This window comes from Eutrigla gurnardus (assembly GCF_963514095.1).
Source record: "Eutrigla gurnardus genome assembly, chromosome: 9".
Taxonomy (NCBI): domain Eukaryota; kingdom Metazoa; phylum Chordata; class Actinopteri; order Perciformes; family Triglidae; genus Eutrigla; species Eutrigla gurnardus.
The window spans coordinates 724,918-785,865 of NC_139923.1; the positions used below are offsets into that span (position 1 = coordinate 724,918).

Consider the following 60,948-nt stretch of genomic DNA (forward strand, 5'->3'; position numbering starts at 1 on the left):
AAGAATATACAGCAAAGGACAGACAATTCTTAGAATTGAGGAGGGGGTGTGAGTGTGCTTAGCAAAGCACCTTTACACTGTAATTTACTTTTTTATTGTTGTGCCACCTTCCACTTAAATTTTGTATAGCTGCACCTGGGGGTTCCTAGACCCCACTTTGGTTAAATCAGTGCTTCTCAATTTGCCTAACTACATCCAGCATATTTTTTACAGCCATAATGTAATGGCACACCATTACATTATTTGGTCTGCTGCTGCCAGTAATACTACTATTATTAACCTTACTAGTACAGCATTACTGCTATTACTATTGTCAACCACTACAAAATTGTTGAAGCTTCAAATGATGAAGCCAGTTAAATAAATTAATCTTTAATACTGTAGCGTGCACATAACTTACTTAATAAAACTCTTGACACCCACTGGATCGCTGCTGAGAAAATGTATCCTTTCCCAGTTTGTAAACAGGATGTCGCAATTTTGCAGACCCAAAATAGATCCTGCAAAGTAATATCATGTCTGTCTGGTTTTGTTCGATTGGATTCAGCTATTTTGACATTGTCTCATTTTGAATGTCCTCAGATGGAACTGCAGAGGATGAGGATGCACTCACTGTCCCGGACGTGATGCAGTGGTTGACAGGACAGTCACACAGACATCTACTTCTCTCAGAGAGAGAGACATTTGCTGTCACTGTCCACTTTGACCACACATGTGTGGAACGGATGCCAAACCACACAATTTGTTACCCAGTTGTTAGTGCATGCACACAGACAGTCACATTTCCCACTGCACATTGTCTCGATTACTGTGATTTCAAGGCAAATATGGAAACTGCTATCAAATGTGGTGCAGGCTTTTATAGAATCTAAGGTATATTACATTTTTTGTTCACTGTTAAAACTGAAGGGTATGTGAACTCTGTTTGATTTTAATGTGTTTTTCCAAACTTCTAAGATTTGTTTTTGATATATCTAGTTATTAACTTTTGCAACAACTTTGCATAGCCACAAACTTGATGTTTAATGCAGTTTAGTTTGTCATTTCAACTTACAGTTAGGGTCAGTTGTAACTCTATATGCCTTACATTGTACAAAAGGAAAAAAATAAAATACAAAATACAAAAACTACATGTTTTTGGGAGTTCAACTGCAGGAACATAGTCTGTGCACAAGATCAAGTGTCTGAATATAAAGCTCCCGATGACTCAATGTCGATGTCATGGGATTTATTAATCCCTGAAGGACAGCAAGGTTCAGGTCTGACAGGGGGCAGGCGATCTGTGACACTACCACTCCATCATCTGGGTCAGCATCAACACATTTATCCCTGAAAAGATCCTCCATTGGCTGAAAGACAGTAAGTTATAACAAGTTAGACCAATACTGCTCAGAGAGACAAACCTAGGCCAGTAACCCCACCTTAGGGTCTGTTTGCTCTTGGGGGAGCAGACACCCATTGCTGATGAAATAATGGAAATTCAAATTTTAACCTGCTGCAACAGTCAACTTTGGCTCAAATTAAAGCCTTGGGAAATTGAAATTAGTAACTATTCCCCATCATAAAGTGCTAGAAATAATTTCTTACAGGATCTTGGGGATAATATTTTAAAGACATGGCTGCAAGCTCCAGAATCCTATTTTCCTACCTTTCCCTTTGTAATAATTCCTGCCAAATTCCTGGTGAAGATTTCAGATTAAACTTGCTTGAGACAGAACTTTAAAGAGAGTACAGTGCTTTGCAAATTAATTCAAGTGTACCTCAACATCTGGCTCAGTCACAGGTGTTTGGAGCATCCCAATGTGCCAAAGCTGCTCTGGGGAGAGGTTTCCTTCAGTTCTGATAGGATGATTGTTCCAGCTACCCAGAAAGCACTTCAGGTCAGACTTCAGGTGTGGGAGAAACACATAATGCACACAAAAGAGGTGCATCTCATCTGACAGGTCAATCAGTCGCTCTTCTTCCATTGTATGAAGTATATCATAGTATCTGCAGGTCACTGCTGACCACACGTCACGCCACAGCCTCTCTATTCTGAGGAGAATTTAAAATGTATATAAGTAACACTTGCTGCACAAGCATGCCTACAACAATTCAAGGACAGTACACATGTCGGGTTCTGCTCTGATAGTTGCTTTTACCTTTGATTGTGGACACTTTTTCCAGCAATGAAGCTACCACGTCCTGTTCCTCGCACAGAGAACATGCAACGGGCAATGTCCACATTTTCCACCCCCTGGTCACCACGTACTCTAAAAGAATGTAAGCAGTCATCATTCAACATGGTGGGGCCCAGGGATTAGCCAATAGTGAAGCCCATTAGAGGGTGCAACCCCCACAATTTACAGAAAAGAACAATGGCTTTTTTCCCAAATTCAGTGAGATGATGTGGAAATAACTCATTGTCAGCCATGTTCAAATTCTCTAAAAGCTGATGAAAGGAGCTTCCTAACTTATCTTTTTCAGCAGATAATACACTGTCTCTTCCTTACAACATCTAATTATTCTATATTATTAAACAATGTAAACCTTTAACTCCATTCTTAAATCATACGTCTGCACTTGTAGTTTGTCTCTGCATTTATCATCCATGTCATGTATTCTCATTTACAACTTTGACCTCATGGCGTTTTCTATCAGATCAGGGCAAAGTAATTAGGAAGGAAGATTATTTTTACTATTTGCAGCCAATGACTTTTTAGCAGTACTTTGAATTAGATGTACTTCCTACCTTGAGGGCCATCCATGTTTCCAGACACCATCCAAGAAGAAGGAGAATGCAGTTGAGGCTTTGTTGTTGGCAGCAGCATCAAGATACAGGATCTATGCAGAGAGGACAGAATTCTTTATCATAAGGGGCCCTAGTTTCGTAGACCAGGCGCAGTCAGCTTTCAGCGCACCTGCGCCGCGCCGACGGGGTGTGTCCGCCTGGACTTTGCAAGTTTCGTGCACCGCGCAGACTGCAGGCTCGCGCAGGCTCGCGCAGGCACACCTCCCGTCTCGCCCACCGGCGCAAGTGGGAAAGAGGGAGGAGAAGAAGGCGTGAGTGGGAGACGAGGAGGAGACGAGGCGTGGACTGGGATTAATATAGCCGATTCAGATCTTCACCAATCAAATGAGCTCCTCTCCTCTCCTTTAATGCGTTAGGGGAGGTTCAGTGCAAGTTCCGTCACTTGACAACCCGATGACAGAAGCAGCGCCGCCGCTCCTACCACGCTCATCACACGCTCATCACACGCTGTGCGCGCGTATCATAATAATAACAATGCCCATATTATAAAAAACAGGAGAGAGAGAGGGAGATGTTTTGGTCCGAGAGGCTGTGTTTCCGTTACGCGTGCCATCCGCCTTTGATCTGACGTCAGATGTGGCGGGACAATCTATATAGATATAAATTCACGTGTTGATTCAATGAGTTGCATTAAATAGTGTTTGTTGTGATTATTTATTGCATTTAAATGTGCCTGGAACTGTGGAAACCTGCCTGTGAGGTCTCGGTGACGTGTGCGCACTGCGCGCCGGTCCGCCAAACTTCCGATCCGCCAGCTGTGATTCGCATTTAATCAATGGACTTTATTTACACCTTGCGCCGAAAGTAGACCAGGTCGGAGCTGGCGAGCTTTCAGCGCAGTCTCGGCGAGGCTTTTTGCCACGAAACTTCCGCTACGCCAAGCTGAATCTGTGACGCCTCCCCCTGCTGCGCCGCCACACCCATCTTGGCACAGGCGATCTACCAAACTGCCAAACTGACGGTGCGCAAGGCTGCGCGGGTCGAAACTTGCACTGCGCCGGCTGCGCCACCCTGCGCCGCCCTGCGCTGGTCTACGAAACTAGGGCCCAAGGTCTCATCACTGTGACATATGTTTTTAGTTTCTTTTGTCAAAACAGAACATTGACATACCCTTCTTGAGAAGCAATCAATCCCACCAAATATCACAACATTAAATCTGAGAAAAAAGTGCATACATTTGACATGAAAAATCAGTGGATATCAGAAAGAAAAAATCAATTGTCAGATGGATTTTTTTTATTGTGTAGAAATTACATCCCATTTGTTTTTATTGTGGGTACATGCATATGTGTGTTTAGTGAAAGCAAAAAGATTTACAGTGAGAGAAGGAGTGAGAGGGCACAAGAGAGAAACACTCACTGAATTAATTTATGGTTGGTGTCTATATGAACCAAAGACAGTGGTGCAGGAACACAGTAGGTTCTGCGAGCAATAAATCCAACCTGTATCATCCTGGCCAAAATTCCAGCTCCATCCACTCGTTGCATAGTAGCCTTCACCCTATGCCACGGCACACGGTGGCCTCTCGCTAACAGCTCACCTTTCACCAGTATAGACTGAATGCCCTATGCTGGGTATAGACCCAGCATAGGGCATTCTTGATTTTATGGACCTCACAGCATGATCAAGTTCATCATCAGACATTGTGGAATAGCATCCACGAACAGAAAGGCCATGTTCTTTCATCCGCCTATTAAGTGTTCTTCTCGAAACACCATACAACCTGGCTAACTGTTCTAAAGGAAGTGAAGTGGAAAGGAGACTTTTAAGATCATCTGCATGAATTTCCAGGCGTGGCCGTCCCACCTCTCCCACAGTGGCAGTTACAACATCTGACACATTAACTGATGTTTGTGAAACAGATTGAATGGGCAAACTAAGGACGTTGATCAACTCCTGTAGACAGTGAATGAGTTCTGGTGGGATGTTTAAGTGATCTGCTGCCATTGTTGCCAAGGAAAGCTCTTGTTGAGCCACATCCAGGAGGTACTCCGAATCAAATGTCTCATTTCTGAGGATCAAGCTGAATCTTGCTTGAATCCTGTGCAACAATTCATTTCGCACTTGCTCCTGCAAACACAGACATTGCCAGTATTCAGTATTCATTACATTATATGAAAACACTTTCTCACTGACTGCACTATAATTGAAACCGCCACGACCCTACATCCTATATGATTAATAGTATAATGGTCCATGTATTAGGATTTAAGTAAAAACATAAAAACATCAATTGTCCCATTAACTTAATATTTTAGAATTTTGTTGATTCAAAAGATAGCTAAAAAATATACTATATACATATTACTGTGATATTAGCTGGATCATAACATGTTGTAATAGATAGGTAGGTAATTACCTGGGACTGCATGTAGCCCCCTGTTTGTTCCTGATCAGGTCCCACAGTGTTACACTGTTCAACAGAGAGAAGGTGACAGTTAAGGTATTAACAAGGCAGCTCCATCAGTCTCCCCTGATTCACAGGGTAAATTATGTGATTTTTAACAAATGACATCATCACACTTGCGTGTGTAACCGTAGACACCGCATTGTCCGTCGGCGCTACATTGGATCGGTCATACAGCCCTGTAAACAAATACTAGTAAGGGAGTAAAAAGTAGAGGAGCTGGCGTCTCTCTGAATAAAAAGCACCATAACGTTTAGTATCTCAACTAATCTCACTCACTCAGTGCTTTACCTTGCCGTTATACAGCCTTTTCTGAAAGGAAAGCTAAATTAAATTCCTCTTTCCTCTCCGAGACCTTGCTTTACTTTACTTATAACTTATAACACAACAAAATGTTACTCACAGACAATATATGTATGTAATAAATACTTACATTTAATTAGTTCTTCTTCTTGTTCTTCTCCTTCTCTCCATTTGCGCGCCAGCTACCTACATTTAACTTCCGGGTCACTGAGCCTACTGATCTGTGTCAGTCAAAAACTAATCAGCCAATGGGGACGCTCTGCCCAGAAAGCCCGCCCACCCGAGAGGTTTGTGCCAAAACTGCAAACAAAAAATCAGGGAGCGCAAACGAGAGAGAGCAGCAGAGAGACCGCAAAGCCGAGTCAGCGCAAAGGTCTGAGCTTAGAGAGAGAAGCAGAGGGAACCGTAAACAAAATAATGTCAATATTTTACACTATTTGACAAATTATTTGATTGCAAGTTATATGTTTTATTTTTGAAATTAGTTTTATGTTCTCTCAAATTCGTATTTTTTGTTTGTTTCTTTTGGCACAAATCTAATCCCATATCTCTCTTGCATATAACAGATAAGTAAGCCTATTTCTTGCTTGAAACCTCCAAAAAGCCTGTTTCCTGCTTGAATCATTGAAAAAGCTTCTCTCCTGTGTATAACAGCTAAGATAGCCTGTTACCTGCATGAAACCTCCTAAAAGCCTGTTTCCTGCTTGAATCATTGAAAAAGCTTCTCTCCTGCGTATAACAGCTAAGTAAGCCTATTTTTTGATTGAATCCTCCTTCAAGCCTGTTTCCTGCTTGAATCAATGAAAAAGCTTCTCTCCTGCGTATAACAGCTAAGTAAGCCTATTTCTTGCTTGAAACCTCCGAGAAGCCTGTTTCCTGTTTGAATCAATGAAAAAGCGTCTCTCCTGCGTATATAAGCTACTGTCACAGAGGGTGACTCGTTAAAATTTCTTTCAAAAACTATTAAAAACTCTACTGGAGAGATTTACCAACTCAAACAACACACCGAGACCTATTTACAAGAGACAAGTTATATTTTAAAAGAGAACAAATAAATGACAAAACAGAGTAAAGATATAGGGCCATAGTTTCGTGGCGCAGCGCAGGGTGGCGCAGGGTGGCAGAGCCGGCGTAATGCAAGTTTCGACCCGCGCAGCCTTGCGCACGGTCAGTCTGGCAGTTTGGTGGATCGCCTGCGCCAAGATGGGTGTGGCGGCACAGCAGGGGGAGGCGTCACAGATTCAGCTTGGCGTAGCGGAAGTTTCGTGGCAAAAAGCCTCGCCGAGACTTCGCCGAAAGCCCGCCAGCTCCAACCTAGTCTACTTTTGGCGTAAGGCGTAAGGCGCAAATAAAGTCGGCAGTGCGCACACGTCACCAAGACCTCACAGGCAGATTTCCACAGTTCCAGGCACATTTAAATGCAATAAATAATCACAACAAACACTATTTAATGCAACTAATTGTATCAACATGTGAATTTATATCTATATAGATTGTCCCGTCACATCTGACGTCAGATCAAAGGCGGATGGCACGCGTAATGGAAACTCAGCCTCTCGGACCAAAACATCTCCCTCTCTCTCTCCTGTTTTTTATAATATCGGCATTGTTATTATTATGATACGCACGCACAGCGCGTGATGCGTGTGGTGGGAGCGGCGGCGCTGCTTCTGTCATCGGGTTGTCAATTGACGGAACTTGCACTGAACCTCCACTAACGCATTAAAGGTGAGGAGAGGAGCTCATTTGATTGGTGAAGATCTGAATCGGCTGTGTTAATCCCACTCCACGCCTCGTCTCCTCCTCGTCTCCCACTCACGCCTTCTTCTCCTCCCTCTTTCCCAATTGCGCGGATGGGCGAGACGGGAGGTGTGCCTGCGCAAGCCTGCGCGGTGCACGAGACTTGCAAAGTCCAGGCGTACACACCCCGTTGGCGTGGCGCACGTGCGTTGCGCGCTGACTACGCCTGGTCTACGAATCTAGCCCATAATGTAAAACAAAATTAAAACCAGTCCAATAGGGTGAACAATGTTCCAGGGTCTAATATGCAAGGTGCCTAAAAGTCCAATCTGGCGTGGCCGTTACTCCTGTGGGCCTGGCGTCTACTGCCACGTGCAGCGTCTGGCTCTAGCGGGCACAAGAGAGAAAGGAGAGAGAGAACCAAATCAGCAGACTCTTCCGTCCCCGCTCACTCGTCTTCAGGTGTGTTTACCGAATTAACTAATTCCCTCTACTTAGGGTGGCCGACTAGTGAAACCAAAAGAAATCAAATGCTTGAAATAATAAATCACAATAGAATTAAATAATTGGGCAAAAAGCAATAGAAAACCGTCACACAAACTTAGCCAAATTAATGGGGAAAATCACAAATTAAATACACCAAAATAAACATGCAGATAACTAGTAGCCTTCCCTTTTAGTTTCGGTACGGTACGTAAAGCCTTGTGACAGCAGTTCAGCAGGTTGAACGTAATTAGTGGTAGACCATCAAATGAATAAAGAGGGAGACTTAACTGGAGGGGTGAAGCGTGCATTCACCCCTCTGCTTTCCCCACGTAGTGTGTCTCCCTGTCCGTACAGCCGGGCACCTTTGGTCGCTTTGTGCTGCTCTTTCCTGCTGCGGTCGAGCTACCGAGCTTCTTCTCGTTCTTGGGTTCAGTCCATCCGGCCATAGGCTGGTTGAAACCCTGTGGTTCTCTCGAGTTCTCTTCTCCCCCCGTCTCGCGTCTGCTCCCCGCCGCTGTCTTTTGGCGTCTCTCCTCCTCTTTTGCTTCCTGTCGTACACCTAGCTCGCATTCCCTCAATCACCGGATGGAGGTGGGTTGGGCTCGCCACGCCAATCAGCGTCTCCCTGTGACACACATGCACACACACACACACAGACACACTACATCCTGTGGCACTACTATAGCCGAATCCCTGCATGAAACCTCAAGAAACATGTTTCCTGCTTGAATCAATGAAAAAGCTTCTCTCCTGCGTATAACAGGTAAATAAGCTTATTTCTTGCTTGAATCATTGAAAAAGCTTCTCTCCTGCAGATAACAGCTACGAAAGCCTAATCCTTGCACAATGGCGCGTAGTGCAACGTCACACAACTGGTGCCCTATTGGCTGACAACCACAGGTACCCCAGGGGGTCCCCGGGAGCAGCCGTGAGCTACATAATCCGGCGACACCTGAAGAACTTCCTCTCTCCACCGTAACACACGTTACAATAGGAGGTGAACGTTACGTCTGCAGCATTTTCCTTTGTCCTAGGCCGCAGTCTTTCCCCCAAACTCGCTGGATGAGCAACAGACTGTTTTACCTCTCTTTTTCTCTTTTTCTTTTTGTTCATCATTTTGGATCCTGAGGAGACCGCCACGACCGTGTGACTCTCCTGTTTATCCGCGGAAGGAAGAAAACACTTTCTTCGTCCCAGCTGCCAGCAGAACGGATAACTACTACGACCCGTTTTTGTCTGAAATCAGCGGACTAAATCGCCGAGCCCCGCGATTTTTATTGTTGCCTGCAGAAGGGAGAAATACTAACTGTTTTCTTCAACTAATTTGATCCGGCGCTGAACGAGCGCTCGCGAACCACCGTCCGTTGCCGGCGTCAAGAAACGCCATCACCGCACGGGACGGAAACCTCACATCGACACATCTCACATCGACAAAAGTAAGAGGCTATTTCTCCCTCTCTCTCGCTACTCCATCTGACGTCAGTGGCTCCGCCCCTGAACGCTGTGAGGAATAGCTCCATCTGGTGGTCGCGCCCGGCCATATCTCTCTCTCTCTCTCTCTCTACACACACGCACACACACGCACGCACACACACACATGCACACACACACACACACACACTTCACGTTTGTCTCTCCCTTTGTTTAGCTTAGCTTTGTGTGTTAGGTAGTTAGGTAATAAGGCTTTGTTAATTGTAGTGTTATTGATTGTGATCATTATTACTGATTTTAATAAATCTTATTATATTATAACTAGCGGTCTCTTGTGCTTGTTATGTATATGTCACTTGATAACAGCAGGTTGTGAAGGCTAGTGCTTGAATTTCACGCCTTTTTAATTGTTCGATTGTTTCATACTTCTATGCCAATGATCACGATGATTGGCATGTGAGTGTAAAACCTTTTATATTGAGACTGAATACAGTTTTAGGTTATCTTTTCCCTGATCCCAGGGTGGTGCCCCGTTTATTCATGATTATATCATAATAATATATTAAATATAATTATTAATATCGATAATCATATTGACATGAATAATTAGCTGTTGATAACCAAATCTGCTCCTGCTACATCCCCAACACCTTAAAAGGCGTTTATATACACGCGGATGTGATGGGTCGTTTCGCTAGAGGGCGCTGACAAACGCGGATGTGCAACGTTGTTGATGGCGGTGATTGTGTCGATGGAGATCTCGCGAGACTTCTCTGACGGTAAGCGCTTTGCGTCATTTCCTGTTTCTCCGTGATAGTCGCTACAGGCTGTGTTTTTCTCTCTAGCCTAACTCTGTTAATTTAACGTAGTTTCCCTGTTCAGCGGCTTACTACCGCCAAGTTTAAACTAAGCACACGCTATCCCTGCTTCAGCAGACACATCGCTCACTCTCTGAGTTGCCTCGCTAAATTTGCTGTTGTTTACGCGCTATCTCTGCTAGCTACTTTAGCGCAACAGCTAGCCTAGCGGCTACGATGGCTTCTCTCTTTCCCTGTCCTCCTTCTCTTCTCTCCTGCCCGGTGTGTCTGATGTTCAGCTACTACTCTGCCTCCTTTACTGATAACGGTACATGTAATAAATGTAGTTCACTTTTTGCTTTGGAGGCGAGGATAAATGATTTGGAAGCGCGGTTCCGCACCAACAATCCTCCGTCGGCTGCCGCTGACGCTAGCTGTACATGGTGCGGACCGACATAGCGTAGCAGCTAGCCGTCCCTCGGCAAACCCCGAGCAGCCGGGAGGCTGGGTGAATGTCCGAAGGAGGCATAGTTCTAAACCGAAGCCCACGGTTAACCACCATGTTCACGTGTCCAATCGATTTTCCCCACTCAGCGACACACCCGCTGAGAAGCCAACTCTGGTCATTGGTAGCTCCATAGTGAGACACGTGAAAATAGCGACACCAGCGACCATAGTCAAATGTGTCCCAGGGGCCAGAGCAGGCGACATCGAAGCTCAATTGAAACTGCTGGCTAAGGATAAACGTAAATACAGTAAGATTGTTATTCACGTCGGCGTTAATGACACCCGATTACGCCAATCGGAGGTCAGTAAAATGTTGGCTCGGTGTGCGAATATGCAAAAACGATGTCGGACTCCGTAGTTTTCTCTGGTCCCCTGCCAAACTTTACTAGTGATGACATGTATAGCCGCATGTCATCTTTCCACTGCTGGCTGTCGAGGTGGTGTCCAGATAACGATGTGGGCTTCGTTGATAATTGGCAGCCTTTCTGGGGAAAACCTGGTCTGATCAGGAGAGATGGCATCCACCCCACTTTGGATGGAGCTGCTCTCCTATCTAGAAACATCGCTGATCTCATTGGTAGTCCTAGAACATGACAAACCAGTGTTGAGACCAGGAAGCAGAGTTGCAGTCTTACACACTTCTCTGCGCCTCCTTTAGAGCAGTCACCCACCCAAAACCAAAACCACATAAGAACGGTGTCTGTCCCCCGACCAACCAAATTAATTAGGTCAAACAGAAGAGAGATTTCACATGAAAACCTAATAAAAATTAGCACTTCCGATGTAGTAAAACAAAAGAAGAGAATTAAATGTGGACTCTCAAACATTAGATCTCTCTCATCCAAAGCAGTATTAGTCAACGACTTAATATCAGATAATCATATTGATTTATTCTGCCTGACTGAAACCTGGCTGCGTGATGAAGACTATGTTTGCTTAAACAAAGCTAGTCCTCCCAGCCATATTAATACTCATATATCTCAAGGCAGCAGACGTGGAGGAGGAGTTGCAGCCATTTTTTATTCAAGCCTGTCAATCAATCCTAAGCCAAAACTAAATTATAACTCATTTGAGAGTCTGATTCTCAGCCTTTCGCACCCAAACTGGAAAACAATGCAGCCAATTCTGTTTGTTATTGTGTATCGTGCTCCTGGTCCATACTCTGAATTCCTATCTGAATTCTCTGAGTTGCTATCAAGTTTAGTCCTTAAATCAGATAAAGTAATTATTGTGGGGGATTTTAATGTCCATGTGGACGTTGTAAATGACAGTCTTAGTGTAGCATTTACTTCCTTAATAGATTCTATTGGCTTCAGTCAGAGTGTACAGAAACCAACTCACTGTCATAGACACTCGACTTCTTCTTATCTTATGGCGTTGAAATCGAAAACTTAATAATCTTTCCTCAAAATTCTTCTTTATCTGACCATTACTTGATAACCTTTGAATTATTGTTGCTGGACTTCACTCCTCTAGGAAAAAGCTACTACTCTCGGTGTCTATCAGATAGAGCAGTAGCTAAGTTTAAGGAAGTAATTCCGCCAGTCTTGAGTTCACTTCCATGTCTTAATGAAATGGAGGACTTTTATATTAATCTTAGTCCCTCCCAGATCGATTCTCTTATAGATGAATCTGGAAGCCTACTGCGAACGACTCTCGACTCTGTTGCTCCGCTAAAACAGAAAACTATAAAGCATAGGAAGTTAGCTCCCTGGTATAACTCCCAAACTCGTAAATTAAAACAAAAATTGCGTAAACTTGAAACCATCTGGCGCTCCACCAAACTGGAAGAATCCCGCCTAGTTTGGCAGGACTGTCTTAAAATATATAAGAAGGCTCTCCGTAATGCCAGAGCAGCCTACTACTCATCTTTAATAGAGGAAAATAAAAACAACCCTAGATTTCTTTTCAGTACTGTAGCCAGGCTGACAAAGAGTCACAGCTCTACTGAGCCATGCATTCCTAGAGATCTTAGTAGTAACGACTTTATGAACTTTTTTAATGATAAAATCCTAGCAATCCGCTACAAAATTACTTGCATCTTGCCTTCAATTGGAACCCGCATTACCCTCAAACTCAGGAGTTTTAGAACTAGCATTAAGACCTGATATATATTTAGACTGCTTTTCTCCAATCAACCTAAACCAACTAATGTCAATGATCTCTTCTTCTAAACCTTCAACCTGTCTCCTAGACCCGATACCAACATGGCTACTGAAAGAAGTCTTACCCTTAGTTAGCGCATCGCTATTAGATATGATCAATGTGTCTTTATTAACAGGCTATGTGCCACAGTCATTTAAAGTAGCTGTAATTAAACCTATTCTTAAGAAGCCTACTCTAGATCCAGGGGTTTTAGCAAACTACAGACCAATATCAAATCTTACTTTTCTCTCTAAGATCCTTGAGAAAGTAGTCGCCAATCAGCTGTGTGACTTTATCAACAATAACAGTCTACTTGAGGACTTCCAGTCAGGATTTAGAGTACATCATAGTACAGAGACAGCTCTGGTGAAAATTACAAATGACCTTCTTATTGCTTCTGACAAAGGACTGGTTTCTGTACTTGTTCTGCTAGATCTTAGTGCTGCATTTGACACCATTAACCATGGGATTCTAATATGTAGACTGGAAAAATGAATTGGCATCAAAGGAACCGCATTAAGCTGGTTTAAGTCCTATTTATCCAATTGATCTCAGTTTGTGCATGTCAATGAAAAATCCTCCAGGCACACTGAAGTTAAATACGGTGTTCCTCAAGGTTCTGTGCTCGGACCAATTCTTTTCAACTTATATATGCTTCCTTTAGGCAACATTATTAGAGGACACTCTATAAACTTCCATTGTTATGCTGATGATACTCAGTTATATCTATCGATCAAGCCTGAAGAAACCAATCAGCTAGTTAAACTCCAGGCTTGTGTTGATGACATAAAATTCTGGATGACATGCAATTTCCTGATGTTAAACTCCGATAAAACGGAAGTTATTGTACTTGGGCCTAAACTCCTCCGAAGCTCGCTGTCTAAAGATATAGCGACTATTGATGGGATTGCCATTGCCTCAAATGCTACTGTAAGAAACCTTGGAGTTATCTTTGATCAGGACCTGTCCTTTGACTCGCATATTAAACAAACCACGAGGACAGCCTACTTTCACCTGCGTAACATTACTAAAATTAGGCCAATGCTGTCTCAAAAAGATGCAGAAAAACTCGTCCATGCATTTGTTACCTCAAGGCTGGACTATTGTAATTCTTTATTATCAGGCTGCTCTAATAAATCTCTTAAATCTCTTCAGCTGGTCCAGAATGCTGCAGCTCGTGTTCTGACTAAAACCAGAAGAAGGGATCACATTTCTCCTATATTAGCTTCTCCCAGTAAAATCCAGAATATAATTTAAAATCCTTCTCACTTACAAGGCTCTTAATGGACAGGCACCATCATATCTTAAAGAGCTCATTAAACCCTACTGTCCTCCTAAAGCACTACGCTCTCAGAATAAAGGGTTACTTGTAGTTCCTAAAGTCTCCAAAATTAGAACAGGGGCCAGAGCTTTCAACCATCAAGCTCCTCTTCTGTGGAACCGTCTTCCGGTTCTGGTTCGTGAGGCAGACACTGTTCTCACATTTAAGAGTAGGCTTAAAACATTTCTCTTTGACACTGCTTATAGGTAGGGCTGGCTCAGGTTTGCCCTGAGCCAGCTCTTGGTTAAGCTGGCTCAGGGCAAACCTATAGCAATAGGCATAGACTGCTGGGGGATTATAGTGACACACTGAGCCCCTCTCTCTCTCTCTCTCTCTCTCTCTCTCTCTCTCTCTCTCTCTCGCTCTCTCTCTGTGTATGTTCCCCCGGAGTCCCTGTGCTCTCTTGCCTAGCAGGTCTCCCTGGACCGTGGTGGAACCTGGTCCGGACTGCACCGATGTTGTGGTCTTGTTTGCCTCTTACTGCCAGTATTTTTAATTAAAGTAATTGACTAAAATCGGCATCTCTACTGTCACTAACTTGACTACTCTGGCGTGTATATTTACGAAAAGTCATGATGCCACGTTGTTGCTTGAATCACTGAAAAAGCTTCTCTCCAGCGTATAAAAGCTTAGAAAGTCTATTCCCTGCATGAAACCTCCAAGAAGCCTGTTTCCTGCTTGAACTTTGTACAATCCAATCAAAGTCAAATCTGACTGATCTCTGAGATTGTCTGGACGTCTCCTCAAAGCTAAGAGAGCCCTTCTCCTGGGCCAGCATTCATTATTCATTTGGTATAAATGATGACATTTAGCTGATGTTACAGCCTTAGTGCTGTGTTTGTGTGTTTTCTTCTCCTAACTCTACAGGATTGCACCTGAATCCTCACCCAGTTCATCCTTGGTGTACACAGTCTGGAAGAGAGCTGCAGACTGGGCCAGGGGGGCAGATGGACAGATCTTCCTTTCAAGCAGAAGATTTGTTTAGTATAAATCAATTCCTTATTTGACTACACGTCCGTTTCCCCCACTTGGGGACATAAAACTTGATTCATTGCTGTGTGATTTAGGGGTACAGATTGGTGTTCCAAATTGACGGTGATAAAGCAAGGGAGCCAAGACAATATCTTCCTATAGATTTTTGAAGGTTATCCGTAGTGGAAGCACAAGGATTGCCGTGTGAATAAGAATGTGGTGTTAAAGTCTACAGGTAGACTAGGCTGACCATCCAGCCTGAGCATACAAAGAGCAATGGTGATTAAGGGCTATACAATCTGTAAAAAAGAAATCAATAAAAAAACAAGCACTGCTTGTGTCCCTGTAAGGATGAGAAGCATTCTTCTCCTAGTCGTTTTACAGCCTCCCTGTCCGTACAGAGACAGTATGGGAGCTATATGCTGAGCTGTGGCCGACCGCTGCTATTTCAGTCTGTGAGCCAGAGGAGGCGACATGCTGGCTCCTATAAAGCTCCACTAATCTGCAGCTGGACATCTCCCTGGAGATTACCCAAGAGATCCTAAAACTGGAGAATACAAAACAACGTAATGAGATGCATGGAAATATGGTATCATTTCATATATTATGACCAGTGATAGAAAGTCATTAATTGTACTCAAGTATTTAGACACACACACACACACACACACACACACGCACACACATATGCTACCGCCTGCAGTTTTTGGTAAGTGCCATACTTGCCATATTTGCTCTGATATTGTTACTAGATGTTCATATTTCTTTATTGAAAAAGAGATTTATCATTTCAGCAAGGATTTCCATATTAAAAAAAAGAGTGCATTACTGAGAAAAGGATGGTAATACAAATAGGGGAAAGCTTAAAGCAGAGCACTAAAACTCACAGCAGGAAACAAAACACACAAGTTTCCTCACAACTGTGTGCAAATGTAAAGCCTTGATTGAAGAGAGGTTGTCTGTCTGCACAGGTTCTCCTGCAGCTCTTGCTTCAATGTACCCAGGATCTGTATGAGAGTTGAGTTATCCATCATCTCATATTTCTTCATCAAAGCAGCGGAGGAAAAAAATAGTCCCCATTAATTTTGCGTTCCATGACAAACAATAGCTGGGGAACTTGTTGGCTGCATGAGCGAATAGTCTAAGCCTCAGAGGCTTGTGGGGTCGTAAATGTGAGATTTCTGCCTAACACAACAAAGACCCAGTTTAGCTCACACAATAGTGCATGTAATCCGGCTATATTTAAGACCAGCAGGCCAGGTGACCCCCCCCCCCCCCCCCCCCCCACACCAACACACACACACACTGTGTTTCTGCAGGCATGGTCAGTCTGCTGGTTTGCAGCCGTCTGAAAGAAGGTGGCACCCACACATAAAGCCACATATAAACCCCGCTGTGCGCCGAGTGGAGAGGAGACGTCAGTGTGAGCCGCTAACACACCTAACAGGTGAGAGTCTTTACGTTCATCTGCACACATGCTCGGATTTCACTGCAAAGACGATTTTTGATGTTTGCAGAGGACGTGGACACAATAACATGTCTGCAGGTCTGTAACACATGCTACACATTGTATTTTCATCCGTGGTGTTTCTCTATTGTGAACTTGCATGTAATATAGTTTTCCTTGCTGCCTTTTAAAAGAATATTGAAAGGGTGGACAGGTGAATTGGGTATTAAAAAAACAACTAATCGACTCATAAATAAACGGGGGCATTAGCTCAGGAGGTAGAGCGGGTTGGCTGGTAACCGCAAGATTGCTGGTTTCGATCCCCGGCTCCTCCTAGCTGAGTGCCTGGCGTCCCTGAGCAAGACACCTTACCCTAATTGCTCCTGACGAGGTGGCTGTCGCCCTGCGTGGTTGACTCCGCCTTCGGTGTGTGAATGTGTGTGTGAATGGGTGAATGTCAGTCAACACTGTAAAGCGCTTTGGATAAAAGCGCTATTTAAATGAGGACCATTTACCATAAATATCATGTTGAAACTACCCCAGTTGGGCATTTACATTACGACCATTATGTGTTCACATTTTTGTGATTTAAGGAGAAATCTATTGATGCAAAGAGAAAAAGTAGTCAAATAAACACATACATGTGTATTTTGGGAGTTTTACTCCTCTTAAATAATCAAAACAAATGTTACAAGTGTTGTGCTTCTACGAGGTAATTCTTCATTCAGTAACACTTATTAGAATTCATTAATTGGAAGTTTATCAAATGACACTGTCGTGGTTCTCTGTATTATTAGCACCAATTTCCAGGGAATTCCTGGTGATTACTTTGATTTATTTGAACTATAAACTGAAGCGTTACCTTTTTTTCTGGTTGGAACTGTGCCAAAAGAAGTGGGTGGATGATTTCTTGGATTGTTGTGTTTCGGGTATTTTGTGGACACAAACACCAATATGATGATAATGTTGCTATGTATGTCCTGGATGTTAAATTAGGCAGTTGTTTGCTTCCCCCAAGTGGCCAAATATAAGATAAGATAAGATAGTCCTTTATTCGTCCCGCAGTGGGGAAATTTACAGCTTTACAGCAGCAAGACAGTAAAGATAAGGATAATAAATAATAGACATGCATTAACAAGAAAAGTACAATATAAAAAATATATTTACACTAAGACTATATAAAGAAAGTTAAATAGAGTAGAATGTATAGTGTACATAATGTACAATTTCCAGAATATATACACAATGGACTAGATATTTACATTATAGACAAAGATTGAGCATGGGATGTTATGTTTGTATTGCACTTGTGTAAAATAACAGTATATTACACATGGGATGAGGAGCCTGGTTGTAGTCTACTGAGAGCAGTGCTTGTTGTACAGTCTAACAGCAGCAGGGAGGAACGCCTTGCGATAATGCTCCTTCAGACATTTAGGATGTTTCAGTCTGTTACTGAAGGAGCTGCCCAGTGATGTGATGGTGTCCTGCTGGGGGTGGGAGAAATACATGTAACTTGAAGTGCGGGTGATTTGTAGATAATGTGCTCAGAAATGCACAAGCACATGTCTCCTCCCTGCAGAGTGATGAACACGTATGAAGAATATGATGAAGAGGAGCTCAGTGACTACATTATCCAGCTTGGTATTCAAGACTCCTGCCAGGATGCTTTTCTGAAATCTGCAGCGAGGTATGGAAGCCACATCCAAACTTCCTCCCAATTAAAACAAAACAGTTGCTGATTTGATCGACGCCCGCTGACTGCCGTGTGCTTCCTCTGATCTTGGCTGTTAGTTTAGAAGCAGCGACAGATGAAAATGTGAGAGTCCTGGCAGCCATCGAGCAAGGTGGGTGTGATATAGTCACGCAGGAAATACCACTGAACCGTTCTAGCATTGTCTTTGTGTCTGGTCTGTTGGCTCTCCTCTGTGGTCCTCTATGTTGGTGATGCCAGGCATCAGGGGGCTGACAGACCAACACAGACAGGGCCAGAAATACCCCATGACTAGAGATACCGTAGAGCAGAAAAGGGAGAGGGCAGAACATTTTATTCACTACATTACTGAGTCCTAGATGTTTCTTATTGTTCTTTTTTTCACTGAACCTCTTGGGGGTGTGGTCTTGTTGCCATGGTGACCAGGTGAGGTCTTGATGCTCAGGGGGATGCTGAGGCACAACTTAGCCTTCAGGGAGTGGGACAGTCGAGGCTGGCTTCCTCTCCATCGAGCCGCGTCCCAGCCAGTCCTGGAGGTTCTGCAGACTGTCTTGGCATGTAAGAAAATGTGTTCATTATAACAACATTTGATGTTAATAATGGGAAAGTTGTAAATAACTGTAAGCAATGTATGAATTTACTGAGTGTTTTACAACCTGAGAAAGTCAGTTTGAAGCAGCAATATTGTAGCGCCCTCTGAGGCAGGAATGCAACTGTTCCCACTGGTTTAAATCAAAACCAAATGGGTTGGTGGACCGTCAAAAATACACACAGTTCTTACCGGCTGTATGCCATGTGCACCTGTCATTCAGGGTACATGATTTTGTGCTGCATGTGTCATAGGCTCCAGCTAGCCTCCTCTTTCTTTTCATTATTCATTTGATAATATGTGGAAAGTCTTGCAGAGCCACACTATTAAACATTTTATTCCTATTTGAGTTAGCGTAGGGCTGAACTCTAAGCTAGGCTTATACCTAATTTGAAATGCTTTGGCTGGGTGGTTAATGACACAAGGTGTGACAAACATTTATTTTTTGCTGTAGCTGGACATTAAAGCAGCAGCAAAACACTTTCACATCAGTATCATGAATGGATAGCATTATTGTGCTGCATGCTCCGAAGTGTGACTTCATCATATCACTTACTGCACGAATGCATTTTAAACACCTGAAAGTGTCTGTTTAGTGCCCAGGCTGGTAAGTGACACAGCAACAGACTGTGGGGAAAATAGAACCTCCTCCCACATATAACTGGTGGAGTTCACACTAAGAAATAACTGAATATGAAATATAGGTGAAGATGAAGCATCAGGTCGCTGCCTGAAATAATATTAATCCACAGAGTATGTAACAGGGAAGTAATACAGTCCTCTAGGTCTAAAATAACCTGTGATGTGGCTGCCCACTCATTGTGGTGGCACCTGCCAGGTCAGTACACCCGGCAGGCCGAGAGGAACCCTGAGAAAGGAGCTGCTGACCTGTTTGTTGTTGTCTTTGTGTCGGTGGCAGCTGAGGGGCTGAGCCTGGAGGAGAGGACAGCTGTGGGAGGGGAGACGCCACTGACGCTGGCGGTGAAAGCCGGACTGGTGCAGAATGTGAAATGCCTGCTGGAGCATGGAGCTTCGCCTCACAACACCAACAGCACAAACGAGTCACCGCTGCTGCTTGGTAATGCTCTCCCTGAGTAGAGGATGATGTCACTCTCTCTGCCTGTGTTGTTTGCTTCTTGCTTGGCCGTGCGTCCTTTTGCTGCATGTCGGTTCATATGAGTGTGTCCCACTGTCTAGCTCACGGCTGCAGCTCTGCATTGCTCTCTCTCATACAGCCGTCCCGGCTGATAACGCCATCATGGAAGTGTAACACCCACCCTCTGGTTCTTTCTCAGCTTAACACAAGCCCCGTTTATGCTGCCTTTTCATTGTGGGAGTATCACTCCTTTTTTTTTGCATCATTGTAAAAGGTACCGAGATGGAAAGGGGTGACCGAATGTCGCGGCTCTGAGACGGCGGGGGAGGTCGTCACAGAGCCGCATCAGAGTCGAGGCGAGACGGCATACTTTGTGAACGTAAACCCTTGGACGCGTTGTGGGGAATCCCTCAGGTAAATAGAGACCTGACCCACGGCGAACAGTCGGGCCTCATGCCCTCAGAGCTGGGTGAAAAGCCCTTGGAGCTCGGACCAACACCGGGCAGCCCACGGCCACGCGAACCCACAATTACGCACCGCGACCCGAACCTCTGCTCCGTCCGGAGAACCGTAAACCCTCGGACGCGTTGCGGGGGATTCCCTCCTGGCACCACCAGTCTCCGTTTGTTTCGGTCCCGGTTCTCAGCTCCAGCGGGGGCTATCTCGGTCTCCACAGACGCTCGTTCACGTTCTGCCCTTTGAGCATCCCTCTCACGCAATTCTTCCTCTGTATATTCAGGCTTGTACAGGTACGGTTGGGTTTGGGTGGAAAAAAACTCCTCATCAGAGTCTTCAAAAGTTTCAGTATATTCTCCAAAAGTGTCCATTTCTGTGAGATTGAAGAAACTACTCTGCGTCTGTAGCAATGACAGCAGGTAAACAAACCATTATAGAACCGGTAACTTATAAGTGCTAGGTGATATCAGTCCGCCGCTGCCATAGCCTACTAGGAAGTATGACACGCTGCTGCTGCTGCTGAGACATAAATCCTTAAAAATGCAAGGTTGGTTTTATTTCAAACATTCTATCAACACAGATATGTACATCGATAGTCTGCCGTTACAATTGATTTGCCTCGGGTGCACTGTGGAGTCGGTATGAGTCTTTTTAATGCCATGCTACACTCTTAGAAATAAAAGTGCTAAGTAGAGCCATATAAGGTTCTTCGGCTTGTCCTCATAGGAGAACCCTTTTTGGCTCCAGGTAGAACCTTTTATAAAGGTTCCACCTGGAACCCTTTTAGAGGGTTCTACCGAGAACCCCACATAAAGGGTTATACCTAGAACTGTGTGTGTAAGGTTCCATCCAGAACCCTCAATGAGAGGTTCTACAAAGAACTCATACTGGGGGTTCCGCCAAGAACCCTTTCATATTTCAAGGGTTTCATCTAGAACCCAAAAAGGAGTTCCACCAAGAACCCTTTCATGTTTCAAGGGTTTCATCTAGAACCCACACAAGGAGTTCCACTAAGAACCCTTTCATATTTCAAGGGTTTCATCTAGAACCTACACAGGGAGTTCAACTAAGAACCCTTTGTTTTTTCAAGGGTTTCATCTAGAACCCCAAAAAGGAGTTCCACCAAGAACCCTTTCATGTTTCAAGGGTTTCATCTAGAACCCACACAGGGAGTTCCACTAAGAACCTTTCGTATTTCAAGGGTTTCATCTAGAACCCAAAAAGGAGTTCCACCAAGAACCCTTTCATGTTTCAAGGGTTTCATCTTGACCTCACACAGGGGGTTCTAAAAACACCCCTTTTCAAATGTTTTCACAAATAACCGTCTTGTCTTCTGAGGGTTCTATGAAGAACCATATTGTATTCTACAGATCAGTTTAGTTCATATTATATTGTCGTCATTTATCATGTTGACATTGAACAAACATTCAAAATATTTTAATGAGAAAAACATTTATTTAAAGATAATCCAACAGAACAGGCTGTGTCGGTCCCAGGGGAGAACAGGTCAAAAGTCAGCATAGTTCCAGTGGAATCAGCAACATGACAGGCCAGACACATCATGCTGTCCTCAGTCGTGGATTTGTGTAATCTCCAGCAACGGTGACATGGCAGAAAGGGGAGACAAAAAAGAGTTTTAGTTCCATCAATCCAAGGTGCACTTACTGCGCCTTATTGTAAGCTATCTACAAACAATAAAATAATGCATGGTCCAACGAAAGGAATCAGAGTACATACTGTACTTACTAATTCTGACAGTGGAACAGAATCATGAGAAAGTGAGGGAACCCCACAAAGTTTTCACATTGATTTAAATCATGTTAAAATACTTTTCAGTGTTATGTAACAAGTACTCAAAATGTTACGTATTGTAACAATAATAGAAATCTCGGCAAAACCCTCTTTTTCAAGCCAATGGCACACTTCAGCTTTGTCCAAGCTGTGTAAGTCATTTCTACAAGAAAACAAACAAACAAGCAAACGAACAAAACATAACAAGAAACAAATGCTTAGTCCACCTTTCACCATAAAAGTCCTCAGCTAGGGTCAAGCATGCTGAAATAAGATATTATATTTAGCTCACCTTGATTCTCTAAAGTTTCTTCTGTTCTTCTTTGTTCTGTTCTGTTCACAGTAATCACTATTGGTATGTCTCACCTAGTTTGTAGAGGGTGAAGACCAGACCATATGGTGCAATCCATGGGGCAACCAGATCTTTACTCTCACATGACAGCCACCATGGGGCCAGCTCCCAGGCCCAACACACCAAACCTCGCCCTTTCTCCTGGGAGATTAAGGTTCAATTCCCGGCATCAACAAACCCTGATGCGGTAGCCCCAAAGTCAGTGTTACAATATGATGGAAACGAAAAGTATTTGTATCAGTAGTCACAAGGATTGTATTTTAAACTATTATTGGTAAGTGTTATCAGGAAGTATGTCCCTGGTGACACAGGATCCATGTTTTCAACTATCCCTGAACAACTCTTTCTTCCAAAAACGGTTCTCTGGATAAAAATAGTTCTTACTGGAACCCTTAGTGATACCAAGAACCCTTTTAAAACCCTTTATTCAGGAAAGGGGTTTTAAAGGGTTCTCTGGATCAAAATGGTTCTTACTGGAACCATTAGTGTTACCAAGAACCCTTGAAAAACCCTTTCTTCGGTTTTTCAGAAGCAAATGGTTCCAGGTAGAACCTCAGCCCTTGTAGAAGAACCCTATTGGAACCCTTATTTCTAAGAGTGTACCTAGAACGCTAGCCATAGCACAAGCGAACTCGGCAACTAGAAGAACTGAATGAAATTTCTTGAAAACGTCTCCAGACGTCTCGAACACACCGGCTGACTTGGTAAATAGGTCTTATGTCCAAAATTCCGAACTATCCCTTTAAAGGGATATTTCACCCATTTGCATGAAGCTTTGTATGGTTAGAAACCTTGTGTTTGATGGTGCATCATTCCCTCATTTCCCAGAGACGGAGATCTCCGATTACACAAATATCCTCATGTTGCATCATCGGAGGCTCTTTGGTTAGAGGGGGTGAGACCACAACACTAGTTCCTCATGTCTTCAACCCACCTATAGGGGGCACCACCCCCTGAGACTACAGACCTGTTACAGACCAGTGGTGGGACCCACTGAGACTACAGACCTATTACAGACCAGTGGTGGGACCTCACTTCAGACTCGGGGTGTGAGCAGAACTGGACCGATCCTTTTAGAATAAAAATTCCGCTCTGTACGCCAGCGAATGGTTGCAATCAATGCCGCCGGTCGGGCCGCATCAGTGGGAGTGGCCTCCAGAGCTGTGCATTGTGAGAGTTGTTGTCTTCCATCCACATTTGCCAAAAAGTCACTGTCTGCCTTTTCTCATCAAGAAGGCACCACATTTGAAATTTATTTTACATTTCCACTACATATATGAACCACTTTCGATACACATTCATGTTTCCACCGGTGAAGTATGCCTTTAAGATCTTCATTACATATAGCTGTGTGGTGGTAGGCCATATACCCATAATTCATTGCTGATTGATTGATTCATTGCTGATTGATTAAAACAGACCTGTTCTGTATCTTGCAGCGGTGAAGGCCGGCTCGTACGAGATGACGCACACACTGGTAGCTCACAACGCCTGGGTGGAGCAGGTTTGCCGGAAGATGTGGACGGCGGTGCATGAGGCGTCCAAGCTCGGCAACAGTGACATCATGATGTTGCTGCTGAGGAACGGCGGCCAGGTAAACCAGAGGGACGTGACGGGTGTGACGCCACTCGCCGTGGCTGCTGAGCACGGGCACTTCCACATCACTGAGATTCTGCTGAACTGTGGTTAGTCTGAAGATACAACTGCAGGTTTAGAGACAGAGACACAGTTCCAGTTCTGATTTAGATTTTTCTCCATACCTGGACACACTTTGTATAAAGGTCTAACCTCCTCTCGTCTCTCCCTTTCCTCAGGTAGTAGAGTGAACTCTCAGGCCTGTAATGGGGAAAGTGTCCTGTTTGACGCGGCCGGATCAGGAAACATGGCCTGCATTCAGCTGCTTCTGGACAATGGAGCCGACCCCAACCTGCACAGCGCAACTGGACAGCTGCCCATCCACAAGGCAGCTTACGCCGGACACTACGAGTGAGCTCCTTATGTCTGGCCCTGCTCTAATTTGTAGGCATGCCAGTGTGGCTTTAGATTAGATTTGAAGAAAGCAAATATCTACACCACATAAAATAAATAATAAACTAAATAATACATGTTCAAAAAGGAGTCGGCAGCTGTAATCAGTTGCACCCCTTTAGTTATAAAAATGATCTCAATGCCAATGCCACCCTAAAAGAAAGCCTTGCCACCCCTGCTGCCACCCCAGTTGGCAGCAACGAATTCAAAGAAAAGTTATGTCCAATTTGACATTTACGAGCGCGAATTTCCAATGTCCGACTGCGGGGAATGCAGCACGAGATTACGTCAGAGCAGCAAGACACTGCTTTGTTTGAAAAATTGAGTGGCGCGATTCGCGAAGCGAGGGAAGGTACGTGTCCACAGGCAGCGGTGTTTCCCCGCGTCCCATTCATTGTCTATGTGAAAAGCCGTGCAATGCATTCTGCTAGCGTCGCTGCAAATGTCGAGAGACGGAGCGCGAGTTGGCCGCTCCTCATTTGCATAAAGTTGAAGTCGAATCTATTTTATGCTAATCAGAGGCGCCGGGCTCGACTCGCCGCCTCGCAAACGCTCGCGAAAATCTTCTAAACTGAATGTTGTCGATCTAAAATAAAGACATAGTCAGCAACTGCATAGCTTATTTCTCGCTTAAAATGTTTTGCGAAACACCTTTCGGTGAACTATTTTCGTAAAATAAGAGAAAGTTTCCAAACGAGCCGCCATGAGGACAGCTGTGAAAGCGATCGTCCAATCAGGTGCAGCCATGAAGTGTACGCGTGATTGTATGAAGGAGAGCGCCTGTCAATCATCCTCTAGTGGCAGCCCACCAAGCGTGCAATACTGGGAAGCGGCGCGTCCACTCGCGTTTAAAATCACCCCTGTGGACACGTACCTGGAGCCAGGAGTCGCAAGGAAAGGAGGCACGGGAGGAAAGAGGCAAAAAACTGATTAACTATCTATCACAAAATGAAATAATAATGAAAGCACATTGCTAGTATAGTTGCAATGCTGATTTTGAGATGATAAAAATCAGGTTGAAGAACGTTATTTCGCTAACTATACATGTAATGTTAGCTAGGTCTGACGTTAGTTCTGTGTAAAGTAGGCTAAGAAAGCTAATATTGATTCAACGTCTGTCAAGGAAAACATTGTACTAAAGTTACTTTGAAACTTACAGAAATGAAGAGGAAAGGTAGCATATTTAGTTTTTTCTCACCAAAGAGAAAGGAGAGAAAAATAGAAAATGAACTGAGCAAGGTAGACGGAGGAGATGAGATGGAAGGAGAGAGAAAAGAGGTGGAAGGAAAGAGAGAAGACGAATAAGAGGTGGAAGGAGAGAGAGACATACTATTTCTCATCAAACTGTGATAACTGTGAGTAAATTCAGTATATATACACGTCTGCCATATGTTGCCACCCCTCAAAAATTCCTGCCCCCCTCTCGCCACCCCATACATATTTTTCTAGATCCGCCCCTGTAATGAATCAATCTCAAATTCTGAATCGTAAACCCTTGATGCATTGATCTTTGATCTTTGTTCCGCTCAGAAGATTTGGTGAAAGTTGCGAGTATATGTTCTTCTATAAACCGGGACGCAAGTCAAAAGTTTAAAAATAGCTCTGTGTCCGTAGTTAGACTTGGCTATTTTACTTGTAATAAACATGAAAGAACGTCATCGGCCGTTGTTATTAGTCAATGAATAGAGAGAATGGAGGATAAGAAGACAATATAGAAGCTGAATCTGTTTTTAGTGCAGCTGATTTATGGAGAGATGCAACTATATTACTTTATGTGTATATACACGCATACTCTCGCCACTATGTTCAAAAACTGGCTCTTTACACCACGTTATCGCACAGTAAAACACAACAAAACAAAATGAAAAGATAAGTTTAGACATTTTTCTATACCAAACATTACTCACTAAGCTCTTTTGTTGATCAGAGGGCTAGTGCACAACACTTAGATCAGGGATTAAGCCGGGATTTCACAGTCATCCTGGATGAGGTTAGCCTTGATCCGGGGGCACAAAAGCATGTCTCATATGTTATGGAATAAGTTACCATTGAGATTTATCCTGTTGAGCTAGCCTGCTCCAGATCAGGCTAACAGCCAGGATATGTGATCGTCATTGTGAGTTATAATTGTGTTCATGAAGCTGTTCATATTGTTCAGCAACTGTTCATCAGTTTAAGACCGGTGGTCCGATAACCAGACTGGGAGCCCTCCTCGCTCCCTCTCTGTGATTCTGGGTGAAATGTCCTGATAAATCATTGGGGGCGCTGTTTCATTTATTTATTTATTTGATTAGGACAATGCACATTAATTAACATATCAGAGGGCATCAATGTAAATATGCAGGAGTTAGCAGAATTGCTCAATTTCATCCGTCGTCCTAAGGCAGGTATTATAAAAACATTAAGAAAACACCGTTGTACATCACAGTCTCCTCTACTCAGTGCTCTGGTGTTTACTCTGGAATGTTTTTTCTTCATGAAGGCCTGTAATAGTAGAGGGGCTAGTCCATTCAAAACCTTAAAGTTGAGGCAGACATCCAAAAACAACTGTTAGCTATCAAAGTCCAAGATTTTGTACTTTTTTACAATATATTTTACAATAGTGGTAATCTATAGGTTTTTTGTCAAGGGTTTTAAGTGTTCTTTTGAAGAAGTTTTCTTTTGAAGTTTTAAGGGGCGTTCACACCGGACGCAATAGACGCGAATTGAGCGGCGACTCTACATTGAAAATCAATGTAAATGGCGCGATGACACGCGATTCAGGCGGAGGCGGCGCGAATGGAGCGTCTGGCGCGATGAGACGTGGCGCGAATGGCGCGTCTGACGCGAATGCGCGTCTGACGCGAATGCGTCTGAAGCGAATGCGTCTGAAGCGACGCAAATAAAGTTGAAAATATCGAACTTTCCAGGCGGCATCGCACCGCAACATCCAATCAGCGACGAGTTCAAGTCGACGACGTCACTTCCCTCACGTACCCGTTGTTTACACTCAGACCAACATGGAGGAGAAAATAATTGTTGCTGTGTGTGGGCACCCGGTGCTCTACGACACCACAGCAGTGTTCTACCGTGACAAAATAAAAAAAGAAGAGGCGTGGGTGAAGGTCGGTGAGGAGGTGGGACCCGGTAACTTCATCAACCCAGACATGACGGCGGGTGTTTTTCCGGCGTTTCTGGGACTTGTACAGCAGGTACAGTGCAGCAACGGTGGAGATATCAGCCATGATCGATGTGGAAAGAGAGCGGGAGAAAGGGGCGCCCAAGGTTCAAAAATCAAAAATGAGCGTCAGACACGCCATTCGCGTCAGGGCGCGTCTGACGTGAATGAAGCGAATGACGCGAATAGTCCAAAATGATCAAGCGGGGCGATACAGGCGTCTCACACGATTGTATTCGCGTCTATCGCGTCCGGTGTGAACGCCGCATTAGAGTACTCTCTGATGTATGTGACCATGTTGTATAACAGTAAGAAATATGGCAGTATCATTGCATGCATATAGGTCTTTGCTGTCTGCATGGTCAGGAAAGGTCTTATATGTTTGAAGTTCGATAAATTCAATTTTATTGTATTTGTGATTTTTTAGCATGTTGCTTAAAGGTAAGATTAGAATCAAAGATTACCCCAAGGTACTTAAAGTGTTCAACCACAACAAGTCTCTCTCCACCCACCATGACTGATGGTTGCTGTCCCTCTGTTGGCTGTCATGCACTTTTTTTTGGATTCAAATGTAGACAACAGTTTTGGAGTACTTGTACTTGTACTTGATTCTGAGCCGGAAGAGCGAGTCATCCCCAATCGGTAGATTGTAAGTTCGATTCCCGCCTCCTCCAGTCTACATGCCGTGTGTCCTTGGGCAAGATACTGAACCCGAAATTACCTCCGCCAATGTAGCAGCCCCTCTGCCATCAGTGTATGAATGTGTGTGTGACTGGGTAAAGGAGTCTGAATGTAGTATCAAGCGCCTTGAGTAGCTAGTAGCTAGAAAAGCTCTATATAAATGCAGGGCCATTCACCATTGCATTAGGGTCTATGGAGCAGAGCTGCATTGTATTCAGAACCTTGTCAGAGCTGGAAAATGCCAATCTATGACTGGCCAGTCTGCATTCCAGGGGTGGGGCTTAGTGAATTGATTCCACTGTTTTCTTTTCCCACAGTGCCCTGAAGATGCTTATACCTCTGTCCACCAAGAAGGCCATCAAAGACGCGGGTCAGAGTCCAGTCCATTCTGCGTCAGAGGGAGGAAATAGCAACTGCCTAAAGCTCCTATTGGCCTGTGGCTTCGACGTAAACTATCGCATGAATACCAGAAACTCTGAAAACTACAGTGACATGAGGAGGAGCGCCTTGTATTTCGCCGTCTCCAATGGGGATGTGGACTGCACCAAAATCCTACTGGCAGCGGGGGCAAAGACGGACCTAGACCCACTGTGCTGCATCCTGGTGGCGGTCAGGTCGGGGCGCTATGAGATTGTGAAGCTGCTGCTGGCGGCCAAAGCAGATGTGAACTGTTACTTCATGGTTGTGAGTGACACAGTGTTTCCCACGGCGCTGCAGTACTGCCTGAAGGACGAGGTGATGATGAGGCTGCTGCTCAACAACGGCTATAAGGTGGAGAGGTGCTTTCACTGTCACCACAACGATGGCTTTGATGCGGCGAATGAGGAGAAGGGGAAAATTCCAGTGAGTGAAAGCTGATTCCTTTTTTTCTCTTTTCCTTCAAGCAATAGTTTGATATTACGCAGTTAGCTTAGCATCACACCAAACTGGAAACAGGTAGAAACAGTTAGCCTGGCCTTGTCCAATGATAATAAAATCCACCTAGCAACACTTTCATGTCATTCAAAAATGATCATTATATATTGTTTGTTTAATTTGTAGTTTTCTTGTGAGACGGATGGGATTTTTTTCTGATTAGTGTAGACACAGACTGACCTGAGCCTCTTTCACATGTGGTCCTGAATCTGGTACATATCGCACTACTGGCCATGTGAGCACTATGAGAACGGTCTTGTTGGATTCAGGCATGTTTTCTGGTTATCAGACACAAAAAATGTTTGTTACCTGACAAAACACACCTTTTCTAGATTGCTATAGTATGAGTTCTTCTGCTAAATCAGCGGTTATAAAATCTGCGTTGTTGAGGCAGGCAACAAATATCGGCGAATCATCATGTTTATTAATTTTACATCAAGCTCAAATGAATACCGAATTGTGTTAAACAATGTCGCCAATGAGTTAGTGTTTGTCATTTGTAAAAAAAAAAAAAAAAAAGATCATGACAAATGTGAGAGATCGGATCAGGGGAAAAAAAATCTGAATTGAGTGTTAAGGCTGGGTATAGTAGTCTCACCTGCATACATAAGACCTAAGGTTCTTATTTTTGTCAAGCCATAAACACAAGCTTTACATAATCTTAACCAATTGTTTTGGTTTTGGTTTGCTTAATTTTTACAAGATTAATGTTTTTTGTGCATTGTCCCTGTTTTAAATAAATCAACTCCTATCCTATTCTTAATCATACCTAAACCAGTTTATATGCCTTACCTCATTATGTGACAATATAGCAGAATCATTCAATATTAACATTCTCATCTGGCAATAATGGAGTCGATACTATAATTTCCAGTATAACTACAATTAGTAAACACAGGTGTCACCAACCCAACCAGGACTGAACTCTGAAGGATTCAAATTTTCATTTAAAAAATATTTTTTTCAACCCACTAACATCGTCAATTACGTTTTAAAGTGCATGCATCAAGATGAAGGATTTTGTTCAAATCTTAAAAGGCACAATTTATGCATATATAAAAGAGATTAGAGATTAAATGGATATAATCTACATTGCATATTTAATTTAGCTGAATGTTTTCATTATTACATTAGATTTAAATGTATTTCTTTTTCAACACACACAAAAAGAAATGATTAATGACCTGCTGAATGAACATCCTCCCTCCAGTTCTGCGAGTTCATGAGCCTCTGCTGCATCATGCATCTGTCTGGGAGCGTGGTCCGGACTCTGCTGGACTACATCAGCCATGTCCACATCTGCTCCAAACTCAGAATCCTCCTGAAGAAACAGAGAGAGTGGCCTGAAATATGTCACATCCTCAGTGAGTTTAATCATGATTATTATGAGGTGCATTTGCCAAATTTTCACCCCATTCACACAAGTTGAAATGCTTCAAATCAAGCGAGACATTTGCGTGAATCAGTGTGGAGATTCTCCTCCTGTCATCACTTCAACCTGACGTTTGCTGAATCAGAAATGGAGGAAAAAAATCTTGTATCCTGTGTCTGTGCTCCCCGGGAGCTCTATGATAGTACCTGATATTAGTACAGAGACCAGACCAAAGGGTCTTTTCATTAGGATGACAAGGGTTAAGCACAATCAAATAGGGGCAGCAGGACATTTGATGAGTACAAGAGAAAGGAATATTAGTATGAGATAAAAATAAGAACTGTAAGGTAACACATTTTCTTCTCCAATTCCCCATTTTGTCCTATAGGACAACACTAAATTCACAAGAAAATGTAATCAAATGAAAACATGAAAATTACAACACAATACATCATAAACATCATGAAAGAGTTCTTCAGGGAAGTGGGTAGTTGACTGAGCCATCATTTTAGCAATCACCGTAGCTGTAGTAGTTTTGCATATTGTTCTTACATAAGTAAATAATAAGAGGTAATAAAAAAACAGATTATTCCAACAAAACAACAAAAACAAAAAAACATACTAGACTATATTTGTTTCCAATCATTCAAGTTGGAAAGCTTTGCTAATATTGCTGGTGTGCACCTCATCAGTATTGTGTTCAATGCGTGCAATGATAATCTGTCACAAAAGCACAACATTCAACATAAATCACTGCACAGGTACCACCCTGGGATGCTAAAAGATTGTCTAAAGCTGTAGGCGGGAGGCGAAGGCAAGGTTGAAGTCCAAATTCCTTGTCCTTGTTGGTACTGGAAGGCACGAAGTGACAACTCCTGTGGGGCTCCAGGAAGACACACATGAAAGCTCTCTCTGGATTGTTTCGTATTTTGGTGAATATTTTAAAGGATTTTTAGTTAATATTAAGTCAAAACCATTTTTAAAAAGTCGTACAGTGTGCTCAGAAGACCAACTGCTCTGGATGAGTTTTGCACTTGGAGATTTTTGATCGATTGCATGAAGCCTGGGCTGATGGTGTGTACAAAGGAACAAAGACCTGTGAATACTCCTTGCTGTGACAAGCTGGATTCAACAGAAACAATAGAATCCCTTGAGCAATTTATTGCGGAAAGATATCAACTTGCCCGGATGGAAACTCCACAAGCAAGCTTACCAAGTAATCCTACTGGAGGGAGGAAGAAGAAGGCTAAGAAAAAGTGGCAAGCTGTTTCAGCTGATGCCACCAAATCAACTCCTGAAAGATCAGGGCGTAAAAGATCACGCTCTAAAGAAGTAAGTGATGAGGATGAAGCTGATGGGGTCATGGAGGTTGAGATCGGCCTCCTGAAGTCAATTAATGATAGACTTGCTAAACTGAATGTGTTGGAGGTTATGATGAAACACTTGAATCAACTTAAAGCTAGCCTTGAATGCAGTCGGTGGCAAATTGATGAACTGCTGAGTGACAACAGGAACCTAAAGAAATCTGTGCAGGATATGGAGAGCAGGGTGAATGTGCTTGAAAAGGAGAACAAGCGCCTGTCAGAAACCCTGCTTGATCAACAAGCCTATGAGGAACAACTTGGTTTTCTCAGGAATTGCAGAGGAGGACAGTTTTGATTGTGAAACTGTTGTGAAGACCGTCATGACTGAACAGCTGAAACTGCCAAGTGATGTGGTAAAAAATGTCACTTTCTCCCGAGTCCACAGAATGGGTAAAGTATTGAAAGACAGACCAAGAGCCATTGTTGCCAATTTTGAACATTTTAAACATAAGGAGCTTGTGAAGAGCCGAGGAAAAGAACTTAAAGGCACAAAGCTTGGAGTAAATGACCAATTTCCCCATGAAATCATCAACAGGAGGAAGGTACTCTACCCCATAATGAAAGAACACAGACTTAGAAATGATCGCGTCACTTTAGTGACAGACAAATTGTACATAAATAACCAACTGTATCGTGACCCCAAAACAACTCCCTGGTTATTCTGAGTTGGATGGATATCTGATGCAGGTCTTTAAACTATGGCAATTTCGACGATTCAAATTGGTTCTGTGAATTTAAATCTACCTAAGAAGGGATTACATATTGCACACATAAATGTTTGTAGTTTACCAAATAAAATGAACGAGATCTGTAACATGTTGAAAATCAATGATATGCATGTTCTAGCTATCACTGAGTCACATTTAGATAGCTCTATCACTGATGGGCAAGTCCATGTGGATGGGTATAATTTATAAGAAAGGATAGGAATCGGAATGGTGGAGGTGTGGCAATGTATATTCAAAATCATCTGCCTTTTAAAAAGAGAGATGATCTAACAATTAATCACCTGGAGGCTGTATGGGTACAGATACATCTACCTTATCAAAAACCTCAAATAATTGGATGTGCATATCGACCCCCTTGCTCAAATGTGAACTATTTAGATGACTTATGTTCTATAGTCTAGATAATGCAACTAATGATAATAAGGAAGTGTTTTTTATGGGGGATCTGAATATAAATTGGTGTGATAACAAGAATAGCAATAAAACTAAATTATTGAGATTTACAGAGGGGTGTGATATGAAACAGATGGTTAGGAATGCAAAAAGATGTTCTATAAGGAATGGCATACGTACTGAGACATGCATTGATCTGATTTTCACCAGTGTACCACAACAGTGTTCAAGTGCGTGTGTGTTTCCTGTTGGTTGGTCTGACCACAATATTGTATCCATAACCAGAATATCTAAGATTCCAAAGAGACCACCTAGAATAATAGTAAAGAGGAGTTTTAAAAGATTTAATAGTGAGGAATTTAAGAGGGATTTGGCTGCATGTCCCTGGGAATTAATATTTTTAGAGGACAACTTAGATCATGCCTCTGAATGTTTTACTGAACACTTAACTGAAGTGATGAATCAGCATGCTCCAATTAGGAAACGGACTGTTAAAGCTTGTTCTGCTCCATGGATAGATGACGAACTTAACAAAGTTTTTATGGAAAGAAATGAGGCAAAAGCTACATTTTTAAAATCAAACTTAGAATCTGACCAACGGATCTATAGAAAATTACGCAATTATGCACTGAAATTAAATCGTGGTAAAAAGGCCTCTTTTTATAGAAAAGCATTCATGAAGTGTGGAAATGACTCAAAAAAAACATGGAATACAGTCAGAGGATTGTTGGGAACAAAGGTTGCACAGTATCCAGCATTTGTTGAGGAGAATAGAAGAGTGATCACAAAGCCTGTTGATGTTGCCAATCATTATGCTGTTTATTTTGAAAACAAAATCAACAGGCTAAGAAAAATGACAGATTTTTCCAGTTCTAAAGATACTCTCAATGATCTGATTGATAACAACATCATGCTAAGTAAAATGTGGTCTTTTCCCCTTTCCTTTGTAACAACTGAAGAGGTTATCAAAGTGCTGGAGTCACTTCCTGATGAGAAAGCTGCAGGCTATGATTTAATGGACAACAGGTTATTGAGGTATGCTGCACCGCAGATCACTGCCCCCTTGAGGTATTTGTTTAATTGGTCAATTGACACTGGTCACTTCCCTAGAGTATGGAAGAAAGCTAAGCTATGTCCAATTCCAAAAAATAGTAAAGAACCTGTCTCACCTAAAAAAAGGATGTTTTGTTTTCGGGCTGTAAAGCTATGGAATTGTTTACCTGATCTCACTAGGAATTTACCAGAAAAACATTTTAAACAAAACATTAGGGGTATTTTCTAAGAAGTATTTGAACTCTTTTATTGTAATTACATGACTGTGATTGAGGGTATAGTTTTTATGTAATATTATCTGTATAAGTGTTGTTTTGTGTGTATAATGCCATTCACGTGTTGTAATGTATGTTCTTTGGTTTGTGTCTGTTCTATATTGTGTTTCAGTTATACTGTATTGTGTTTGTATTGTATTCTGTAATGTTTTTATGCTATGGACTCTTGGAAGAATAGCCCAATTGGGCTAAAGAGATCCAAATAAATAAACAATAAACAAACCATTTCCGGTGCCTTTAATACACAATTTTAATGGTCCTGGAACTACACTAAGACGGATGGTAGCAGGGGCATCCATGCACGCCTGACACTTGTTTGTGGATATTTTTTGCAGGGTGAAGTTCTAATTTCAGGTAAAAACTGTTGAAAGTTCATGGGTGTAAGATGTGTGTATTCTGTTGAAGTAAATCAGAAATGGGTAGTCATCAGTGGGAAGAGTTCATTGGTATTATGTGGGATGAATCCACATACATAACTGTTGGTAGAATTGGAGCTTTGGTCAGCTATAATTCTAGGCAGGTTGATATGTGTTTGTAGAAATAATTTGGTCATGTGAGAAATGCATTGGGTCCAGTTTCTTATCTCTGTTCAAGGATGGAGCATTTAAGGAGGGAAGAGATATTGCTAATATACTTTTTCTGGTGGCTCCGTGGTTTTCGGTATTAAGCAACCTTCTGTCCCCATTAGTTAATACTGGTACTGCGAAGGAGCCACAGAAGTGATAATCCGGTCACAAGCAGCAGCCATGTTGGTGTTCTCCGTCAGCATCTGGTGGGAACAGCACCGCTCCGGGTTGTCCTCCTGCTGGGCTGTTGAACTTCACTGGTCCATGTTGGCATCCTGCTGGGCTGTTGATCTTCTGCAGTGTGAAGAGTGGATCCATGTGAGGTATCCTTCACACTTCATGACAGTGTTGTGTTGGGACCTCACCAAGGAGAACAGAGATCGGCCTGCATGGAGGCCAAAAGCCTTCACATGCGGTCAGAACTTCTCACTAAGGTTTTTCATTTTATAAATTTAGGATTGAATTTGCAATCAGACGGTTACGAGCACAAGGACGCAGGCAGGCTGGACATGAATGCACAGTGGTGCTTGATGTAGAATGACGGCAACACCATCTGTTATTGCGTCAACAAATATGGATATTTATCTTATATCGACATTTTGCTTGAAAATATCGAGATATGACTTTTGGTCCATATCGCCCAGCCCTAGATGTACCCCAAAGAGCCAACCTTGTACAGTGGGTAACTGGCTACAGTATCACAAAATGTTTTGTCATTACAACATTGGAATAATTTCACCATCTTGCCCAGCTCCAAGGTGTTGCATTTGGTAGCGGTAGCCACTGTGATTTGGGGAACACCGTCATCCTTCTGAAACATAGGTTGTTGAGTGAGAGATAATTTTACATCGAGTGCAATCCCTGCATGACCAAAAAATATATATCATTAACATGCAAGAGGGAGGTTGCTCCTTCATCTTGCTCAGCTTTTGAGTATAACCAGAATTTGGAACTGCATCGTGATGAGCTAGTCAATGAAGTGAGGGAAACCAGAGCAAAGAGTCAGATATTCCAGAAATCAGCCAAGAAAGGAAAGGAGAAGTGGGTTGTTTGGTTATATGGTCATAGATTGTTTGAAGTTGTAAAGAAAGTTGAGGAGAGGGCAACTGCCAAGCATAGGTCACTGATCGGGAAACCTGTTGTAGCATAGAAAACACAGTATTAACATTAGCATCAGGTACATCAAGATATACCCTATCAGGGGTGCATTTAATGGTGCAGCCAAACTGACATAATAAATCACGACCCAGTAAGTTCAGAGGGGTACCAGTAGCCATTAGAAAGGCATGTTCTCCAGATAGGAGGCCTAATTCCACTGTCATTGGAGAACTTACTGGGTTTTGTTTAGTGATGCCAGAGATCAACGGAGGACAAGTCTTTAGGATTGATGGCAAGTCATATAATTCAGTTAATTTACCCCCCCCCCCCCTTTTTTTTTGAGAAGAGAGAAAAAATCAAATACAAAATGTACAAGCGAAAATAATAATGAAAAATTAAAACCAACAATTATTAACAAGAAATTAAAAAAAAATGAATTTACAAAAAAACTAATATTAACAAAAGGTAAAAATGGGGAAAATTAATATAGACAAAACAACAAACTCGTTAAAGACAAACAATAACACTAAGTACTAACAGTATGTAAAAACTATAATACAATCCAATAATAAAAATAGAAAATTAATGTATTTACAAAAAGACTAAAATAGGTTGAGAAACATTAATTAAAACAGACAAACAAACCAACTAGCTAAAGAAGCGATACTACTCAATAACAAAGGAACAGTGAAGAAAAATTGAAAAAGAAAGTACTCTTAACCACATGGTTTATCACAAACCAGCAGTGTTGTGTTCAATTGTAACCTCCCGAACAACTACTCAATTCCAGCAATAATATCTCACAGTAAGAAAACAACATACAAACAAACAGTCTAACAAGACTTAGACATATTTAGGGCCGCAGCGGGCCTTAAATCATAGCAAAACACAAATACACAACATTGACAAACATGACGTTACAATGAGCTCATACAATACACAAACTGTCAAACAATAAATTACTGTGTTCACAGGAAGCTTGATTAGGTTTAGTAAACCATCCATCCATCCATCCATGTATCCATCCATCCATCCATCCATCCATCTATGTGTTTATTACACTATGAATTAATATAGTAACATATTTTTCTTGCTCTCCAGACAGTCCTCGCTCCCTCAGACACCTCTGCAGACTGGAGATGAGGAGGCGTCTGACCCTGAAGAGACTCAACAACCCTGAGATAATGAACTCACACATTTTCCCTCCCAGATTGAAGAGCTTTATACTGTACCAGGAGCTCGACCTCTACAGCCAGGACCCTGAACACATCATGTGAACATATGTGGATGTTCACTGCAAGACTGCTAGATTTGAAAGGATGCAACAATTTTGTAATCTTTATGTCTTGTTTCCAAGCAAAAATACTTTATAAACTTAAATGTGGACACTAAGAAAATAACTTTAAAAAAAAAAGGTTTGTTTATAAAGTGTACTTTACATTCTTCCAACAATTTTCATGATCACATCCTGGTTTTCAGTTTTGGTAAGCAACACATTAATTTAATGGAATACACAAATTTAATTAGTGCCTTTATGATGGGAGCAGAGTTGATCGTAACAGGAAGGAGGAGCTGCTGGACCTGAAGCTGGTCAGCTGGTCAGCTAGGACCTTATTATTTGACTATTTAACTGCAGTCCAGACTTTCCGAGATCACGCCACCCCACAATTACTTGCGAGAGCAACATTTAAAGTGACACGACTCATGAAAACAAACCATATGCCTATTTGCATTACTTTCATGCAGACATAATTGGAATTGTGTTGATAAATGTGTGAGGACAGTGATAATTATTTAATTTAATTTCTGTTTATTTATTTCAATAATTTCACAAATGTTTACAAAAAAACTAAAATAACAAATTAAATTAAATGCAGATTCAGCCAACTGTCCAAAAATGAATAATTGATTATGAACAACATTCATAATCAACATAAACAAATATTATATCTCCAAACCGTGTCATCTTTTCATAATCCTGAGAGTTTTCCTCCCACCTTTCGTTGACCTTGTGATGTTTTCCCTGGAGGTCAAGGAAAAGTGGTTAGGACCTCATTTTATGAGTATTCAACTGCAACCCAGTGCTTGTCCCATATAAGCCAGGTCTGAGCAAAGGTAGTCAGCCTGACTGTTGTAGGTTTATATAATACTGTTTATGTGTGCTGGAATTTATTTATGCTTCATTTATACACTATACAAATCTGGTAAGTTGTAAATAGTCCGTATGGTTCAGTATCACTAGTAGGGGGGAGAAGTATGAAGCATTGAACCACTTGAGCCAATTCTTTAAAAAAAAAATGGGTTCATTACTCGAAGCTTCTGTGACAGTGACCTCCGGGGAAGTGCAAGGCTGCAGCGGATTGAAAGTATCTTTGCTGTAAAAAATGTTTTATGTACACACACACACACACACACACACACAGTTCTATTTACAAATAAAGATTGATGAATGTGTGTATTAAGTTATTGAGGAGAGAGTTTTGGGAAAACATGGCATATAGGTTGGGTTTGCTTGTGTAACTATGGCAGGGGATGATTATGTGGTGTGGACACTGTTGGGACCTCAGGGTTTGTGTCTATGAAACAATTTGTGGATGCAGATTGAACTGGTTCTGAACATTCAGATTGGAGCGTCCTCTGTGTGGAAACACAGCCACGCACCTCCACAGGGGGTCTTTCCCCCTCCCCCATCTGCCTGCAGGCCTGTGTCACTGAAAGTGACACGTACCTGTGAACTCCAGATTCCATTCTGATTGGTCAACTGCAGTGGAAGTTGGCTTCCTACCAAGCAGACCAAGTTGGGATCTCTCTTCTTTCTACTGGGACCACAACCTGAACAGAGGTCTCCTCTTTCTCCTGGGATTCCACCCGGACAAGCGGTCTACCCACCTCCCTCTTTCTCCTGGGATTTGGACTACAGGTCTCAAGCCCCAAGCAGCGCCCTCAAAACAGCCAACAAGCTGGCTGTTGGAGTCTGCTTCTGCAACAAAGACAAGAATTCCTAGTCGAGACGCATCTCACTAGAAATTCCTGTTATGGCTGTGTGTTTTGTTTTCTAACATGTCTCTTTCCCTCCCTTTAGTGTGTGTGTGGGTATGGGTGTGTGTGTGTGAAGGAGGTTGGATCTCACTCTGGAGCAGGTGTGCTGCTGATGGGATCATTGGCTGATTGCTCACACTTGATTGGACCAACGGGAGAGCTCACAGGTTCAAATACGAGCTGTGTGCGTGTGTGTGTGTGTGGATTAACCATTTAGTATGGTGTGACTTTAGAGTATTGTTAATGGTTTTGTATTGTACATCACTGTAAATTGAGCACTGACTACTAAAGCAGTTAAGTAGGAGGGAGAAGCCCTTTTTGTTTGTGAGCTGCATCTTTTCTCCTGTTTTTAGTTAGGCTAGGTAAGCAGCCTGTCATTTGTTTTACTGTTATGTTTCTCCTTAGGTAAGAATAGGGCTTACTAGTGATTATGTTTGTTGTTTTGGGCATTGCTCACCTCTGAACCAAATAAACTGCCAAACTGAATGGTAAATGAATGTTTTACGTGAAGCTGGTCTTTCTTGGGAGTGGTAGAGTGGGGGGGGGGGCACATTTGTGTTGCGTCTAGGTTCCCCTAGACCAGGGACGTAACATTCCTCCATCCACAACTCCAAGGACAGCAACTTTCCCCAGGAACCTGAAGACAGCAACCTTTCTTCAGAGGAACAACCAACCCTTCTTCAAGGACAGGTACGATCTGGGCATAGCTTAGGACAGAAACTGTATGTGATGACATTAATGTGTCCAAGTGATTTTCTATTTGATGTATTGTTTAATTAAGTGTGTAACCTTAGTTCAGTTGTTAGTGATCTAGAACACAGTTTGCATGCTCACTAATTCAACTTGCCTAACGGCACTACATATATTATACTAATTATACACGTATGTAGAAACTTGTTCTCCAGGCAGGACCACACAGCCTCCAACAAAGAATACCCCCGCTCCACAGGGCTAACAGGTCGACACCCACAACGGCCATCTTGGATAGTATTTAGTTAGATAGGCCACTTAGACTGGTTTGTTTCTTTGTTTATTGTTAATAAACCCTTTTGAACATACTGCTGTGTTTTTTGATGTTGTTTAAGAATGAATGATATCAACCTCTTTGCAAAGAATTCACAAATCCTTCAACTGTTTGTACTCATATGCTAATAGTTATTAATTATTGGCATTTGAGTACAAACCCCTTTATATTGAGACTGAGTACAGGTTGGGTTATCTTTTCCCTGATTTCAGGGTGGTGCCCCGTTTATTATTTAATATTTAATAATTATATTAATCTTCCTATTAATATCTATAATTATATTGATATTAATAATTATCTATTAATAACCGAATCTGCTCCTGCTAGTCTGCTAGCGAGACGCCAGAGCCTCATCCCACTCCTCAGTTCTTATTCTCCTCGACCTATCTGCTGCATTCGACAGTCAACCACCAAATCCTCCTCTCCACTCAGGCTGAACTTGGCATAACTGACTCTGCTCTCACCTGGTTTACAATCATACCTGACAAATCGCACCTTTCAGGTCGCATGGAATGGCTCTATGTCCAAACCCTGTTCTCTGGACACGGGTGTCCCTCAAGGCTCAGTATTAGGACCGCTTCTGTTCTCACTATACACCAGACCACTAGGTTCTGTTATCACATCGCATGGATTCTCCTATCATTGCTACGCAGATGACACCCAGCTGTTCCTCTCTTTTCCCCCGACCTCTGACACTCACATTGCAACTCGCATCTCGGACTGTCTGGCTGACATCTGTCTGGACAACTGCACATCACCTCAAGCTTAACCTGAATAAAACCAAACTCCTCTTCATCCCAGGGAAAGACTGCCCTCGCATGGACCTGTCGGTCACTGTCGAGGGCATCACAGTATTGCCGTCGTCAACTGCGAGGAACCTGGGTGTAATCCTCGATGACCAACTATCCTGCACCCCCAACATCACTGCTGTGGCCCGATCCTGCAGATTTGCCCTCTACAATATCCGCAGGATTCGGACCTTCCTCACAAAGGATGCAACGCAACTCCTGGTCCAAGCACTGGTCATCTACCGCCTTGACTACTGCAACTCTCTCCTGGCCGGACTCCCGGCCTCTGCGATTAAACCATTGCAACGTATCCAGAACGCTGCAGCACGCCTTATCTTCAATCTACCCAAATTCTCCCATGTGACCCCCCTCCTCCGTGACCTCCACTGGCTCCCTGTTGCAGCACGCATCCAATTCAAGACGATGACACTGGCCTTCAGGGCCATCAATGGAACGGCACCCATCTACCTTCAAACATTGGTCAAACCTCATGCCCCGAAGCGAGCACTTCGCTCCTCTACTTCAGCTGGCCGGCTGGTACCACCATCGCTGAAATCACACAAATGTTGCAAATGCCCCCCCCCCCCCAAAAAAAACAAAAACAAAACACCCTTATCTATAGCACTCTGATCATAGCACTGTTGCTCTTGAGGTACTACTTTACTCAGATGAGGACCTAACACTTGTTCTACTTTTAGCTCTTACTTTATCTGCAATGATATGTTGTGGTTTTTTTGTTTCCTTCTTTTGACAAATGTACTTATTGTAAGTCGCTTTGGACAAAAGCGTCTGCTAAATGAACTAAATGTAAATGTAGTTCCCCAACAGCACTCAAGATTTTTATTGAGGTACATTATTTTTTTGATGATGTGTGCATAAAAATTGATAGTTTAAACAGAAGAGGGTACACATTTCAGCCATTTCCAGTGGTGGATCGGTCATCTAGCACTGCACCTCCACTGTAGCATCCGCTGTGGTATTCCTTGCCCTCCTTGCTTCAGAAGCATCACTGTCCAGAGTTTCCCAAAGGTTATTTATCTGAAAGAAAAACACGACGGTAATCATCAGTACTGGAAGGTTTCATTTTGTATCCATTTTTACTTACTTACTTTGTCTGTTAAATCTTTAAGACATTACCTGTGGATGATGTATTTTCCACATTTGTTGGTGCTGGTTGAGCTGATGTGGAGGGCTGTTCTTTTGTAGGTGTGTCAGATGGTGTGTATCTTATTAATTGAGAGCATTCAGCAGTCAGTCATTTACTGATGCCTGTGCCTGCATTTGATTGTAGAATCCTATGGTTTAGAATCTCGGATCCAGCAATGTTGAAGTGCACAGTGCTGTTTGGTTCTCCTTAGTGTCAAACTTATTTTTGCATCACTGACACCAAGTTATGTCCAGTAGTCCAGTAGTTTAGCTGTTGTGGTTTATTTTCCCCATTGTTTCATACCATTAACATTTTTGTCATTGGGATGACCTTGGACCCTGACACTCTCTTCTCCTCGGACAGTTCTACTGTTGCCTGGTAAAAGGGGCCGAAGCAGTCCTCAGAGGAAGGAGGTCTCGCGTCTGTTCTGAGCGTCGCAAGAGTTGCCCACACTGACTGTCTCTGTGAAAAGGTTGAAGCATGAGGAAGGTGCTGTTCCAGCGTGTGTCCACCTCCTGAATCAGCTTCATCACTTAACGGTTCATCTGCTCCTGCACTTCTCTGAGCTTCTCTTTTGCTGCTGGTTTTGAAGAATGTGACTACTTTTGGTGCCCTCGTGCGAAGGTCTTCTAGGAGGAGTTGCATCAAGAGACTTCCTCTCCACTTAATCTAGTGAATGAGTCAAGCAAATTGCATGTCTCAGATTTAAACTTCTGACAGAGGCAATCATATTAGCTCCTGCATCTGTCACAATCGAGGTCACTTTGCCTTCAATGCCCCATTCCTCCATGAGAGACCTCGTTCCAGAGTCATCCACATAATGGCAGGTCACTGCTAGATATGCATCCGTATTAATAGAGGTCCACATATCAGCAGTCAGGCTGACACCCTCTACCCTCTTGGCCTTGGTCTCCTCCTCGTATCTCTGGACCACCAAAAAGACTGTGAGTCTTTCACAACCATGTTCACAAGAGCCTCATCTAGCTTCTGCATCTGGTCCACTAAGACAAATACATAAAGACATAAAGAAATAAAAAGAAATGAATAAAAGAAAATAAGGATTTATGTGAAATTGCTTATAATTGAAGCAGGCCTATGAGTCATGGAATACAACCATATTACATTGTGTTAGTGTGTCTAGTTAATAATAATAATATAATACATATAGCCTACTTTGATTTGGGTTCAATTAATCAGATTTAATATGGGTCCCTTCAGAGCCAAGAGGTATTATGTCAACTGAGCTACTTCCTCTTGCTGACACAGTGAAAGCAGATCGACTCTAAATTTAACCTCTTGACCTACAGAAACGACAACAACAATGTTGTTCCACATCCTGGCAGGTCACCTGAGAACCTGATAACAGACAGAGGTCACATTGTTTTGAACGACCGCCAAACTGTTGACACCGGCTGGAAGTTGGGTCAGCTCTTAGGAAGCTGTAAACCAGCAGGTGTGCTAATGTGCTAAAACAAAGCAAAGAGATTAATAATAAATAATTACAATAGTATTGTATAATAATAAAACAAGGAGAATGGAACATATCACAGGTTATTTTCAGGTGGCATAACAATCTACACAGCAGCCATATTGGAGGACCTCTGCTATGACTGTTTCTGTATGACTGTTTCATCCTTCTGAAGGATGTGTGCCAATGAATTACAGTGACAAATGTAAGAAATTTGGGCAGCCAGTGGCGCAGTGGTTAGGGCAGCCGCCCCATGTACAGAGGCTCAAAGTCCTCAATGCGGCAATCCCGGGTTCGGCCCACCAGCCTGGGATCAGCTTCCCGCAATGTCTTCTCCCTGTTTCCACACTGTCTGTATGAAATAATAAAAGGCTTGAACGGCGCTCTAGCCGAAAATAATCTTTAAAAAAATAAATGTAAGAAATGAATACATGATTAAAATGACTGATTGTTACTGACTTATTTTTTGGAGAAAATCACGGAAATAATCAACTGTACAGATTTCGAAACAATATCAAGTTTTGTATTAAATGGGGTTCAACATGTGGAAACTTGTCAGTTTGGTCCTTTCTTTAGTAACTGAACATGTTTCTATTCTTGGACACAACTATAATCCAGGTAAAAGGTCAAATTTACAGCAGATGTAGGATGAGAGTGGTGTTATGTCACTCAGAGCCTTTTCACTTCAGACATGACACAGTTATGTCATGTGTTATTTATTATTATCGCAACACCTATGCTGTGAAGACTAGGTTATAATGTTTAGCTTGTGTTCACAGCGAGTAGGCAAATTCTGGGTCTGAAAAATGAAGACAATGCGGAAGAATACACAAGAAACTGTTCTTTCTAATAGCCATCAGGGGACAACAGAAAAAAATTAAAAACTGTCATCTGTGGCCGTGGCAGGACTGTAAAATCCCTGTCTAATCAAAAAAGTCAGGCCAGAGAAAATAATTGGATGGCCTGCCTGTCTGTCAGGTCGACAGCCAAACTGCAGAACTAAAGCTTCAAAATTGCACCACAAACCAAATCCCTCTAGTCTCAGGCTCATTTACATATATGGAGGAAGGAAATTAACTCTGAATTCAGCTTTTAGAGAATTTTACAACTTTTAGGACATTATGATTTAAATAAGGTTCATTTAAGTGTTCGGAATTTGATTCACCTCAGAAAAAATGATTTACGGATGTCTCTTTCCTACGACGGCGTATTAGGGCCACTGTCGAAAAAAAAAAAAAAAAAAAACGGAGCCGAGAGAGGTGGGCAATATTCTGAGATTAAAAGTCACAAATTTGCTAGTTTTAAAGTGGCAAATTTGCGACTTTAAAACTAGCAAATTTGCGAGTTTTAAAGTGGCAAATTTGCTAGTTTATTACGATGCTAACAACCGGCATTTATGCTAGCTAACTTCCCATGAATGTAGCTTTTATCTTTCTAATTAATCATCCCATGTGTCAATGCTTTGCTAAGGTCCTTAGGGTTATGGCTCTTGATGGTTAGTGTTGGTTAATTTTATATGGGCCAAATTGTCATTTTACGGTATGTGTGTTTGTTGATCGGGTGGTTTGGCTAAGCTAGCGGTCATTGAGGAAGTAATCACGTAGCTTGACCCGGATGTTTGCCGTTGCTATGACAACAAGTGAAAGCTACCGCTAGCTTAGGCAAACTACCTGCTCAATAAACACAAATAAGATAACAATTTGGCCCATATAAAATTAACCAACAATAACCATCAACAGCCATTACCTTAAGGGCCTTAGCAAAGCGTCACACGTTGGGATGAATTAATTAGAAAGATAAAAGCGACATTCGGAAGCGAAGTTAGCTAGCAGAAATGCCGGTTGTTAGCATCGTAATAAACTAGCAAATTTGCCACTTTAAAACTCGCAAATTTGCTAGTTTTAAAGTCGCAAATTTGCCACTTTAAAACTAGCAAATTTGTGACTTTTAATCTCAGAATATTGCCCACCTCTATCGGCTCCGTTTTTTTTTTTTTTTTTTCCGACAGTGGCCCTAATATGCCGTCGTACTTTCCCAATTTAAGTCTGCTGGGGGAAAGTATTTTTGGGCCTAATGGCATCACGTTGAGTTGTTGAAATGTTTTTTCCAGACTGATGATGTTTATATTTGACTTAGTTTAGGCATTTATTTTAAGCCCAACTGGGATGTTTTTCCTAAACAACAGCTGTTTCACAGAAACAACTGGCATGAAATGATACACAAAAAGCCAAAAATGCATTATCATGACAAGGAATGTTCTTGTTGTTCTTTTTATACGCCTTCCCATAGGATCAGGTTGTTTGTGGAGATTTAAGCCAGTCACCTTTCTTGTTGGTCAACCAAATGTAAGAAAGTCGAGGGTTATGACTTCAAACAAATCTGACAACTCAATCTACCCCTGACATCTCACTACATCATCAATCCTCCTCATTTTCAGCCGGAGCTGTACGGTACATAATCCCACCATCCTCAGGGAGAACAAGCATTTCCATGACAACACTACAACCACAACTTGTTTCTGTGTCCTGATATGTTATGTAAGGCTGCAGAGCTTTGTGTCTAATGTCTCTCCACACCGTCTTGTTCCCTTTGTTTCTTTCGAGGCACAAGTCACTGAAGAGCTCTCACCACAGGCCACTCAGAGGCCTCACATTCCTGCAGTAAGCCTATCTCATTGACCCCCCCCCCCCCCAACCCGACACCCTAAAAAAGACAGGACCCCATCAGGCTCCTCTGGCAGCTGGGATTCTGCTCGTTAACACTGGTTGTTAACAGACCTGAAGGAACCTGATGGAGGACAAGTCACTGAGGTTGAACAACTAAGGGAAAAATTAAATAAGATATAAAAGACAAAGAATAAGAGATAAAAGCATTTGGAGAGTCCAAAACAAACCCAGCAAAACCATGAGTATATTTGGGTACTGCAGGCAGCCGAAGAAGAACGAGGAGGTGGATGAAGACAAGCTATTGGCCACCCTGTCCTCTGAAGAGCTCCAAGAGCTGGAGAGGGAGCTGGCCGACCTCGATGACAATGTCCCCATCGGCCTGAGGCAGAAAGACCAGACCGCCAAAACTCCAACAGGGAGCTTCGACAGGGACGCTCTGCTGAAATACTGGGAGGACGAGAACAAGAAGCTGCTGGAGGACGAGAGGACGGAGGACAAGAGGAAGGACGAGAGGAAGGACAAGAGGACAGAGTCCATCGCTTGGCAGGTGAGAGAGAGCATATCAATACTCTGCAAGTGTGTGGCTGTTACAGCAGCAAAGAGAGTTTTAAAACGGGTCCCTACATCACAACATAATCATACGTAAATTTGACTAAAAAAGTTGACTAAACGTTGAATACGATTGATTATTTTAAGCAGAAAGCTTCAAGTTTTAGCAGAAACATTGGCTGCCCGGGAAGGGAAATTAAACTAAAAACATGCAAAAGTCTTGCATTCAAAACTAAAATGAAGCACAATAGTATTAGCATTAATAATAAATGAGGTAAACGTATTTATTATTGTTTTATTGCTGCAGGTGGTCAAGGTGGAGTTTATTTATCTTTATCGTCACTTATATATTAACATGGCTGTCTTAATAGTTAAGTTGATATTTTGTATTTATAATCTCAAGCTTCAAAGTATGTAACTAAAGCTTTAAAATAAGCGAGTGAAAAGAACAATGTACTGGAGTAGAAGTATCATAAAATGGTAATAATTAAGGACATTTGAACTTTATTTTTTTAATTATCTGGATTTGCATTTAATATTGGAATATATATAACATATAACCAACATGTGCAATATTTTTTAGTAATGAACCGATTTGATTGACATCCAAAAATGAACAAATTAATAAATAAATCAGAAAACAGATTCAGTTTGTATGACGACGTATTAGAAACCTAACTCTCATTTTGTGGCTTAATGTTGTCTGATTCTTCCAATTACATTCGTTTTAAAGCCATGTTGAAACAAATGGAAAATTAGTTTCTACATGAATTCATAGAGTTCAATTAAGTGACTATTTCAAATACTGCCGGGGGACTGTGTACACATCTCAGATTGGAGACTGGAATTTGGAAGACGGCCTAATAAAAGACGCTATCCATTTGTGTTGTGAGAAAAGTAGTAGCCAGTGTTCTGGGAGCTTCACCCATGCTACAGATTTAAAGCTTCGAAATCTTGGCCTCAATTCTTTAACATTTTTTATTTATTTTCTATTTGTTTCACAAATCCTTCAACTTTGTGGAAGTTCAATGCTAAATCACTGAGTACACATTCACTGCTAGCAATAGTATTGCCTTAGTTGTTTATGTTGTTCTCTATAATTTTAAGTGTATTTTTATCCTGCTGGAATTATATATATATATATATATATATATATATATATATATATAACTTGTGTGTGTGTGCAGGAGGGACGACCAGATAAGAGCAGAGGGGAACAAGTCACACTGACCACCAGCGGTGCCAGAAAGAATCTTGATGGTGACAGGAAAAAGATTTCACAAAAGGGAAAGAAAGCACCTAGTGCCTTTTGCAAAAATGATGCAAAGGAAGACAAGGTGGAAACGAAAGATGAGTGTAAAAAGGATATCAGGAGTAAATGTCCTCAGAAGAATGCTCCATCAAAGTGCTCGTGGAGGACTGAAACCACAGACCAAAACCTGAACGCAACCTGCAACAGAGCTAGTGGGAACCCGATCATCATCGATGAAACACTAGAGCAGATCCTGTGCGATGACCCCACCATGAATGAAGTCAATCTCAACAACATTGAAGACATTTCCCAGGAAACCTTGCTTCGCTTTGCCGAGGCCTTGTGCACAAACACTCATGTCCTTGTTTTCAGCCTTGCCAACACCCACGCCGATGACCGGGTCGCCTTTGCAGTGTCCAAGATGCTCCGTGAAAACTGCGTCATCGAAAACCTGAACATTGAGTCCAACTTCGTGTCTGGTCAAGGCATCCTGGCTCTGCTGGTGGCGCTGCAGCACAACAGGAGCCTGGTGGAACTTCGCTTCCACAACCAGAGGCACATGTGCGGTGGGAAGGTGGAGATGGAGATGGTCCAGTTGCTGAGGGAAAATACCACTCTGCTCAAGCTTGGTTACCAGTTTGACCTCCCAGGCCCGAGGATGACTGCTACCAGTATCCTGACTCGCAACCAGGACAAACAACGACAGAGGAGGCTCCAACAGAAGCAGGAACTGAGTCCCACAGAGGTGTCAGGACAAGGTACTGGTTCAAAACCATCAAATAAGCCATCACAATTGTCTAAGGCTGTTGAAAATCAGATCAGAAATCCTCCCCATTCTTTAGACCCGCCAACAAGGAAGATCTCTGAAATGGTCAAACAACATGAAGGCCCAAACGGCACGAAGACGCAGTCAAACCAAAGGAAGCCAAAGTCAAAAAAGCTCAAGAACGGCGCCAATGAAAAGGAGAGCGCAGATATTCTCAAAGACCTGAAGAATGCCTTGAAGCCATCGCTGCAGAAGAAACGAGCTGAACCATCATGTCTGCCTCCACCGCAGAGGTCGAGCCGGGATGATCTGATGGCGGCAATTCGTGGGAGCAGCATTGGGTCCTTAAAAAGGGTAAGGTCCTTCCTATGAGTCTGTCGCTGATTTTTGTTTTGTTCGAGTGAACACCTGCTGTCGCCCAACGATAGCCTCTGTCAGTCCTCAATTCTTTGTCAGGTTATGAATAGTTTGACTTCTTCACTGTAAGATAATAACTGCAATAGGCAGTGGTTTCACAATGCTTTAAGGGATCTCAGGGCACAAACAGAGCTAGGCAATGTGATTAAAATAAGTATTATTGTTAACAAAATGAGTTTCCCAAGTAGCTTTCATGAAATCAACAGGAAAATCCAGAATTTAATTTAAAATCCTTTGCTTAATGGTCAGGCACCATGATATCTTAGAGCTCATTAAACCCGACTGTCCTACAAGAGCACTACGCTCTCAGAATGCAGGATTACTTGTCATTTCTAGAGTCTCCAAAAGTAGAGCGGGTGCCAGAGCTTTCAGTAATAAAGCTCCTCTTCTGTGAACCATGTTCAACTTTTGGTTAGGGAGGCACACGCCGTTTCCACATTTAAAGGAATAGTTCGGAATTTTGGACATAAGACCTATTTTCCAAGTGAGCCGGTGTGTTCGAGGGTGCACTGTGGAGTGGGCAAGACTGTTTTAATGCCCGTCTAGTTAAGAACCGTTGACTTGCGCTAGCCATAGCATAAGCGAACTCGGCAACTAGAAGAACTGAATGAAATTTCTTGAAAACGTCTCCAGACGTCTCGAACACACCGGCTCACTTGGAAAATAGGTCTTATGTCCAAAATTCCGAACTATCCCTTTAAGAGTAGGCTTAAAGCGTATCATTAACCACTCCAAACAGGTGCAGGCATGCATCATAAAATATTTTTGTCTGCTGCAACTTAACATGTGTGATGTTTCTCGTTTCAGGTGGATGCTGTGACAGCACAGGACTGAAGTCACCTGCTCATCACACCTGAACTCTTTTCACTTTCTATTGGAATATTCTTTTTTATTTATTTCGAAACACGATGTTATTGAACTTGTCACCCAGTGTAGCCACAGATTTCTTTATGATTTCACATTTTGTGAAACTGACCATGAATACCGATGTGTTGACAAATAAACTTTGTGTTCTGCATGTTTGTCAAAACTTCTCAGTTGTTTTTCGTTTTTCTAGTAGTCTTTCATTTTAACAAGCATCTATTCTAAATTTTTCCTCTGAGTCTGGACTATTTCTTTATGATGTTTTACAGATAAATGTACTATTAAAAATGTAAATGAGTTCAGCTGAAAACGGCTAGTGTGGCCGTGTCGGTCGCATGTTGATACCCCAAGCTGTGGCAGTTTTCCGTCTGGTTTCTTAACAAACACTGATTTTGCTTTTTGTTTTTTGTTGAAGTTTCCAATAACTTGTAAAGTTTGGTTGACAGAAACTCATAACTACCTTGGTTATAATTGGTAAAAAAAAAGATTTTCTGCTTTGTTTTATAGATCCGTGGTAAAATGTTGATGATGAGCTTTCAAAAAAGAAAGTGCATCCCGATTGATGGAAAAGCAGCAGTTACTCAATTTTAAATGAGAAAGACCTGCAGGATGAGGCTGTAATTGTTTTTTTCATTTCTACTATTCAAACCCTCATTCATACTTACAAAATTGTAAATCCCACATCAGTGGGTTGTTCAAATGGATTCTTCTTGTAACACTCGACCCCTCTTAAAAACTTCATTATGGCTCATACAATGCTTCACATGTCGGTGACCTGAGAGGATCATCTCTGTCTGTACTGTAATAAAGACGGCTCACAGAGGGATTACGCTTCACTCACTCTGAGAGCTGTTACGTGAGGGGACTGCAGCAGCTGCACTTTACACTCCATCAACACACACACAGCCTGGTTTTCATCGGGATTTTGACTTTTAAGGACATTATTTTGACTATCACAAATTTCCTTGTGTCTAACCATAACCACAACAGGCCAAATGCAAAGCCTAACCTTAATGTACCCTACCCATCTTTAAGTCTTTACTCTAAAATGTCTCTCTCTCTCTCTCTCTCTCTCTCTCTCTCACACACACACACACACACACACACACACACACACTTTGCGACAGATTATTTGTTCTTTTTATGGTGTACAGCTGATTTATATAGAATTTTCTTATTTTGCTAAAAGCTAGTTATCTAGCTAGCTAATTCCACCATGTTTTATTGCTACATCAGTTACAGAAAATTAGCTTTACAAAGTTATCACTCATCTGGTGATAGCAACATGCTTACCTGCAGTTCGCGCATGTGGATGAAGCATCAAGTTGTAAATTGGAATCCTTTACTCTGGCTTCACTTTGGCTGTAGCCATCATGGATTTTGTTATTTTGTCATTTTTGCAACCAGTGAATGTGACAAGCAGCAGAGCGGCAGCCCGAGCAGCAATCTGGATCCATCTGGCTTCTGGTATGAAGCTGCTAACAAAGTTAGCTTCCATAATTCACGGTCAACTTTACAGCTAAGGGCCCTAATTTCGTGGCACAGCGCAGGGTTGCACAGGGTGGCGGAGCTGGCGCAATGCAAGTTTCGATCAGCGCAGCCTTGCGCACGGTCAGTTTGGCAGTTTGGTGGATCGCCTGCGCCAAGATGGGTGTGGCGGAGCAGCAGGGGGAGGCGTCACAGATTCAGCTTGTTGCAGCGGAAGTTTCGTGGCAAAAAGCCTCGCCGAGACTGCGCCGAAAGCCCGTCAGCTCCAACTTGGTCTACTCTTGGCGCAAGGCGAATTACAGCTCGTGGAGTGGCAGTTTGGCTCACCTGTGTGCAGTGCGCACACGTCACCAAGACCTCACAGGCAGGTTTCCACAGTTCCAGGCACATTTACATGCAATAAATAATCACAACAAACACTACTTAATGCAACTAATTGAATCAACACGTGAATTTATATCTATATAGATTGTCCCGTCACATCTGGCGTCAGATCAAAGGCGGATGGCACGCGTAACGGAAACTCAGCCTGACTGAATTAACAAAGCTGAAACTTGGACCAGAAACGCAAAACTTTGCCGCAAGCTGGAACCGCGGCTGCAGCTAGTCTGAGCGGCACGCGAGGTCCCGGTGTCCCGCCGTTCTGGTGTTGGACGGGGAATCCGGTGCAGCTGTGGAGCGCAGATGATGAAGACGGTGATGATAATGATGATGAATTGCCCGGCCGGCTCGTGCAGGCACGGGGTTCTCGCCACCATTATGTCTACTGCTGTGCGCTCTGACCCTGTTTTGTGATAGACATGCCTAAAATGTGCCTACAATTTCTATAGTGATATTATATCAGCATTATAATTATTATGACTATATGCACACACAGCGCGTGATGCGCATGGTGGGAGCGGCGGCGTTGCTTCTGTCATTGGGTTGTCAAGTGACGAAACTTGCACTGCACCTCGCCTGGCGCATTAAAGGTGAGGAGAGGAGCTCATTTGATTGGTGAAGATCTGAATCGGCTGTGTTAATCCCAGTCCACGCCTTGCCTCCTCCTCGTCTCCCACTCACGCCTTCTTCTCTTCCCTCTTTCCCACTTGCGTGGGTGGGAGTGACGGGAGGCGTGCCTGGGCTAGCCTGCGCGGTGCACGAAACTTGCAAAGTCCAGGCGGACAGACCCCGTCGGCGTGGCGAAGGGGCGCTGCGCCCCGACTGTGCTTGGTCTACGAAACTAGGGCCCTAAGTGTTTAAGTAATAGCCACGCCCAGAAGCATAACCTGCTTTATTGTCTATTTAACACTAAATGGGACAAACATTTACTAAATGAACATCATGCTGTGTTGAAGAAGACTTGAAACTAACAATTGCAACCATAAACTGTTCACATGTTCATTTAGAATCACGTGTGAAGTTGGGACATTTTTGGGGAGCTGGCAGGGAATGCAATAACAACAGTTAAAAGAGTTTGAAGAAAGGCTGAGTGGTGGTGCTGTCAGTTCTTATTAAACAGTACGTCACAAGATTCACGCTATCATGACCTTTCCTCGGGCTCCACCTTCAAGGACACACTACATTTGTGTTTACCCACTAAAGATAAAGTTTTCTCTTTATTTATTTTTTTTATCAATCCAGCATTTTAGTTTTCTGGTGTTAATGAGAATTACAGCCTAATCATAATTGCTCTCCATGTACCTACAGTTTAGTGTACAGTGTACAATCAATTTGGACACAGCTGTGAATTAGTATTATTTTGGGATTAGAATAATAATAAGCCAATACTTTTTAGTTCTATTTAATATGTTCATGCACTTTCCTACAGTACACTGATTTATACTATAACTGTATTATTACTGATGTGCCATACCACTATTTCCTTTCAGATCTGATACCAAGTACAACCCAGGCTAGTATCACAGATATCATTTTACAACTTCTACAATCATGAATCTGCACATCACTATGTACTATGACCACAGCTCCACACACAAAAAAAACCCCACAGATTGCAGTGGTGGAAATTAAATTTGCGCATTTAATCTAGTACTGTACTCAAGAACACTTTAGAGGTACTTATACTTTACTTGAGTATTCACATTTTCGGCTTTTTACTTCTACCCCACTACATTTATCTGACAGCTTTAGTCACTTTACAAAATCTGAATGAATGTTTAAATAAATGATGACATATTATTATGGTTTAATCTACCCAGAAATATAGTATACATAACAAAGTATTTAAAAACATTAAATTGATTAGCCCACTAATGCATTAACATTTTGAATTCAGAATTTAGTATTATTTATTCATTTTTTGTGGCTTTTACTTAAGGATCTGAACACCTCTTTCACCACGAAAGTAAGTTCATACAGTCTATGCATGCCACAAAGAGAGTACAGTGTGATTTGATATCAGCTGGCAGAGAAACAGCAGACCCTTCCGGCTATATATGAGTCAGTTTCTAATCCAGGCGACTTACAAACACACAAAGAGTCACTGGAGTTCATTACACAGCTGTTCAGAATAAATATGGACTCCCCCTCAGGGAGTGTGAGCCCCTCATTATAACACTACACATCTTTAATAAAACGTCGCCTAAATGTTAGACTCAAGCTTAATTGGAGGAAAATGAAATGCTCCAACTGGTAAGTGCTGAGAGACACATGTCATGTCTGTCTGAGGAGATAGGCTCGCAGTCACCTCACTAGTAGTAGAAACATTGTATCACTTATTGTATTATAATGTGAGAGAAATGGGCTTATTTTTGCCGTCTTTTAAATAATAAGATAATGTGAGGTTTCTCTCTGAAGAAAGACTGGGATCTTTTCAATTCTCAGTTTGACCATCCTTGTTTCCTTTCCTTCTCTCCTCCCACCTGAAATGCAAGTGAAGGAGGAAAGGAAGTGACGGGAGGAGACAGGAAGCACGATAACAGGCGTAATTTTAAAGCCTCCTAAAAAGTTCCCTCTACTGGCCATCAGGGGGCGACTCATCTGGTTGCATATGAGAAAATGACCCTACTTCTTACTTGATTTTTTATGAGAGTAAACATTTTACTTTTAAAATGTATGGCCTCAAAAGTTTCAAGTCTTCAATATAGCATGATGTTGATTTAGTAAATGATGATCCCATTTAGTCATAAGGCCTTTTTACACAGACGATTCTGCAGTAATCGCGGAAAGGAGAGAAAAAAATATGCAGCAACTGCATCGTTTATAAAGAGCTTTGCTTTGCAGCGTTACGCCTCAACGTAGTCTGCGTTTACAAGCTATCCCGGCTTTGCAAAACCAGAGAGACGTTGCGCGACCGCCATTTTATCTTCTTCTTCTTCTTTGAGTTTGTTAAATCCGCCGGTGGCGTGTCCCCCTGGTAACACGTCTTCACTGCGTCACGTCTTTTCCGCCTCGCTCCATTCACAGAAGAAGAATCGTATCGCCTCGCCTCTGTGGCGCCTCTGTGGCGCCTCTGTGGCGACATTGCAGAACATTCTGTGAAAAATTCACAAATGCTGCTCTCTCGTCTGTATTGAGTGATGGAGAGAAGCCCCCTACTGGAGCCCTGAGGCATTACCAACACAGCCACGAACAATTCACCCGTAACTTGCTTAACTAAGCAGCAGCTACCAGGCCAGGCCAAGGCTACAACACCAGCAGCAGCTACCAGGCCAAGCCAGGGCTACAACACCAGCAGCAGCTGCCAGGCCAGGCCAGGCCAGGGCTACAACACCAGCAGCAGCTACCAGTCCAAGCCAGGGCTACAACACCAGCAGCAGCTACCAGGCCAAGCCAGGGCTACCACACCAGCAGTAGCTACCAGGCCAGGCCAGGCCACGGCTACAACACCAGCAGCAGCTACCAGGCCAGGCCAGGGCTACAACACCAGCAGCAGCTACCAGGCCAGGCCACGGCTACAACACCAGCAGCAGCTACCAGGCCAAGCCAGGCCTACCACACCAGCAGCAGCTACCAGGCCAGGCCAGGGCTACAACACCAGCAGCAGCTACCAGGCCAGGCCAGGGCTACAACACTAGCAGCTGCTACCAGGCCAAGCCAGGGCTACAACACCAGCAGCAGCTACCAGGCTAGGCCAGGCCACGGCTACAACACCAGCAGCAGCTACCAGGCCAGGCCAGGACTACAACACCAGCAGCAGCTACTAGGCCAGGCCAAGGCTACAACACCAGTAGCAGCTACCAGGCCAGGCCAAGGCTACAACACCAGCAGCAGCTACCAGGCCAGGGCTACAACACCAGCAGCAGCTACCAGGCCAGGCCAGGGCTACGACACCAGCAGCAGCTACCAGGCCAGGCCAGGGCTACAACACCAGCAGTAGCTACCAGATCAGGCCAAGGCTACAAAACCAGCAGTAGCTACCAGGCCAGGCCAGGGCTACAACACCAGCAGTAGTTACCAGATCAGGCCAAGGCTACAAACCAGCAGTAGCTACCAGGCCAGGGCTACAACACCAGCAGGTGTTAGTGTAAAACTGTAATTTATCTTTCATAACTACAAACTTACAATCACTAAGCACACAAAAAAGAGCCTTTCTTATAGTAAACAATGTAGGTTATCATGAACACACCAATATACTATTTTTAAAATTACACACCTTAAAGTTTAAGGATCTGGTAGAGTTTAAGACTGCACAAATAATTTATAAAGCAAAATATAAACTGCTACCTATACAAATACAAAAACTGTTCAAAGACAGAGAGAGGGGTTATAACCTTAAAGGGAAACTAAATTTGAAACAGCATGTAGTGGCTAAAGTTTCCTTAGTGTCTTCTGTTAGTACATATTAAACAGTTAACCACTCTAGACGGAAAGAACGAGTCTCTACGCGTGTTTGTATTTAACGACGGTGGAAAACGGTGTGTTCGCTCCGTCCTTTACTGAATGTTTACACAAAAAAGGCACAATACACACAGTTTTTCCCTCTCTCTGGCTGCGCGAGCTCCTACGTCACAGCTCTGTATGTGCTCCATTATAAATCATAAAATAAAAACAATACTAGCACATTGAACATATGTACAATTAAAATGCAAAACTATAGAATACACATAGTCATTATTAAAAGGCAATTACTAAATATAAATATAAATAATATAATATCTGGATCTTGGACCAAATTACAGACAATAGAAAATGGCACAAACATTTCCGGCCCCTAATTGCTCATCATAGGGATGACAATTACCCAACTAAACTAAAGAGGCATTTTCTTTGTACTAATCCCTTTCTGTACTCTTTCATTTCCTTCTAAATCAACATAAACAACCTAGACTAAGCTAGGTGGGGCCCACAACATAGGCAAACATGGAAAACAATAAAGTCCTAAATAATAATGTCCTTCATTGTTCGTGAGATTCTTCCATCTCGAGCAGGAGACACAACTTGTCTATGGGTCTCTCCAAGGTGCTGGTCTTCGTTTTGACAAGGACCTGACGGACGAACCCTTTGGCGGGAAAAATAAATCCTTTTTCTGAAACATGCCTGGAGGGAGCGCTGGTTTCCCCTTGAGCAAGAGAAGATGATTTGGCGTCAGTGGCTCGAGGTCGTCCACATCATCAGATGACTTGGTAAGAGGTCTGCTGTTGATCACTGCTTCTACTTCACACATACGGTTTGCAGGCATTCGTCGTCGAGTGACTGGAGCTTCAGGAGGTTGGTAAGTATCTTTCGCACAGTTCCTAACTGTTGCTCCCAGACACCTCTGTGATGCGACCCGGCAGGCAGGTTAAAGATCCAAGTGACTCCTCTTTGCAGTAGAGCCTCTGAGATCTGGGACTGGTTCCATTCTTTCATAGCCTGGCGGATCTCGTGTTCTGTGGCTACCAGGTTTGTTCCGTTGTCGGATCTCATAACCTCCACTTGCCCTCGTCTGGCTATGAAACGCCTCACTGCATTTACACATGAGTCGGTGTCGAGCGAGTGCGCAATTTCGATGTGGACTGCTCTGACCGTGAGGCAAGTAAACAAGACTCCATAACGCTTGACTAGTGTGCGTCCACACTTTGCTTCGAAGGGACCGAAGTAGTCTACACCGACGTTGGTGAACGGTGGATGGTCAGGCAGTAGACGATCAAGTGGTAGATTCACCATCTTCTGCTCACTCACGGCTGCTTGACTCTTCCGGCATTTTACACACTTTGAAAGCACACTTCTCACTGCAGCATTTCCTTTGCATATCCAGACCCTTTGACTCAGCCGAGCAAGGGTATGGTTTCTCCCTCCGTGTCCGATTTCCTTGTGAGGGTTCCTGATGATCAGGGTTGTGATGTGGTGATCTTTGGCTAAAATAGCCGGGTGCTTTGTGTGTTCTGGCAAGGCTGCCCGGTGCAATCTTCCACCAACCCGGAGAACCCTGTCTTGGAGGAAGGGATCTAGCTTCACAATTGAACTACTTCTCTTGATCCTTTCACCTTTCTGCAGCGCGCAAAGCTCCTCCTGGAAGGTTTGACTTTGGCTGAACTGAATGATTGCAGTTTCTGCTCTTCTGACGTCCTTGACGGTCAGATAGTTTCCCTTCAGTGTAGATTTCCATTTTTGCATGTGGTTCTCAACTGTCTTGTCCTGTTCTTGACTTTCTAAAGACTGGGCTTGAGGCTTGAATGTCTTTCTCATTTTGCACAGACTTCGAAGCAGCTCCTTCAGTCTCAACATCCAGGCGACAGCCTTCTTCAGGCTGTGCCAGTTGGAGTAGTGATGAGTTAGCTTGAAGAGTGGGTCTGTGCTTGAGTCAACAGTCTTGATAACGTTCACGCTTGTCGTATGTTTCACTTCCGCGTCATCTTCCCTGATCTCTCTTGAGAATTCTGATAAGACAGGCCAGTGAGACTCACTCTTGAATAGGAAGTCAGGGCCTTCAATCCAGCTCTGACACTTCATGAAGTGCTCTGCCTTCATCCCTCTTGAAGCGTGGTCAGCTGGGTTAGAAGCCGTGTTAACATACTTCCACTGTGCTGGTCGTGTGTTCTCTCTGATAGTCGACACTCTGTTCGCGACGAATGTTTTAAAACGAGCGCCGTCGTTGTCGATGTATCGGAGGACGGTGGTGCTATCTGTCCATAGCACAGACTCTTTGAGGTCCATCCGAAGCTCTCGCTTCATGAGCTTATCCATTTTCACAGCAATGGTGGCCGCGGTGAGCTCAAGGCGTGGGACTGTGACTGGTTTCAGTGGCGTCACTCTAGATTTTCCAAGAAGAAAGGCGCAGTGGACTTGACCATGGCTGTTCTCGATGCGGAGGTAAGTGGCGACACCGTAGCCCTTTTCGCTAGCGTCGGAGAAATGATGCAGTTGTGCTGATGTGACTGGACCAAACCCTTCTGGCTTGATGCATCTCCTGACAGAAAAGCTGGCAAAGTGGCTCAGATCAGACAGCCAGGCAAACCACCTGTTGGCAACATCTTCTGGAATCTCTTCGTCCCAGGTAAGTTTCATTCGACAGAGATTCTGGACGATGGTCTTCGCAAGAAGAATGAACGGTGACAGGAACCCAAGGGGATTGTATACTGAGCTTACGACCGAGAGGATACCTCGTCTGGTGATGGGCATGCTCTTCACGTGGATACGGATCTTGAAGGAATCTGATTCTATACACCAGTCTACTCCAAGGGCCCTTTCCATAGGTAGTTCATCCTTGTCCAGGTCTAGATTCTTGATCTCCTTTGCTCTCTCTTGTTCGGGAAGTGATGACAGCACTTTGCGGCTGTTGCTTGACCACTTAGTCAAGTGGAAACCCGCCACTCTCACACAACTCGATGAGGTCTTTGGTTAAGGTAGTAGCTTTCTGCTCGTCGGACGTTGAAACTTGGCAGTCATCAACGTAGAAGTGATCCAGGACTGTAGTTACTGCTTCGGGTGAGTATTTGTCCTTTCCATCCTCGGCAGTCCGTCTTAGAGTGTAGTTGGCACAGCTTGGGCTCGACTTGGCCCCGAACAAGTGGACCACCATCTTGTACTCGCGCAGAGGCTGGCTGAGATCGCCCTGTGGCCACCAAAGGAATCGTAGTAGATCGGAGTCCTTATCGGGTACTCTTACTTGATGGTACATCGCTTCAATGTCGGAGATGAGTGCGATGTGTTCATGTTGAAACCTCGTCAGTACTCCAACCAGACTATTAGTGAGGTCCGGACCTTGTAACAGTTCCACGTTCAGTGATTTCCCTTGAAACGATGCGGCACAATCGAAAACAACACGCAGCTTTTTCTTTTGTGGATGGGTCACACCATGATGGGGAATGTACCATACTCTGCCGTTGTTGGGGTTGCGTTCGTCTTCAGGAACTTCCACTGCGTAGCCTTTGTTCAGCAGGTCTTGTAGCTCTTGTAGTCATCGTGGAAACTGGAGTTCTTGGCGAGTTTCTTTCTTAGGTTTTGATGCCCATTGCTCGGCAACACATTTGTTGTTTGGCATCACCCCGTTTTTGTTTCTAAGAGGCATCCCAATGCTGTAGTGCCTGTTGACTTTCTTGACAGTCTCGAACTGAACGTCTTCTCGCTACATTTCTGACTTCTCTTCGCAGGCTTGCGAAAGTCGTAGTTATATTGCTGCAGCAGCATGCTGTCCACGCCGCTGACTGAGATTCTGTTGACTGAAGCTCTTGAATTGACTTGTCTTGACTTATGGTGATAGTCACTTTTCTTGAAAGGGCCATTAACCACCCAACCGAGGGCTGTCTTTACTGCGTAAGGCCTGTCGTCTTGGCTGTGGATTATCTTCCACGGCTCCATTGCAGAGTGAGCGTTCACCCTTCCTTCCGCAGATATGGCCATCTTTCCAAGTCCTTCTCAACAGGAATGTTGTCTTTCGTTACAGGTATGTCTTTGTGAGTGTAGACATCTGGCAGGCTTATGTACTTGGTCTCTGTCAGGCCGCAAACTTCCAGATCTGAGAGCACGTAGCAGGACACAGGCTTCTCCTGGCCCAGGGTGCGGAGTAGCACTTGGGTCTTCTTGCAATGGACCCCAAGCTGTCTCATCAGCCGTTCGGAGCAAAACGTAGCGGAACTTCCTGAGTCCATGAACGCGTACGTCTCTATGATTGTGTTGCTCCTCTTGGATTTGATGCGCACGGGCACGATGGACAGGATACAATCGTTGCCTCCGGCCCCGGTGACTGCCGTGACTTCACTCTTGGCTGATGTGGAATTGAATGTCCGCTGGCAGAGCTTTGACCTGTCTCAGGTCTGGTGTTCTCTTGGTCTGAGTTCTCAACCCTTTTTCTGTGAAGCAGGCTTGGGTGTTTCTTGCTGCATATTTCACATGTGGCTCTCTTCTTACAGTCTTTTCCCATGTGCCCTTGCGTCAGACACCCAAAACAGAGTCCTTTGACTTTAAGGAACTCGATTCTCTCTTTATTTGGCAGACTTCTTATTTTGTTACACTCACTTAGGGCGTGTCTCTTGTTGCAGTACAGGCATGGTTCTTGAAAGGCATTGCATGTCTGCTTGTTCTTTCTTGGTTCTGAGGCATCCCTTTCCTCAGGCTTAACACTTCACTGCATGAAAAGTCG

The 60,948-nt window shown here is 43.1% G+C and overlaps 1 protein-coding gene, 2 long non-coding RNA genes and 1 pseudogene across 4 annotated transcripts; 2 read left to right on the forward strand and 2 right to left on the reverse strand.

Moving 5' to 3' along the window:
- Nucleotides 1–941: 941 nt before the first annotated feature.
- LOC311018488 lies at nucleotides 942–4,342 on the reverse strand. The gene is made up of 6 exons (XR_014597728.1): nucleotides 4,151–4,342; nucleotides 3,902–3,947; nucleotides 2,732–2,823; nucleotides 2,142–2,250; nucleotides 1,761–2,034; nucleotides 942–1,349 (listed from the first exon to the last, which is right to left on the reverse strand). It is a non-coding gene; the product is annotated as an uncharacterized lncRNA (long non-coding RNA).
- Nucleotides 4,343–4,371: 29 nt separating this feature from the next.
- On the reverse strand, nucleotides 4,372–5,660 carry LOC311018489. The gene is made up of 3 exons (XR_014597729.1): nucleotides 5,632–5,660; nucleotides 5,151–5,204; nucleotides 4,372–4,861 (listed from the first exon to the last, which is right to left on the reverse strand). It is a non-coding gene; the product is annotated as an uncharacterized lncRNA (long non-coding RNA).
- Nucleotides 5,661–17,715: 12,055 nt separating this feature from the next.
- On the forward strand, nucleotides 17,716–37,302 carry LOC311019042 (ankyrin repeat and SOCS box protein 15-like). The gene is made up of 9 exons (XM_084018207.1): nucleotides 17,716–18,037; nucleotides 18,142–18,194; nucleotides 18,488–18,619; nucleotides 19,570–19,728; nucleotides 23,785–24,030; nucleotides 24,160–24,331; nucleotides 28,529–29,054; nucleotides 30,337–30,490; nucleotides 37,077–37,302. The coding sequence occupies exons 1-9, from the start codon at nucleotides 17,889–17,891 to the stop codon at nucleotides 37,250–37,252; spliced, it is 1,767 nt and encodes a 588-aa protein (XP_083874333.1). The 5' UTR covers nucleotides 17,716–17,888; the 3' UTR covers nucleotides 37,253–37,302.
- A 9,043-nt stretch (nucleotides 37,303–46,345) lies between these two features.
- Nucleotides 46,346–55,764, forward strand: LOC311018787 (leiomodin-2 pseudogene; annotated as a pseudogene). Its single transcript, XR_014599291.1, has 3 exons — nucleotides 46,346–46,654; nucleotides 47,844–49,028; nucleotides 55,165–55,764. The product of XR_014599291.1 is annotated as a leiomodin-2 pseudogene (transcript).
- The last annotated feature ends 5,184 nt before the right edge of the window (nucleotides 55,765–60,948 follow it).

What these genes read in the sequence shown, in the direction of transcription:
- LOC311019042 (XM_084018207.1), top strand. Translation starts at nt 17,889, where the DNA reads ATGTGCTCAGAAATGCACAAGCACATGTCTCCTCCCTGCAGAGTGATG. An exon ending in CCTGGCAGCCATCGAGCAAG is followed by an intron (nt 18,195 to 18,487) that starts GTGGGTGTGATA and finishes CATGGTGACCAG; the next exon opens with GTGAGGTCTTGATGCTCAGG. An exon ending in AGGAGAAGGGGAAAATTCCA is followed by an intron (nt 29,055 to 30,336) that starts GTGAGTGAAAGC and finishes TCCTCCCTCCAG; the next exon opens with TTCTGCGAGTTCATGAGCCT.